This window comes from Rhinoderma darwinii, chromosome 13 (genome assembly GCF_050947455.1).
Source record: "Rhinoderma darwinii isolate aRhiDar2 chromosome 13, aRhiDar2.hap1, whole genome shotgun sequence".
Taxonomy (NCBI): Eukaryota; Metazoa; Chordata; class Amphibia; order Anura; family Rhinodermatidae; genus Rhinoderma; species Rhinoderma darwinii.
This window is the reverse complement of record NC_134699.1, coordinates 65940696-66012784: the sequence shown is the minus strand read 5'-3', so window position 1 is coordinate 66012784 and position 72089 is coordinate 65940696. Positions and strand designations below refer to the sequence as shown.

General features: G+C 42.6%; 1 long non-coding RNA gene and 1 pseudogene across 2 annotated transcripts; one reads left to right on the top strand and one right to left on the bottom strand.

The window, feature by feature from the left end:
• Positions 1 to 18734: 18734 nt before the first annotated feature.
• On the bottom strand, positions 18735 to 68722 carry LOC142665949 (uncharacterized). 2 transcript variants are annotated; one of them, XR_012851607.1, is made up of 4 exons: positions 68607 to 68722; positions 24339 to 24422; positions 21291 to 21425; positions 18735 to 18984 (listed from the first exon to the last, which is right to left on the bottom strand). It is a non-coding gene; the product is annotated as an uncharacterized LOC142665949 (long non-coding RNA). The 2 variants fall into 2 exon arrangements; XR_012851608.1 differs by lacking the exon at positions 68607 to 68722 and adding an exon at positions 26943 to 27023.
• LOC142666872 (U2 spliceosomal RNA) lies at positions 59396 to 59529 on the top strand (annotated as a pseudogene).
• Positions 68723 to 72089: the final 3367 nt, after the last annotated feature.

Here is a 72089-nt window from a genome sequence, read left to right as displayed (position 1 = left end):
AACGCTGCGGAGTGTCCGCAGCGGAATTTAAGTGAAATTCCGCCACGTGTGAACCCGCCCTAATACTGCCCCTATATACAAGAATATAACTACTATAATACTGCTCCTATATACAAGAATATAACTACTATAATACTGCCCCTATATACAAGAATATAACTACTATAATACTGCTCCTATATACAAGAATATAACTACTATAATACTGCCCCTATATACAAGAATATAACTACTATAATACTGCTCCTATATACAAGAATATAACTACTAGAATACTGCCCCTATATACAAGAATATAACTACTATAATACTGCTCCTATATACAAGAATATAACTACTATAATACTGTACCCTATATACAAGAATATAACTGCTATAATACTGCCCCTATATACAAGAATATAACTGCTATAATACTGCACCCTATACAAGAATATAACTACTATAATACTGCCATCTATATACAAGAATATAACTACTATAATACTGCCCCTATATACAAGAATATAACTACTATTAGGGCACGGCCAGACGTGGCGGATTTCCTCCGCAGCTGTCCGCATCAATGCCGCACCTAATCCGGGTTGCCGATTACGGCTGCGGATCTGCCCAAAATGTGCAGTAAATTGATGCGGACTAGCTGCTGCGGACTGCGGAAAAAGTGCTTCCCTTCTCTCTATCAGTGCAGGATAGAGAGAAGGGACAGCACTTTCCCTAGTGAAAGTAAACGCATTTCATACTTACCGGCCGTTGTCTTGGTGACGCGTCCCTCTTTCGGCATCCAGCCCTACCTCCCTGGATGACGCGGCAGTCCATGTGACCGCTGCAGCCTGTGATTGGCTGCAGCCGTCACTTAGACTGAAACGTCATCCTGGGAAGCCGGACTGGAGACAGAAGCCTGGAGTTCTCGGTAAGTATGAACTTCTATTTTTTTTACAGGTTGCTGTATATTGGGATCGGTAGTCACTGTCCAGGGTGCAGAAACAGCTACTGCCGATCGCTTAACTCTTTCAGCACCCTGGACAGTGACTATTTACTGACGTCTCCTAGCAACGCTCCCGTAATTCCGGGAGCCCCATTGACTTCCTCAGTCTGGCTGTAGACCTAGAAATACATAGGTCCAGCCAGAATGAAGAAATGTCATATTAGTAAAACCAAGACGCATCCGCAGCACACATAACATGTGCATGACAGCTGCGGACTTCATTGCGGAAATTAGAATCTCCATTGAAGTCAATGGAGAAATTCCGCCATGAGTCCGCAACCAGTCCGCCACTGCTCCGCAACAGACAGAGCATGCTGCGGACACCAAATTCCGCTCCACAGCCTATGCTCCGCAGCGGAATTTTACTCAACGTCTAAACGAACACTTCTAAATTAAAGTGGAAGTCAATGGAGAAACGGCTCCGCTGCGGATTAACGCTGCGGAGTTTCCGCAGCGGAATTCAAGTGAAATTCCGCCACGTGTGAACCCAGCCTAATACTGCTCCTATATACAAGAATGTAACAGCTATTAATACTTTTCTTGGTTACTTTCCGTCCTATTAGGCCACGTTCAGACGTGGCGGCGTTTTTCCGCTGCAAATGTTGGTGGAGATTTTGGGCAATTACGCAACGAATCTACACTAAGGCTGAGTTCACACGTCGCAGATTTCACGCAGATTTTCAGCGCAGATTTTACACTTTGCAATGCCAAAGGGTGAGATCTGCGTCAAATACGCAACAAAATCTGCGACAAATACGCAACGTGTGAACTCAGCCTAACATTTACATATTTGACAGGTAATTCAGATGTTGCAGATATCACAGCGGACTTGCCACAGATTTCAGTTTTTGCAGTGCAAAGGCTGAAATCTGCAGTGAAATTCCACTTCTTCTCCGCAACATATTGTGCATGCTGGGAGGGAAAATTCTGCACCGCAGCCTGATTTCCGCACAGTTATTTTCTGCAACGTTTGAACGAAGTTTCCTAAAAATATATAGAAACAAATGTAAGAAACTGACAGTCTGCAGCGGAATTTAACAGCAATTCTGCCACGTCTCTCCGCTCAGTCACAAACTTTTAATACTGACTTGCGGCGCTGGAATTGTGTAGAAAAGCAGCGACTTTTATTAGAGATGAGAGACTCTGATCCTTTTTGATCCCGGTTGAGGTTCATTTAAGGCTTTGAGCTTAGGCCATGAAATGAATTTCAAGTTAATGCAAGAAAAAAAAATATCTTGAAATCTTTGCATTTTCAAGACTTTAAGTTGCTTTTCAAGAACATTGTGATCACGGAAGAAGATTATATGTCTTATCAGTGTATAGACGTGCTGTAACTTTCGAAGGGGATCTTGTACTAGGATAGTAGAGCAGAGAAAGAGACACTAATTAGATTTTTCACATTAGCACAGAGTATTTCAGGGTCAATGTTATGATGCAGGAAGGGGACGGTAGGAGACAACAGACGTTTACAGTGGAAGGAGCAGGGTCATCCCAGCAGCTCAGAGTATTTCAGCAAATGAGAGTGGTGATATTGTGGGAGGTGATCCATTCATTTCTATTGCCCATGTATATTTACGGGAAGGTGTCCGGTCCGTAGAAAGCATCCGCCAAAAAATAGGACATGTCCTACTTTTTTATTTTATGGACTGTGCTACTATACTTTATAATGGGAGCATGGCCCGCAAATGCGGTTGGCTGCCTGCTGCTGGCCGCGGCCGTCCCTGCCCGTCATCACAGACCATGCACACGGCTACGGCCGTGTGCAGGGGCCCTAAGAGTTACAGAGTGGAAAGAGTAATGTGTTCCAGCAGAACAGAGTATTTTAGGAGAGGAATGTGCTAATCTTGTGGGAGGTAACCGATTATAAATCACCTAGTAGGAGGATTGGGTCCCCAGCAGCACATAGTATTTCAGGAAACAAGAGTTCTTATCTTTTGGGGGCTGACAAACTGATAGTTACATAGTCGAAGGGGCAGGTCCCCAACAGCATAGAGTATTTCAGAAGATGAACATGCTAGACAATGGACCAGAGTGGAGGATCTATGAATACAAGTGAGAGTTGGTTGCTTTACTATAGTAACCCAAGTTCATTGATATGATTTCAAGCCTCCTGACAAGGCAGTGGGGTTAATCCTCGTATACAGCACCACTTTATGATCTCTACCAAATCCAAGTCTGTGTCCGCATTGTTTAGGCTTTTTATGTGCAGCGTTTTTTGTTTCACTCCTACACAGCAGAGGTGAGCGAGCGTTGTACATGTAATTACACTTAAGTGGGGTTAATAGGTTTCTATGGCAACTGAACTTGCTGGGAATTCCATAAGACAGTTGTAAAATACTTATTAACTGGGTTTTTCTTTTATCCTTGTGATGAAAAGGCCCCAAACACTGTACAAGATGGTAAGTTCCTTCGATGGTACGTGCCCAAGCTCTTGCTGAGATGGCAGTCTAATTTTAGCACCTGTATCAATGGGATTTAATTGAAGCCTATTTGTTTCATATCATTATGTTCACGAGAAATTAAGAAAGCCAAAAAGGAAAGATAAAAGCAACTGAACGACAAAAGAGCGAGGTCCTATATATCAGGAGCTGAACCTGTCTCAGACTGTGATGTCACTGGTTCCTGGTGTATTGATAGGCTGCATTCTCATGAATATGAAGTGTCTCGGTGATGTCACTGGTTCCTGGTGTATTGATAGGCTGAATTCTCATGAATATGAAGTGTCTCGGTGATGTCACTGGTTCCTGATGTATTGATAGGCTGCATTCTCATGAATATGAAGTGTCTCGGTGATGTCACTGGTTCCTGATGTATTGATAGGCTGCATTCTCATGAATATGAAGTGTCTCGGTGATGTCACTGGTTTCTGGTGTATTGATAGGCTGCATTCTCATGAATATGAAGTGTCTCGGTGATGTCACTGGTTTCTGGTGTATTGATAGGCTGCATTCTCATGAATATGAAGTGTCTCGGTGATGTCACTGGTTCCTGGTGTATTGATAGGCTGCATTCTCATGAATATGAAGTGTCTCGGTGATGTCACTGGTTTCTGGTGTATTGATAGGCTGCATTCTCATGAATATGAAGTGTCTCAGTGATGTCACTGGTTCCTGGTGTATTGACAGGCTGCATTCTCATGAATATGAAGAGTCGGTGATGTCACTGGTTCCCTGTGTATTGATAGGCTGCATTCTGATGAATATGAAGTGTCAGTGATGTCACTGGTTCCTGGTGAATTAATAGGCTGTATTCTCATGAATACGAAGTGTCTCAGTGATGTCACTGGTTCCCTGTGTATTGGTAGGCTGCATTCTCATGAATATGAAGGGTCTCGGGGATGTCACTGGTTCCTGGTGAATTCATAGGCTGCATTCTCATGAATATGAAGTGTCAGTGATGTCACTGGTCCCTGGTGTATTGATAGGCTGCATTCTCATGAATATGAAGTGTCTCGGTGATGTCACTGGTCCCTGGTGTATTGATAGGCTGCATTCTCATGAATATGAAGTGTCTCTGTCATGTCACTGGTTCCTGGTGTATTGATAGACTGCATTCTCATAAACATGTAATGTCTAGGTCTCGGGCAACAGAGTCACATTTTCCCAGGCTTGGTGCGGACACTAACTCTGGTCCCTATGATGTCACTGGTTCCTGGTGAATTGAAATGCTGAATTCTCGTGAAATTGGTGGACGTCATAAGATGGCTCTTTGGGAAAAAAGATATAGGCTGTCAGTAGTTTTGCTTTTATATATATATATATATATATATATATATATATGCCAAAGACAAAAGAACAAGTAACAGCACCAGGACTTCAGCGTTGGGGAGATGTTGGTTTATTCACCACCAGGTGGAAGAGTGAGCTCACCAACGCTGAAGTCCTGGTGCTGTTACTTGTTCTTTTGTCTTTGGTATTCTAACCTAAGGAGTTGATTCGTCCTTCTACTGGTAACGTGCTCATGGCCTGATGTTCAGTCTGCATTGAGTGCTGTGTTTTCCTCTACTTTATATATATATATATATGTGTATATACATACATACATACATACATATATAGCAAAACAAAAAAGTCCAGCAGCACCGGAACAAATGTGGGTGCAAGCCTTAGGGAGCAGACCAAGGTCCCAACTATACAGTAATCCAAAAGAATAGGCAGCACACCATAGTTAAAGTTCAAAGAACGAGGGCACTTTATTGCCCCATGTGCGACTTTTCAGCTCTGTCCTCTAAAGCCTTTCTCTGCTTGAGAAAAGCTCTAGAGAACAGAGCTGAAACGTCGCACATGGGGCAATAAAGTGCCCTCGTTCTTTGCACTTTAACTATGGTGTGCTGCCTATTCTTTTGGATTACTATAATATATATATACCGCACAAGAATCACAGCTCCGGGAAACAGAAGATTTTATTTCATATGCAACCAAATGGAACATTGATAAAAGTGTTATATATATATATACCGCACAAGAATGTTAATATATATTTATATACAGCACTTTTATCAATGTTCCATTTGGTTGCATATGAAATAAAAGCTTCTGTTTCCCGGAGCTGTGATTCTTGTGCGGTATGTTTATCAAATGTTTTCCTGACTAGTAAGATTTCTTAACAATCAGTACTGACAATGTAATTACATATTCTCCGTGGTTTCCGGTATCCGACTGATTGATTATTTGATATACACAATTCTGAAGATAGATGTTCTTATTTAAAGAGAGGAAAAAATTTCTCAGTTGGAAAATATTCTGTGTGAAAATGAAGAGCTTCTGGTTTGGAGCTTCGGGGAAGCGTGTCATATTTCCTCGTCTCATTTTTGATTGGGGTGTTCGCGGTAAACACTTTGCGATGAAGCGTCTCGGTATAAGAACATTGCAGAGCACGGATATTAAATTGCACTGAAATTTAGCATTTTTATTTAAATTACATCTGCAAAGTCTCGTTAATAAGATCCCAGGGAAACCAATCACCTCGAAATAGAGAAATAAATCAAAATTTAGAATATTATAAAAATCTGTACCTATAAAAATCATAAATATAAAATGTCTGTTTCAGTTTAGTTCTGTTGTTCCAGAAAGAGGAGAGTCAGCAGAGGATTGTCCTCATGTAGAGATCAATCCTTCAGATTTGCACGATCTCTCGAATCACCAGGACATAAATTACAGGTTGTCAAATCAAAGTTTTCTGATTTGAAGAAACGGAAATATATCAAATCGATTTACCCATTATATATTGTATCCCAATAGTGGGAGATTCTAAGTTCACGTTGTATAGGAGGACATTATGAAGTTTGGTGAACATCATGTAGTTGTGTGGATGTAAAATGAAGACATTTACCGTTTTAAATCCCCTCTTCCACCTTTCCATTGTGACAAGTTAGTAAGATTGGTGTTTTAAAGGGGTTGTCTCATCAAAGATTGGTGACCTATCACTAGGGGCCCAACCACTGCTGATCGCTAGAACAAAGTGGGAGTGGCTAGGAAAAAGCAGTGTCCCAAGTGATATGCCACCAGTCTCTGATGAGACAACATCTTTAAGAAAAAAGCATCTAAAAGTATTACAAAAATTGTCATTGTATTAGCAAATGATTCTAATTCAAATAAGAGAATATATTCTTATGATGTGTTTCCCAACCAGGGTTCCGTTAAACATTGGGGCAGGGGTGGACATGCACATGCAGAGGGACCCAGTAGATAAGGTGCCCTCTCCTACCTTAAATCCAACTTTCTACTGTCTATTAGATGTCATGTAATCTAATCTAGATTATTCTATAAAATAATTCCGTTTTTCATACAGAGATTGTCCAGCCTTATGACTTCAAATTGGCAAAAATGCTGGTTTTCCGCTGAGAGACTATTTTTTGGACAACACTCAGGTTTTGCCATCATAATCTGACCTCGCTTGAGGGTTAATGTGGAACAAAGATGTTGCACAGGTTGTAGAGTATAAAATGAGTTGAAAGGAATATATAGAAGAGGCTGGACGCAGCTGCAGGCTTAAGGGAAGCCGACATGACCGTCCTGGTAGGGAAAGGGTTAATGTTACGAGGTCAGGGAAAGTTGAAGGAGCTGAAGGAGGGACGGGGAGGAGTTAAGGGGGGCGGGGGGGGCCGTTGCTGTGCTTCCTGCTGTTTCTCGGCATTGAGCCGGAAGCAGCGGGAGGAGTAACACACAGTAAGCAAAGCTCCCCGTTGCCTGGCTCTTTAGTAATGGCAGAGGCCCTGATTTTAGAGCGGCTGCGTGCCGCTGCTGTGCACCACGGTCCCGGATGGCTGGAGGAGACCGTGGCTGCATTAACGCGGATCCCGGACGCCGTTTCGCCACGCCGGGCACGGCGTTCGGGGTCTGTTGTAAGGGACAGGCTCCCCTCCCCCGGCCCCCTTACGAGCATGGCTATGGCGGCGGGGGGGGAGTCGGCAACAACCGCTCCTGCGCTGGGCAGGCAGAGAGCGGTGCCAGGGGTGATGTTCCGGCCAGGGGGCAGGCTTCGTCAGGATCGTCTAGACGGACGACTAGATCTGCAGCGACGTCGAGGCAACAGGTCCGGTCAGAAGTCTGGGTCCCGGCGGTCGGGCGGCAGGTTGCCGGCCCATCGGTCAGCGCGTCCTCATCCCCTTTCCGAAGATGTCGTTGGGAGGGACAGTCGTCGGCGAGAGAAGAACTGGAGGAAGGTGAACTGGACGTCTATCGTCGAGGTCAGGATGGTCCGGCTGACGGGAACACAGCGCCTGTGCAGCCCGGTGAGTGTATAACTCCATTATTGTCTTATCCAGCGATTTTTATGTCGGGTGTCGGCGGGGGGGCTGCTAGCATAGCATCGGGGGCCGGTAGTGGCGCGGGCGGACGCGACGGAGCGGGTTTGGCAGATTTAGTGGGTTGCTTACGGGAGCTGGTGGGGCGCCTTGATAGGGCCGCGGCGCCGGTAGTAACGGAAGTGTCCCCTGCGGTAGTTTGGGAAGGCCCCAGGGACGTGGGATCGTTGCAGGCGCGTCCTGTGGTGGCGGTTAGAGAGGCGGTCGCGGTGTCGGTGCAGACTGAGGCACAGAAGGACGGCGATCGAGTGCGCATGGACGATCGTGCTCGGGGGGAGGTGTATGTTTGTTTTGAGGGTCCGTTGGGGGCGCATTTAAAGCAGGAGGTGCGTGATCGGATCTGGAAAGATGAATACGTTGAAATTTTTTCTCTCTTGCCGCTGGCTAAATTCAATTTGGATAAGAGCAAGCGGGATGAGAGTAAAAAGGACGAGGAGGAACGGCGGCGGTATAGGCTTATCCCGCAGACGTTCGTTAATTGGTCGCAGGCGTTCGCCATATTGGCTAGTGTGATAGGGGAAAAGGCGCCGGAAAATTGTTCGGCGTTATTTTGTTATTTTGATGCTATTGGGGAGGCTCATAGGGCGTATGGGGGTCAGGCGTGGCTGCGATATGATGAGCAATTCCGTCAGCGGAAGGCGGTTCGGCCGGCGATTCGGTGGGACCAGAAGGATATTGCTCTCTGGTTACGGGTTACGGCTCCGGTTAGGCAGCCCTTTCCCGGGAGCGGTGGCCAGGGAGGCCAGTCTAGTCAGAGTGGACCAAGCGTCGGGGGAAAGGCGGGGTTTTGCTGGCAATTCAATGAAGGCCAGTGCAAGTTTGGGGCCACGTGCAAGTTCAAGCACGTGTGCTCCGAGTGTAATGGTGCATCACACGGGGCGGCAAAATGTCTGCGAAAAAAGAGGTCCGGGAACCAGCACGGGGCTGGTCAAGGGGGTGTCGCCGGTGAGGGTGGAAAGGATGGCCCTTTATCTAAATGAGTATCCGGATAGGGCGGCAGCTAGGTTGCTTTATGAAGGGTTTAGTGTTGGTTTTGTTATTCCTCCGCCTCCTTATGAGGTTCCGGTTACGGGGAGAAATTTAAAATCGGCTTACTTGCATGTGGAAGTCGTGTCGGAAAAGTTGTTAAAAGAAGTTTCGTTGGGGCGCATGTCGGGGCCATTTGTGGAGTCGCCGGTGAAAGATTTAGTTGTGTCCCCTTTGGGTATTGTCCCTAAACGCGAGCCCGGAAAGTTTCGTTTGATTCAACATTTATCGTATCCCAAAGGTTCGTCGGTAAATGACGGGATTGATCACGAGTTGTGCTCCGTAGTTTATACCTCATTCGATAAGGCGGTGGGGTTAGTGCGGGCTGCGGGTCCTGGGGCGCTGCTAGCAAAAACTGACATCGAGGCGGCGTTCAGGTTGTTGCCGGTCCATACAGAAAGCAACGGCTGTTGGGTTGTTTTTGGAATGGGGCCTTTTACGTGGATCAGTGCCTTCCGATGGGGTGTTCCCTTTCTTGTGCATACTTCGAGGCGTTTAGTAGCTTCGTGGAGTGGGTAAAGAGGGGAGTATCCGGGGTCGACTCGTTGATCCATTACTTAGATGATTTGTTATGCGTTGGCCCGGGGGGTTCGCCGGTTTGCGGTAATTTGCTTCATGCTCTACAGAAGGTGGCGAGGGATTTTGGGATTCCTTTGGCGCCGAAAAAAAAAACAAAAAAAAAAAAAAAAAAAAAAAAAAACGGAGGGCCCGGTAGCGACGATTTGTTTTTTGGGAATCGAAATAGACTCGGTGGCAATGGAGTGTCGTCTCCCGGCGGATAAGTTGGGTGCTTTGAGGCTGGAGGTTCAACGGGCTTGTAGAATGAAGAAAGTGACGCTGAGGGAGCTTCAGTCGCTGCTGGGGAAGTTGAATTTCGCCTGCCGGATTATGCCGATGGGGAGGGTGTTTGGTAGGAGGTTGGCGGCGGCAACGGTGGGAGTGCGTGCGCCGCATCATTTTGTGCGGCTCAAGGAGGAGTACCGTGCTGATCTTCAGGTTTGGAATGACTTCTTGGGCCAGTTCAATGGTCGCTCGCTATGGATGGCCCCAGCGCAGGATACGAGTGTTTTGAATATTTTCACGGATGCGGCTGGGGCGGGTGGTTTTGGAGCTTACGGGGGAGGTCCGTGGTGCGCAGGTCAATGGCCGGCTAGCTGGGTGTCCAGTGGACTCACGCGGAATCTGGCCCTGCTCGAGCTGTTTCCCATCGTGGTGGCGGCTACCATTTGGGGGGACAGGCTCAGGGATAAGAAGGTCCGTTTTTTACTGCGACAACATGGGGGTGGTGCTTGCCATTAATAACATCACGGCGTCCTTTCCTCCGGTAGTTCAATTGTTGCGACATTTAGTGTTGGTATGTTTGTCGTTGAACGCGTGGGTGGTGGCGGTGCATGTCCCGGGTGTACGGAATTGTATCGCTGATGCTCTTTCTCGCTCGCAGTGGGACCGGTTTCGGCAATTGGCACCGGGAGCGGAACGTCTCGGTTTGGCTTGTCCGCAGCATCTTTGGGATCTGGTCTCGGTCCCGTAGAACAATTGGTACAAAGGTCTTTGGCGCGCACGACGTGGAGTGCTTATGCTGCTTGTTGGAGGCAGTGGGAGGAGTGGGTAAGAGAGTTGGGTGACGTCAATACGGATAGAGACAGGTTGGTGGCACTTTTGTACTGGTTAGGGGACGCCTGGGAGGCGGGGTTTTCAGTGGCGAAGGTGAACCGGTTCATGTCTGCGGTGGCGTTTGGGTTTAAGTTGCGGGGCTTTCAGGATGTATCGAAGGAATTTCTGGTATCGCAGGCTTTGAAGGGGTTGCGCCCCGGGGTCGGTTATGTGCCCAGTAGAGTGCATGCGGGGTTTTACGCCAAACAGGGGGTCTCCAGATTTGCCTTTGTTACGTCATGTGGACGGGTCGTTTTTGTCCAGGTTTCAGTTTGGAGCTGTATTTAAAAAATGTTTGACGGCGGTTGGTGTCGCGGCAGGCTCATATTCATCTCATTCCTTCAGGATTGGCGCAGCAACAGAAGCGGGGCGCTGGGGGTTGGATGATGAGGGGGTGAGGCGTATTGGTCGTTGGGAGTCCAACAGGTTTAAGTCCTATGTCCGCCCCCATATGTTATGAATTTTGCTGTTAACGCTTTACAAATGTTATATGGTGGTGCCTAATTGTTTTTTCAGTTTCAGATTCGCCTCCGTGTTTGGTGTGGTTGATGGGTCATTCTTACGTGCACTGGGGGGCTTTGAGGGCGGACGTCCGCCCGAATGGTCGCCAGTTGCGCATTCCGCGACAGGATGCGGTTGTGCATTGGCTGGGTTTTAGAGGTATGTCGTGGAGCAGGGTGTTGGCGGAATTCCAGACATATGCTCGGCTTGATAGGGTTCCGGAGGTCTTAGTGTTGCACGTGGGTGGGAATGACTTAGGAGTCCGCCCCTTTCGTGAGTTGGTGCGGGATACCAAACATGATATGTTGTGTTTGTGGGTATCTTATCCCAAGTTGGTGATAGTGTGGTCGGACATAGTCCCAAGAAAGCATTGGCGGTTAGCTAGATCTGTGGAGAGAGTCAATAAGGCTCGCATTAAAGTTAATCGGGCGGTGTCCCGTTTTGTGGCAAAAAACGGGGGCATTTGCGTGAGGCATAGGGATTTGGAGTCAGGAGTGGGGAATTTCTGGAGGAGTGACGGGGTTCATCTGACCGAGGTTGGCATTGATCTTTGGAGCTTGGCGATAGCAGAAGGAATAGAAAGGGCGGTGGTGGTGTGGAGGAACTCACAGGCTTAAGGTGGTCAAGGCCTGTTTCGCTGTGGCGGGGGGAGTCCTTGAGGCCAGTCAGTACAAAATGGTGGGGGGGTCGCATCGGGGGTATGCGTCCCCCAAAAAAGGTACATGGTTGAAGACTTCATCGGGTGGTATCCCTTTGAAGTGGTCTTCTGGTAGAAGGTATATCACTTGAAGGCTTCATCGGGTGTTATCCCTTTGAAGTGGACTTCTAGTGGTCGGTATATCACTTGAGGGCTTCATCGGGTGTTATCCCCTTGAAGTGGACTTCTAGTGGTCGGTATATCACTGGAGGGCTTCATCGGGTGTTATCCCCTTGAAGTGGACTTCTAGTGGTTGGAGCCATCTGCAGAGGTGAACGGTGCTTCCGAGCTGGTTTACGGCTGGAGGTAATTGGTGGTTTGCAGATGGCTAATTCGGTGTGTTCTTTAAAAAGGACTATCTGAGGGGGCTTCAAGGACTTCCTCTGCTCGGGTTAATGTTATGACCCATGTTGGGTCATGTGAATTATTAGGAGGAATTCTCTGGTGGATTCCTAACTAGTTATCCGAATGTTTCGGATTTAAATTGTTTTTATAAAACTGTGAAATTAATAAACGGCTGCTGTGGCCATTTCACATCCAACCTCGGTGTCATGTGTCGTTACTAAATGGGGATGGGGGATAGTATGGTTTAAGGTTAACACACGACTCTACCTAGGCAGGTCAAGAAGAGGCTGGACGCAGCTGCAGGCTTAAGGGAAGCCGACATGACCGTCCTGGTAGGGAAAGGGTTAATGTTACGAGGTCAGGGAAAGTTGAAGGAGCTGAAGGAGGGACGGGGAGGAGTTAAGGGGGGCGGGGGGGGCCGTTGCTGTGCTTCCTGCTGTTTCTCGGCATTGAGCCGGAAGCAGCGGGAGGAGTAACACACAGTAAGCAAAGCTCCCACCCTCCCACCCTTGTTTTGTTACTCTTTAGGTCTTATGTACGTCTGGCTATGAGCGTTGTGTTTTTATTTTGTGTGCTTATTTAACATGTTTTTCTTTTTTCCGGAGTAGGTTCTGTTGTCATGGCAGCTGGCGGGGGGAGTCCTTGAGGCCAGTCAGTACAAAATGGTGGGGGGGTCGCATCGGGGGTATGCGTCCCCCAAAAAAGGTACATGGTTGAAGACTTCATCGGGTGGTATCCCTTTGAAGTGGTCTTCTGGTAGAAGGTATATCACTTGAAGGCTTCATCGGGTGTTATCCCTTTGAAGTGGACTTCTAGTGGTCGGTATATCACTTGAGGGCTTCATCGGGTGTTATCCCCTTGAAGTGGACTTCTAGTGGTCGGTATATCACTGGAGGGCTTCATCGGGTGTTATCCCCTTGAAGTGGACTTCTAGTGGTTGGAGCCATCTGCAGAGGTGAACGGTGCTTCCGAGCTGGTTTACGGCTGGAGGTAATTGGTGGTTTGCAGATGGCTAATTCGGTGTGTTCTTTAAAAAGGACTATCTGAGGGGGCTTCAAGGACTTCCTCTGCTCGGGTTAATGTTATGACCCATGTTGGGTCATGTGAATTATTAGGAGGAATTCTCTGGTGGATTCCTAACTAGTTATCCGAATGTTTCGGATTTAAATTGTTTTTATAAAACTGTGAAATTAATAAACGGCTGCTGTGGCCATTTCACATCCAACCTCGGTGTCATGTGTCGTTACTAAATGGGGATGGGGGATAGTATGGTTTAAGGTTAACACACGACTCTACCTAGGCAGGTCAAGGTCAGGAGTGAAATTGCCTTCTGCCAATTGTGTTCATCTTCTATACTCGCCACCACCTCCCTCCTCCTATGGAAGCTGCATTCACTGTTTCTGATGATGTGACTTCTCAGTTTACAAAACTGTGAAAGATAATCATGACTTGAGAATGTCACAAGGGAAATGTCTGCAGACTTTTACCCCTCACAAGTTGAAAGTCTCGTCATCCTTGGAGAAATCCCTCGATGGGCTTATTGAGGTTGTGATAACTGCACAGCTATATGTGACTGGTATCAATCTACTCAGAGCGGGTCTCTGTGAGCAATGAAGTCATTAAACAATCACAGCTCTGCCTTATACAATGCAGGGAATGGATATCCAGATAATTAAGAAATTATTACACTGGACGATTATCAAACAATCATTCATAGAACACTCGTTCCCGGTCATCGCCCTGTGTAAACAGGGCAGCGATCAGCAGATGAACCAGCAAACACTCGATCATCTGCTGATCGTATCGTTATAAAAAAAGTAAAATATTATCGTTGTCGGCAGCACATCGTGGTGTGTAAACAGGGAGACGCGCGGCCGACATGATAATAACGTATGGGGACGAGCGATCAGAGTAACGAGCACTCCTCCGCATACATAGCTCCGTGTGACAGGAGAAAGCGAGTGCCAATCAATGACTTGTCTCGTTGATCGGCGCTCGCTGCACGGGCCAAAATCAGCCGATGTATTAGGGCCTTTAGAAGGACAGAAAAATATGTGATGTGAGATAGAGCGATAGATAGAGAGATATTAGATAGTTAGATAGATAGATAGATAGATAGATAGATAGATAGATAGATAGATAGATAGATAGATAGATAGATAGATAGATAGATAGATAGATAGATAGATAGATAGATAGATAGATAGATAGATAGATAGATATGAGATAGATAGATAGATATGAGAGAGATAGATAGATAGATAGATAGATAGATAGATAGATAGATAGATAGATAGATAGATAGATAGATAGATAGATAGATAGATGTTACAGTTTGTGTCATAAATGTATATATTTATTTCCTCTGTGTAATATACACTATTATAAACACACTGGACATCCCATTTTCTTATAATAACATAGAAGAGCGAGCTGTAAGCAGCCAGTGATGTTGTTTCGTTATACTTCAGCAGTGAGCACCATGTTCCCTCTCGCAGCAGAAGTTCAGCATTTTTCAGGACGTGCAGTCCTGTGTACATGTTTAGAGATGGAGAAACTGATTTAATTAAACCTTTCATTAAGAGCTAAAACAACATAGCAAAAGGGAAGAGACCCAGAGGAAAGTTTAATAATGATTCATTACAGAAACAGCTGTCGGCATTTGAAGCCAGTCAATTGCTTGGCGCAGCCAATCCCCTGGCTTTATCTTATAGCGTGTTAATATTTTATAGCTTTTGATCATCTTTTGATCCGGTACTGCAGGGCAAACCTTGTGCTGTTGTTGTTCATCTTTGATGTTTTTTATGAACAGTCCCAGATACAGGATACAGAAGACGTTATTGTGAGACGCAGAGTTTGATAATTGCCAACCGTTTTCCCACCATTTTTTATATATTTTTAGCTATTACACAGCATTTTCAAGGGATGTAGACTATTCGTAGATAGATAGATAGATATTAGATAGTTAGATAGATAGATAGATAGATATGAGATAGATAGATAGATAGATAGATAGATAGATAGATAGATAGATAGATAGATAGATAGATAGATAGATAGATAGATAGATAGATAGATAGATAGATAGATAGATAGATAGATAGATATGAGATAGATATGAGATAGATAGATAGATAGATAGATAGATAGATATGAGATAGATAGATAGATAGATAGATATGAGATAGATAGATAGATAGATAGATAGATAGATAGATAGATAGATAGATAGATAGATAGATAGATATGAGATAGATAGATAGATAGATAGATAGATATGAGATAGATATGAGATAGATATGAGATAGATAGATAGATAGATAGATAGATAGATAGATAGATAGATAGATAGATAGATAGATAGATAGATAGATAGATAGATAGATAGATAGATAGATAGATAGATAGATATGAGATAGATAGATATGAGATAGATAGATATGAGATAGATAGATATGAGATAGATAGATAGATAGATATGAGATAGATAGATATGAGATAGATAGATAGATAGATAGATAGATAGATAGATAGATATGAGATAGATAGATAGATAGATAGATAGATAGATAGATAGATAGATAGATATGAGATAGATAGATAGATAGATAGATAGATAGATAGATAGATATGAGATAGATAGATAGATAGATAGATAGATAGATAGATAGATCGATCCCAGGGCTTTCGGTACCAGTATTATGATGACCACACACAAATATAAATCTCTGGCCCAGATGTCACCTCTCTGCTATCCAGAGTTTGAGTGTCTAACAGCTGTATCGTCCATCAACCCCCTTACCAAAGCTATCAATTAGTTAATGGCTCCACACTTTCCCCAGTCCCAGAAGTCCGTTGCCTCGTGATAACCTTTCTTTTTGCCCTATCCTGCCAACCACACATCCTGCCCGTTTAATCTACTTCTCCCCTCATTCTACCTCTGCCTCTCCCCTCTGCCAATCCCTTCACTGTCTACCCATTGCCCAGCAAATTCAGTACAGAACATTAACAATGACATACAAGGCTGTCCACAACCTGTCCCCTCTATACATTTCTGCCCTAAGCTCCCAAAATCTACCCACAGGTAATTTCTGATGCTCCAAAGAACTTTTTCTTCTTTCCTCTTTTCTTGTCTCCAAGATTTCTCCCGTGCTTCGCCCATCCTCTGGATCTCTATACCCCAGCTATCAAACTCTCTCCCATCATACCAACCTTCAAAAGCAACCTGAAAACGCTCCTCTTCAGAAAATCTTACACCCTACAACAACTCTGCTGCCACTACTCTACCGGATAACCGGCTTCCACCCTCACCTTCTGTCCCCTTCTACCTTCCCTTGTAGATTGTAAGCCCTCTGGGTCAGGGTCCTCTTTCCTTCTTAACCAGTCTGTCATTTATTAGGCTCATGTTCGTTGTACTTGTTTTTATCGTCTCATGTTCTGAACTTAAACTCTTTTTCATATGTACAGCGCCCTGGAATGAATGGTGCCTTAAAATAAATAATAGTGATAATTATACGTTCAATGACTTTTGATGGACAACATTGGACACATAGAACATTGACCGGTGTCTAGTTACTTGTTTCTTTTTATTTCGACTTCTGTAGAGTTTGGCAGAAAGACATAATTTTCCTTTTCTTAATCTATTTATGTCCCTTTTTGCCATTATTGAGAAACAACACGTTTACATCGTCACCCGATACCGGCAGCATATCTATCAGGAAGCCTGGAGGAATCTTCATACAGCTCATTAGATCCACTGCTTTATTGTTGCCGTCTACTCGGAAAGTATTACATCAATAAATCATTGAGAAGTTATCCTGCAACAAGAAGAAGGAGGAAAAAAATAAAAGAAGGAATATGCACAGGAGGGGGGAGAATTCTCTCTTGTGATTGGACAAAACCTGCCCTCCATAGGATGGGGCATGATATTTTGGAAATATTCAAAAAATTCCCAGTAAATGTTGACCACGAGTTGTCCTCTTCTGCAATTTTCTAAAAATATATTCAGTGGTATCTTAGTTATGTCTGTTAAACAACCTATCTGGCAGCTCCTACATGTAGTCGTATGGGTCCTGAATGCCAAATTAGTTTCGTTACACATTGATATTATATATAGGAAGCAACAGCTGATGGTGGAGGCACCAGACTCAACATGGACACAGTGTGGCTTAAAGGAGTTGTCCGAGAGTCAGAAAAAAAAACCTAAACTGCCCTCATGTAAGTTTGGGACCACCATTCTCGCATCAAATGGGGGTCCCAACGATCAGACAATTACCACCTATCCTGTGGATAGGTGATAATTGTTGACTCTGGTACAAAGGAAAAATAAAACAATGAAAAATTAAATAAAAATGTAACTTTTAGCCATTGAGAAGGTTTACCTTTGTCATGTGACCAACCCCGTACAAGCTGGAGGAGTAGTACAGCGAGTACATAGACTACAGTCGGGTTGGTCCCGTGATGGAGAGTCGCATCGTGATCAAAGAAGACTGTGCAACTCGACTTCCGATCCCCCGCCAGCGCTATAAAAATCTCAGAAAATCTCAGAATCAGTGTGACGGGGGACCGGAATGTAAATTAGCGAGTGTACTCACATACTGCACTAAGTACACTTTAAATGACCTAAATATCTAGTTGGTGTTTTCTTATTTCTTGTTTGAGAAAAACAGTAAATTTTGCAAATAGATATATAAATTGAGGATTGAAATGTAAAAACAACAAAAGACTAAAACAAAAAGAACATAAAAATTTAGTTTGGTTAAATTAAAAAAAATTCCAAGAAATGTATTAAAAGATTTTTCAATAATTAGCCAACCGTCCTCTGCAGAAGTTCACTTGATATATAGTCAACGTTCCCTCAGGACTTCAACAATTAGTGTCATCCTCTACTGAGCACACTTCTTGGAGAAGTCTATTTTACGATGTGTCCCGATGAGTAATGACCCATTCTCTCATATTCTTTAGCTCCGGGGTAGATGATCCCAACTGCGGGTCATCTCATTTGTTGACCATATGTGATAGCAAGTGAAGAGAACTAGTTAAGAGTCTTCCATTTTCAAAATTGTAAACTGGGACAACCAATAATGATTTGAGGTTAGGTTGACACCTGAGGCCAGGTTACTCTTCCTGCTGGGCTCCAAATATAAGAAAACAGTAGCAGAAACAAAAATAATTCCTTCTAACGCTCGGAAATTTGCTGCATTTTGCAAAGATATTCCAAACAAAATAAAATTCACAGCTAAAATAAATTTAACGTTTTTTATTTTTTTATTTTATACTGAATGTAGATCTTATGTACATATCTAACCTGACCCACTTTAAATTAAGATGACCTTATAAGTTTGGGCTAGTGGGTGACATTTTATCTATCCAAAAGCAACCTGAAAACGCTCCTCTTCAGAAAATCTTACACCCTACAACAACTCTGCTGCCACTACTCTACCGGATAACCGGCTTCCACCCTCACCTTCTGTCCCCTTCTACCTTCCCTTGTAGATTGTAAGCCCTCTGGGTCAGGGTCCTCTTTCCTTCTTAACCAGTCTGTCATTTATTAGGCTCATGTTCGTTGTACTTGTTTTTATCGTCTCATGTTCTGAACTTAAACTCTTTTTCATATGTACAGCGCCCTGGAATGAATGGTGCCTTAAAATAAATAATAGTGATAATTATACGTTCAATGACTTTTGATGGACAACATTGGACACATAGAACATTGACCGGTGTCTAGTTACTTGTTTCTTTTTATTTCGACTTCTGTAGAGTTTGGCAGAAAGACATAATTTTCCTTTTCTTAATCTATTTATGTCCCTTTTTGCCATTATTGAGAAACAACACGTTTACATCGTCACCCGATACCGGCAGCATATCTATCAGGAAGCCTGGAGGAATCTTCATACAGCTCATTAGATCCACTGCTTTATTGTTGCCGTCTACTCGGAAAGTATTACATCAATAAATCATTGAGAAGTTATCCTGCAACAAGAAGAAGGAGGAAAAAAATAAAAGAAGGAATATGCACAGGAGGGGGGAGAATTCTCTCTTGTGATTGGACAAAACCTGCCCTCCATAGGATGGGGCATGATATTTTGGAAATATTCAAAAAATTCCCAGTAAATGTTGACCACGAGTTGTCCTCTTCTGCAATTTTCTAAAAATATATTCAGTGGTATCTTAGTTATGTCTGTTAAACAACCTATCTGGCAGCTCCTACATGTAGTCGTATGGGTCCTGAATGCCAAATTAGTTTCGTTACACATTGATATTATATATAGGAAGCAACAGCTGATGGTGGAGGCACCAGACTCAACATGGACACAGTGTGGCTTAAAGGAGTTGTCCGAGAGTCAGAAAAAAAAACCTAAACTGCCCTCATGTAAGTTTGGGACCACCATTCTCGCATCAAATGGGGGTCCCAACGATCAGACAATTACCACCTATCCTGTGGATAGGTGATAATTGTTGACTCTGGTACAAAGGAAAAATAAAACAATGAAAAATTAAATAAAAATGTAACTTTTAGCCATTGAGAAGGTTTACCTTTGTCATGTGACCAACCCCGTACAAGCTGGAGGAGTAGTACAGCGAGTACATAGACTACAGTCGGGTTGGTCCCGTGATGGAGAGTCGCATCGTGATCAAAGAAGACTGTGCAACTCGACTTCCGATCCCCCGCCAGCGCTATAAAAATCTCAGAAAATCTCAGAATCAGTGTGACGGGGGACCGGAATGTAAATTAGCGAGTGTACTCACATACTGCACTAAGTACACTTTAAATGACCTAAATATCTAGTTGGTGTTTTCTTATTTCTTGTTTGAGAAAAACAGTAAATTTTGCAAATAGATATATAAATTGAGGATTGAAATGTAAAAACAACAAAAGACTAAAACAAAAAGAACATAAAAATTTAGTTTGGTTAAATTAAAAAAAATTCCAAGAAATGTATTAAAAGATTTTTCAATAATTAGCCAACCGTCCTCTGCAGAAGTTCACTCGATATATAGTCAACGTTCCCTCAGGACTTCAACAATTAGTGTCATCCTCTACTGAGCACACTTCTTGGAGAAGTCTATTTTACGATGTGTCCCGATGAGTAATGACCCATTCTCTCATATTCTTTAGCTCCGGGGTAGATGATCCCAACTGCGGGTCATCTCATTTGTTGACCATATGTGATAGCAAGTGAAGAGAACTAGTTAAGAGTCTTCCATTTTCAAAATTGTAAACTGGGACAACCAATAATGATTTGAGGTTAGGTTGACACCTGAGGCCAGGTTACTCTTCCTGCTGGGCTCCAAATATAAGAAAACAGTAGCAGAAACAAAAATAATTCCTTCTAACGCTCGGAAATTTGCTGCATTTTGCAAAGATATTCCAAACAAAATAAAATTCACAGCTAAAATAAATTTAACGTTTTTTATTTTTTTATTTTATACTGAATGTAGATCTTATGTACATATCTAACCTGACCCACTTTAAATTAAGATGACCTTATAAGTTTGGGCTAGTGGGTGACATTTTATCTATCCAAAAGCCCCGAATTGGCAACAGGAAGGCAGAAAAAAAGTCCACTCCATATGTTTCAGAGAGTGCTCACGTAACATGTCTAGGGTTTCTCATGTGAGACCAATCTGCTCTTCTGATTGGCTCATTTCTAGGGACACATAGAGAGCGCATGCTACAATTTGGCTTCCAAATTTTAACCTCAAGGACCATTCAGATGTACACCAAGTTTTTTAGACCTCTCTGCTCTTCTGAAAGGCTAATTTCTAGGGACACATAGAGGGCCATTCGGTAGGTTGAGATGTAAACCAAGTTTTTGCTTAAATTCGCAAGGGCATCACAGACATGGTAAACTGATTTATCCAATGTTTGCCAAAGGGCAGGAAGATCGAAAAATGACTTCTGATCTAGCCACTAATTTGCTCATCTCAATAGACCAGATATTTTTTCACCAATGGGCGACTTCAGTGACCTTTTTTTTTGCTTTTTTGGTGTTTCAGGGAGATGCCAGACCATCAGTAATTCTGGATCATCAGGTACTGTATTAACAGAATTTTATTGTATATTTTTATAGATAAATGAAGGTCAGCTGGAAAAGTATGACTATGGCACAATAGATAAATTATCCATCAAATGGTGTCCTCTATGGTTGTTTTTGTTGGTATAAAATATTTGCTTACAACTTATGTGAGGTGAATGTATATTTAATAAAAATGAAATATCAGACATTGAAAAACAAGCAACGAACAAAAAAAACATTCTTCTTTTCGGCACATACCTGTTGAGTATCTGAAATTGTGAAAATCGTTTCAAAATTGGGAATTATAGGCAACTTCTTGTATGAGCAGCCTAGCGTGTTCTTACACAAATTGGTGAAGAATACTCCTTGTCCTTACTACGTGTCTTGTACTTTCTTAAAGGAAACATTAAGGTCATATTATGGGTCTGTGTAATATATAACAAACCTTAAAGGGTTTGTCCACTATGAACAGCAGATGACCTATCCACCAGATAGGTCATCAGTATATCATCGGTGCGGGTCCAACACCTGGACCCCGCACCATTAAGCCACTCCAGCTGCCTCCGGTCACTGGATGTTATGGCACATAATGTTATGTATGTAGCTGGAAGCAATTGGCTCCGTACATAGCATAGCGGCCATGCTGCCGAACTGCAGCTCTGCTTCTATTCACTTGAATACAGTACTGCATCTCGGCCGCTATTCAGTGTCCGGAACCAATTGCTTCCGGCATGTAAGTCCGGTGTTCAGAGGCAGCTGGAGCGGCTTAATGTTGCAGGGTCTGGGTATCGGACCCCCACAGATCATGTACTGATGAACTATTCGGTGAATAGGTCTTCAGTTGTCCAGTAGTGGACAACCCCTTTAACTAGGAGGCAATACTGGATCTACTAATTGACCCCCTAAAGTACCAATTTGGGAGCCCGAATGAGCTAGTTATGATTTCAGGGTTTTTTAGAAACAGGAAGAACCCTCTCAGCCAATCACAACAACAAAAAAACAGTCATGTGACACTTTAATGCTGCCTTGAGGACTCTTTTTCACAAGAGGGTTGAGACTTGCCTTCTCTATGTTTAATGCCATGAAAAAAAACCTGAACATCCAGGCCCTGAAAAAAGCATTTGGGGCAATTTTTCTGACTTAAAGAGGCTCTTTCACCAGATTATAAGTGCCCTATCTTCTAGATAATGTGATCGGCGCTTATAATGTACATAACAGCAGTTTTTTATTTAGAAAAACAATTAATTTTGACAGAGTTATGACCTATTGCACATAGTGATCTTTCTAGATCATGCTGTGCAGTCACATACACACACATTAACGTTACTGAAGTGTCTTGAGAGTGAAGAGACGTCGCTTCCAGCCAGGACGCGATGTCTATTCACAATCCCGACACTTCGGTAACGTTTGTGTGGGACTTACAGCACAGCAAGCGTGATCTCGCGAGATTACTCTTACTGTGCTGTAAATCCCACACAAACGTCACCAAAGTGTCGGGATTGGGAATAGACATCACTTCCTGGCTGGAGGTGATGTCTATTCACTGTCAGGACACTTGAGTAACGTTAATGTGTGTGTATGTAGCTGCACATCATGATCTAGAAAGATCCCTATGTGCAGAGTAAATGAATGGGGAGAAGTGTATGACGCTGATTGGTCAGCGTCATACACTTCTCTCCACAATGCCCACTTGGTCAAAAAGTCAGGAAATATTATAAATTAGATTATAATTTATAACATTTCCATGTGCTGGGCACTAGAGGGAGCACTTCCCAAAATTGCAGCATGGTCAATGTGGTAAAGCACCCTCATTGCTTTATGCTGCAAATATATGGTAGACACACTCGCTCTAGTGTCCTCACACAATCCCCCCTCCTTTATCCTGGCTAGTGCCATGAGAAGGAGGGGGTTTGAATCGTCAAACCTCCTTCACTGTGTGCCGCCATTTTCTGAGCAACTGCACAGTGTAGGAGGATTAGATACAGTGCTCAGCTGACAGTATAACACGAACATACACGAACATAATACACACTTCACATACACTAACATAAATTACTTGCTCCTGCCACCTCCGCTCCTATTCCTTGTGCCTTCGCTTCCTTGAACATATGGCCGGAAGCCGCGGCCGGAAGTCGTCATCTTATTGTCCGTCCGTGGCTTCCTGTCCACATGAAAATGGCGCCGGATTTCGCTCTGCCAAAGACCTTCCTTTTGGTCTGTGTGGGAGCGGCGCATGCGCCGTTCCCACACAGACGGCGTAGGCTATAGTGAATGGAACGGCTCCCGGTCGCATTCTCTGTGGGGTTGTATGTGCCGGATTCCATCTCTGTATGTGTCGTTAATGGACAGATACAGAGATGAAAAAAAAATGGCAGCCCCCATAGAGCGGTAAAAATTAAAAAAAAGTAGAACACACAAACACAAATAAATACATTTTATTTTTTTATCATACTAAAAGCAATATGATAAAAAATGTTATTAATTTCATGACACCTTCCCTTCAAGAAAGTCATTAGCATAAATAAAATAGGTCCTAACTCCATCAAAAATGATAATTTTTCTAAATAAAAAGCACTGCTGTCATCTACATTACAGCGCCGATCACATGTACAATATCGGCCACTTATAATGTGGTGACAGAGCCTCTTTAAAGGGTTTGTCTCATGAAGACTACAGTTTCTTATATTGCTGATCACAGTGGGTCTGGCTTCTCTAACCCCTGGCGGTTAGCTGTTATCGCTGGGGGAAGCCACGTCTGGCCATAGTATGTAATGACCTGTAGTATTACATGCCATATGACCATGTATCATGACCATGTATGTATTGTACTTATTATATGGATGGGCCGGGTTCACCAAAGCGAGAGCTTTGAATTGACCATGGACCCCCTCTATGACGTCCATATACCCTAATATGGCAATTGGAAAGGGGTTATCTTCATCAGATAATCCCGTACATGAAATAATATAAGAATAATGGACTTGCCTTTTTAGTGTTTCTTTGAAACACCCCATGGGGCCTGCTCTCAAAAAATCTAAACGTGTTGTTCGAAGCTTTGTGTCATTTATTATTTCATAGTCTTTTATAGTTTTAATTCTCTTCATCTCAGTAGGAAAATATTCAAACAATTCTTCATTAACTTTCCTCCCACCAGAGAGATTAGTGTAGAAATAATTATTTTATCGATATTTTTTAAATATATATTTTTGGCCTCGATTATAGGGCTTCCAAGGAAGGGTCAAATAAATGTATTTTTGACAGATTACCTTAATATATAACACATTACTCTTTGAAATAGGAGCTTACCTGCGGTTTCTGGTAAGGTGAGTCATTGCCTTCTGGTGTGCATGCTTTTTGTGCGCAGAATGCAGAGGTGTGCGCCCGCAGGTGCTAATGTTCCGATGAATCACAAAACAAACATTTATTAGAAATTGCCACCTCCACAACATATTAATTATATGGCAATACAATTCCTTTGCAAAGCATGTCGGGTGCCAGTTGCTGAATTTAAGATTGTGCCCATGCCAACGTACACTACCGTTCAAAAGTTTGGGGGTCACCCAGACAATTTTGTGTTTATCAAATGAGTTGCAAAATGACTAGAAAATATAGTCAAGACATTGACAAGGTTAGAAATAATGATTTTTATTTGAAATAATAATTTTCTCCTTCAAACTTTGCTTTCGTCTTGGAATGCTCCATTTGCAGCAATTACAGCATTGCAGACCTTTGGCATTCTAGCTGTTAATTTGCTTAGGTAATCGGGAGAAATTTCACCCCATGCTTCCAGAAGCCCCTCCCACAAGTTGGATTGGCTTGATGGGCACTTCTTGCGTACCATACGGTCAAGCTGCTCCCACAACAGCTCTATGGGGTTGAGATCTGGTGACTGCGCTGGCCACTCCATTACAGATAGAATACCAGCTGCCGGCTTCTTCCCTAAATAGTTCTTGCATAATTTGGAGGTGTGCTTTGGGTCATTGTCCTGTTGTAGGATGAAATTGGCTCCAATCAAGCGCTGTCCACAGGGTATGGCATGGCGTTGCAAAATGGAGTGATAGCCTTCCTTATTCAAAATCCCTTTTACCTTGTACAAATCTCCCACTTTACCAGCACCAAAGCAACCGCAGACCATCACATGACCTCCACCATGCTTGACAGATGGCGTCAGGCACTCTTCCAGCATCTTTTCAGTTGTTCTGCGTCTCACAAATGTTCTTCTGTGTGATCCAAACACCTCAAACTTCCATTCGTCTGTCCATAACACTTTTTTCCAATCTTCCTCTGTCCAATGTCTGTGTGCTTTTGCCCATATTAATCTTTTCCTTTTATTAGCCAGTCTCAGATATGGCTTTTTCTTTGCCACTCTGCCCTGAAGGCCAGCATCCCGGAGTCGCCTCTTCACTGTAGACGTTGACACTGGCGTTTTGCGGGTACTATTTAATGAAGCTGCCAGTTGAGGACCTGTGAGGCGTCTATTTCTCAAACTAGAGACTCTAATGTACTTGTCTTGTTGCTCAGTTGTGCAGCGGGGCCTCCCACTTCTCTTTATACTCTGGTTAGAGCCTGTTTGTGCTGTCCTCTGAAGGGAGTAGTACACACCGTTGTAGGAAATCTTCAGTTTCTTGGCAATTTCTCGCATGGAATAGCCTTAATTTCTAAGAACAAGAATAGACTGTCGAGTTTCACATGAAAGCTCTTTTTTTTTCTAGCCATTTGGAGAGTTTAATCGAACCCACAAATGTAATGCTCCAGATTCTCAACTAGCTCAAAGGAAGGTCAGTTTTATAGCTCCTCTAAACAGCAAAACTGTTTACAGCGGTGCTAACATAATTGCACAAAGGTTTTCAAGTGTTTTCTAATCATCCATTAGCCTTCTAACACAGTTAGCAAACACAATGTACCATTAGAACACTGGAGTGATGGTTGCTGGAAATGGGCCTCTATACACCTATGTAGATATTGCATTAAAAACCAGACGTTTGCAGCTAGAATAGTCATTTAGCACATTAACAATGTATAGAGTGTATTTCTGATTCATTTAATGTTATCTTCATTGAAAAAAACTGTGCTTTAAATTCAAAAATAAGGAGATTTCTAAGTGACCCTAAACTTTTGAACGGTAGTGTATGTCTATAATTGAGGGCCGGACTCATGTAGGATCAAAGGGCAGTAAACTTTTTGTTTTCTAGATAATGTAAGATAAAGCTTTTTAATAAAATCTGAGGGGATTTCCAATTAAAATGTATCTATTATTAATGCCGAATTAAAGCAGATGTGATTTACCACTGGTTGATAAGGACATAGGGGGTGTTAATATAAAGAGATAGATAGGTTTAATGTACGATTAGTCATTTTTATTTTTATTATATTGAAATGTAAATTATTTGCAGTTCTCATAAATTTGGAAAATTCTGGAAATTCAGATACTTTGATATCTCTATAAAATACTCCCAAATTTTGAATCTAGCAAAAGAGGTGGACAGGAGTGATTTGTTGAAAAGGAAGGTCCTGGAGCAGTTGGTGAACCGAGCATGAGGCAACTAGTAACGGAGGGGGTTTAAAGGGTTATTCACATCACAAACTATGATGACATATCGCTGGGCCTTGAGAATGAAGGGGACCCATTGCTGGTTAAGTGCTGTATCCCCTTCAAAGTGGAGATGTGCTGCAGTTCCCTGGCCCGGAGCCGCTGCGAAGGGAGAAACGGAGAAGAAGACACGGTGCTAAAGCAGTGCTGCGGCCCCTTCATTCTCAGGATCAATGGGGGTCCCGACAGTTGCACCCCCACTGTTCGCAAAGTGATTGCTTAAAGGGGTTAACCCAGAATCTAATTATTTTTTTTAAAGAAAAAACTGCAAAGCCTATAAGTCTACATAAATCAACCCAAACATGCTATCAGATACTCACCCTCTGGTTTGCTTCCACTTTTTCTGCGATCCGCTCCTTCGTGTCTCTTTCTGTCTCCGTAGCGTGATGTGGGCGGTCTTTCACCCATGGTCATGTGACCAGTGTTTGCTTTTGTGAAACTACATTTCCCACAAGCCCCTTGCTGCTCCTACCAGCTCCCTGGAAACCCTGTGCATTTCCGACGTTGGCTATGCCTCCAAGTGGGCAGCGCTTACAGTGCAAAGGGCGGTGCACACAGAGCGGCAAGGAGCTGTTTCTACTGTTACAGCTGCTGGTGCACGGTGCGCATGCGCCATCTCCCTATACATAAAGAAAAGGATATCCGCATAGAAGAATAGCGGTTATCAAGCACGCATGCTCGGCCATGGCAAACAGAACTACGGGCGGACAGATCCCAGGGCAACAAGGTACAAACCAACTTGGAAGATGGGGATTTTTGGGAGTTGAAATCTCGCCACCATTGACTCCAGATAGTTACTTATAATCGGCAAGTTTTTTCATTTTTGCAGTGGGGGATACTGAACCTAGAATGGGATTTTGGGAATATTCCTTTAATGGGAAGTAAAAACAGTATGAGTAGGAGTCTAAAGTCAAACTTCCAAACTGAATTTTGAGGCAGAAATTCCGCCTGCAAAAAACTCAGTGTGAACACAGCCTTAGGGGGCTCAATGACTCCTCTGACTCATAGGAAGTTATCAGTATTATAAATGGCACTGGGGCCCAGTTACAGATTTCCATTGTGGCCCAGGAGCTTCTAGTTACGCCTCTGGAGGAGTGGAGAAGTTTTGAGAAGGAATCTAAAAGGTGAAGTGGAAATATTTTAAGGAAGAGTATAAAAGGAGACTTGGAGATGTTTTATGGAGGGTTTTTTTTTGAGAGATGTCTGAAGGGTAAAATGGCAAAGTTGTGAGGAGTAGTCTTAAAGTAGATGCACAGAGATTACGAAGATGAGTGTGAAAGGAGAAGTGGAGAAGTACGGAGAATGAGTCTAAAAGGAAAAGTCAAGAGGTTCTGAGGAAGAGTCTGAGAGGATAAGCAGAGAGGATGAAAAGAGGAATCTGAGAGGAGACGTGGAAAGGGCCAAATGATAACCCTGAAAAGAGAAATGAAAAGGTTTAGAGTGAGAGGGGAGACCGACAAAGGCCGGAGGTTAAGCAGAAGAGAAGATGGAGAAAATGATGTCCAAGGCTGGGAAAGGCACTTTATATGTCCTGAAGCTGACCCAAGCAGGCCATGGAGGAAGCTACTGAGATGAGGGTTCATCAAACTGGGAACTGTATTGGCTGAATACCATCCATCATTCAAGGGTACATTTCATCTTTGGTGACCGCTGTTTCGAAATGTGGACATCCCCTTTAAGAAAAGTCTCATGTATTCAAATATGCGTGCAGCGGTCTGTAGAATCAATAATATAGAACTGGTGACATGTTACCAGGAACCATAATTTGTCCTTTGTTTTCTTCCATAGAGGTCGCTTGAAATATCCTCGTAATCATTTCACTTCACTGGATGTTCTTCCTACAATTGAACATCCTTCTGAAATTAAGATGATAGTTTTGACATTTCTGTCTAAAAACAGAAAAGTTGACTTCTATTTCTCAGGAAAACAGCTCTTTAGGCATCGTCTGTTGGGTCAATATGACACCTATATAGATTTTTGACATGTTTGTCAGGCGGAGTAAAACTAGCTGGAGAATCATAAAATATTTTTGAAAATGTGGAGAGATTTATGTATTTAATATGTAAGGTAATTGCAAATAATAGTAATAATAGTAATGTAATAATAATAAAAGTAATAATAATAGTAGTAATAATAGTAAGTATAAAAATACTAATTAAAAAAAATATTAAATAAATAATACAAATGATGAAAATCAATAATACAAATAATAATAATAATGTAGTAACAATAGTAATATAATAGTAATATAATAATAGTAATAATAATAATAATAATGTAGTAACAATAGTAATATAATAGTAATATAATAATAGTAATAATAATAATAATAATGTAGTAACAATAGTAATATAATAGTAATATAATAATAGTAATAATAATAATAATAATGTAGTAACAATAGTAATATAATAATAGTAATAATAATCTTGTAGTAATAGTGATAATTTTAATGTTATATTAAAACAAATATTAAATAAATAATACAAATAATAAATAAATACAAAAAATAAATAATAAAAACGTTATACATCTTTTTACTTTAATTTAAAGGGAATGTCAAATTTAATTGTAGTTACATTAATTCGATTTTAGCCTATAGACTAGAGAGATAATGGGATTATTACAATATTCAGAAGGTGATGGAGTTATAATATGTAATTTTCAGATAATACCTTCCTTTTAAAAGGGTTTTCTCATAATCATCAACAGTCACTTATGTACAGTATGGGTGATAAATGTCTGATCGGTCGGGCTCCCTACCGATCCCGAGAATGGGGTCCCCCGAGTGCCCTGTGTGAATGGAGCGGTAATGTGCATTCATTTTCTATAGGGCTGCCGGACATAGTGATCTGCCTTTAATGCACAGGACTAACAGTGGCGAATACTTTCTGTAATTACAACATCTGAAGAGAGACACACAAAGCCCAGGATGAATGACCTGGTTATATAAAGAGATTATGTGGATCAAGGAGAAGCAGCGACCCGGGCAAGACTGAGCTTATCCGGCCTCTCATAGATCTTAAGGCGCTGTCATAAATTCATGGCTCGTCACAAATTTATATCTTCGGCCGGATTTAGGAGGATAAGTGCAGGAGTACATTGTTTTTTTAAAAATATGTCGATGCTCACTGAGCTCCGCTAACACTGATGACCCTTTATGATCTTTAGTAGTGTCTGGCCTGTCCCGTTAGTGGAAGAAGTACTGTAAGTCTCCCATTGATCTTATTTGGTTCTTGATTAGCTGCTTCCTAAGCTCCCACTAGGACAGGCCTCTAATAAGAGCTGAAGCTTTTTAAAAAAAATGGCCGAATCATTCTTTGATATTTATTTCTGCTTTGATTTCTAAATTAGAGCATTTCATAAAAAAAATACCAAGAAATAAAAGCCTATCTTGTGTCACGTCTTAAAAGAACACTGCAGGCAAAATATACACTGTATTATATCTAGGGCTGGGTCTGAAGGGGCGGAGCATGACACATGAATTCTTTCTATGGTGTTCATTGAATTCTTGTGTCCAGGCCCACAGTCTTAGATCCTGCACCAGATATAATGCAGTGCATTTGTCTTACCTGAAGTGCTTTCTCTGCCACATGGTTGGTCCATTATAGGCAATGACCAACCAGTTGGCTGCCCCAAGAAAGTCAAGCAGAGCCAACAGAACGAAATGTCATGGTGGTTTCTTAGCACCGCTGCCACTTTATTCTAGCAATTAGCAGCGGTCACATCGGTCAGACCCCCCCCCCCCACTGATTGGATGCTAGTGGGATATCCTAGAAATTTACCAACAATGCCTTTGAGAGGTTATCTCCTTTAAGGGGTCAATATGGAATTTAGCTTCCTTATTTTGGTCTCCTATAAATCCGGCTCCGTGGCTTTCACATTTCTCCTGCTTGCATCTCCATTTTCTTCACCATAGTCCTAGCCAGGAATGAATTTGACTATAAGCCCCGCCTATAAATACAGTGTTTAAAGAGGACCTGTTACTAGGTCATATAAGTTGTACCGGTTTACTGACCTAAATAGCGCTGTCTCCCGCTTCCAGCGCTGTTTTACTTTTTTCCTGGACACCTCCATTCCAGAGATATGGCCCACTGTTGTGTGGGCTCCCTCTATACTAATTTGCTGTAGTTGGCCAACAGGGCATAAACTAACCTCGAGCTGCCTTGCGCTGATTGGTCAGCATCAGAGGCAGGGAAGCTAGCTCCACCCCGTTGGCTAACTACAGCAAAGTAGCTTAGAGGGAGTCAACACAACAGTGGGCCATATCTCTGGAATGGGGGTGTCCAGGAAAAAAAGAAAAACAGCGCTGGAATCAGAGAGACAGCGCTATTCAGATCAGTAAACCAGTTCAACTTATATGACCCAGTGACAGGTCCTGTTTAAAACTGCTGTAAAGCATAGAATTGTGGGAGGACAGATAAAAACAGGAATATAATGATAAGACTAATAAGATACATGATTATCATCAGCGATTGATCCTGCCTCGGTGGCTACCATCTATAGGGCCCTGTGGAAGATCCCTTTAAGTTATGACTACTGGGTGACACTCATTACTATGAGTATCGTTATATCTTCATTGCATCCATGGGAAGCGTGTCTGTCGTTTTTGAATGAAACTTGTGGCCAAGTCCTAGATCCAGATTCACAGACTTTACAATATGAACCCGAAAATGTAATGACAAAGTTTATTCGATAAAATGTGACCAATTATGAGACCGTCACAAAGTTTTTGCAGAATTCTCCCCTGCTGCAGAAGCTGTGCTGGTAAGAAACGTTCCGCCTATTCTACGATCCCCCTCCTCTAATTTTTCAGCCTTCGGTGCTGTTCCGATGGGTGTTAGATGAGTGGGCTCTCACTTTATTACCTTTATATCACAATGCGGCTCTTTATTACAGCTTGTCATAATTACCCATGTCAGGCCTCTTACCCGTGGTGATCACAACACACAGACGCTATATAATGCAGAACAAGACAAAAGTTTCAACAAAAAGAACTGTATTTGTATAGTTTAGATGACAAGGCAGTGACGAGGGGGTTTATATTAGAGCATTTTTCGAGAATTTCAATTAAAGATGATGTATAGAAAGTTAAAAGGGCTTTACAAGAACAATATGAACAACCATTAAATAGTTTAAAAATGTAATTCCCCCCCCCCCCTACAAATATAGTTTTGCTGTTCGAAGTTATCAGAGGTTAAAGTGTATCCTTATGATAATAATTCCTGATCATGTGTTCTGGCCACGTAGTATTATCATAGGATCACTGGATCTCCACGTAGCTTTCATTTTTCTTCCACAGACAAGAAAAGGAAAAGGGATCGGATTGGTTGCCCTGAGTGCCAGTGGCCCTAAGATAACACTGATATGCCAGAGCATATGTAAGGAAATGTTGTCATGGGGACACAGGCCTATTTCTTTAAACTACGATAACGTGGCACAAGACTCATATAGTTAAGATATGGTAAAGCAGGACAATGTTCTGTAAATTAGCAGGTTGTTACTGATCCTCTTCTGACTGTTGATGTTCATCATATGCCTAGAAGAGAATTGACCCATAGAATGTTCATGAGGACTTGACCTATCGTCTTGTAACTTCATTTGGAGCTCATGATATCAGTCACCTACACAAAAGATAAGGGGCCCCATAGCAAATATCAAACTGGGGCCCGGAAATTCCCTCAAGGAGAGAAGAACCTGCTGACGTTTATTTCCCCTCTACTCCCTTTCCCCAACCCTTGGGCCAATTGCCCATACCTTATTTGCTAAAAATGTAATTCTTTGGGAGAGAAGAACCCTGTATAGGCACCTAATAGAAAAGGAGATGGATCAACCAGGACTGGGCCCCAAATGTTCAAGGGCCCCATAACAGCCACATAGAGTCCAAAAATTGTTCGGTTCCATGTCCTTGAATGTTGGTTCAGCCTAAAAGGACTCGTAATGCACGAAGGTTGTTTCCGAGCCACATGAACCCTTATGTAATTTGCAAGAACGGGTCAATGATATGAAGACAACATTTTTACAGTTAACCATTTGTCCTCGACAAATGACCAGTCCAATTTCTGGCATCAACCAATGGCCTTGGGTATTATGGCATCACGGTCCTCAGAAATGACGGGATTTACGTGAATTTTAGTTGTGGTTGAGTATGGACTATTTTCTGAAATTAAACTTAGGTCACAAAATATGGAAATTATAGGTGAGGTGCAAGAGAAACCACCGCACTTAATTCTGGCCCAAGGTTTGTTTTTACCATTTTGAGCTACAAAAATACTTGGGGTTAAGTGTTTTTCTGAGAGTGGGAAACCCTTGGTCCATGGCATCATTGATGGTTCCATTTTCTGGACATTATAAATTTAGACAACCTCTATACGTTGCATCTTGTATCTTAAATTAGACATCAAATGGAAGAAGACAATAAGAATTGCTTACACTCTCCACGACTCTCAAAGGGCCAGTTAAGGGTGCAAATTAAAATTTAATCATATTGTTTCAGGAACCGAACAAACTCAACTTTATTTTCTCAGAGAAATAAGACAATTAAACGAGAGGAATTTCTCTGAATTGTCTCTTCGGAAAGTAGAATAGAGCTGGTGACATCTAAGGCTGCACCTGTCATGTATTTGATGGATGCTTGGAGATGATTTGTGAGCACCGACTGAGTCTGCTGGACAACATCCTTTGAATTTACACCACGGTACATCTTCTTAGTGGGTCACCGTGAGGTTTCTGACACATCAACTGTTATTCCGTCTTCTCATCTTTGAAAATAATGATGTAAGTTACAATACAGATGTGGCTGGATTTTGATTGTGAAGGGATTTGTCTGTATACCTCACTATTAAATAAAAAATATGTCACTGAAACACTGGTTAAAGTCTGGTTTAAACATATCAGTTCTGATCCACATGATTGGTCATAGGGGGCCATATAATAGTAGTTATATTCTTGCATATAGGGGGGCAGTATTATAGTAGTTATATTCTTGTATATAGGGGGCAGTATTATAGTAGTTATATTCTTGTATATAGGGGGCAGTATTATAGTAGTTATATTCTTGTATATAGGAGCAGTATTATAGTAGTTATATTCTTGTATATAGGAGGCAGTATTATAGTAATTATATTATTGTACATAGGGGCTGTATTATAGTAGTTATATTCTTGTACATAAGGGCAGTATTATAGTAGTTATATTCTTGTACATAGGGGCAGTATTATAGTAGTTATATTCTTGTATATAGGAGCAGTATTATAGTAGTTATATTCTTGTATATAGGAGGCAGTATTATAGTAGTTATATTCTTGTATATAGGGAGCAGTATTATAGTAGTTATATTCTTGTATATAGGAGGCAGTATTATAGTAGTTATATTCTTGTATATAGGAGGCAGTATTATAGTAGTTATATTCTTGTATTTAGGCGGCAGTATTATAGTAGTTATATTCTTGTATATAGGGAGCAGTATTATAGTAGTTATATTCTTGTATAAAGGAGGCAGTATTATAGTAGTTATATTCTTGTATATAGTAGGCAGTATTATAGTAGTTATATTCTTGTATATAGGGGGCAGTATTATAGTAGTTATATTCTTGTATATAGGAGCAGTATTATAGTAGTTATATTCTTGTATATAGGGGCAGTATTATAGTAGTTATATTCTTGCATATAGGGGCAGTATTATAGTAGGTATATTCTTGAACATAGGGGACAGTATTATAGTAGTTATATTCTTGTACATAGGGGACACTATTATAGTAGTTATATTCTTGTATATAGGGGCAGTATCAAAGTAGTTATATTCTTGTATATAGGGGCAGTATTATAGTAGTTATATTCTTGTATATAGTGGGCAGTATTATAGTAGTTATATTCTTGTATATAGGAGCAGTATTATAGTAGTTATATTCTTTTATATAGGGGCAGTATTATAATAGTTATATTCTTGTATATAGGGGCAGTATTATAGTAGTTATATTCTTGTATATAGGGGCAGTATTATAGTAGTTATATTCTTATATATAAAGGCAGTATTATAGTAGTTATATTCTTATATATATATATATAGGGGCAGTATTATAGTAGTGATATTCTTGTATATAGGGGCAGTATTATAGTAGTTATATTCTTGTATATAGGAGTAGTATTATATTAGTTATATTCTTGTATATAGGAGCAGTATTATAGTAGTTATATCCTTGTGTATAGGAGCAGTATTATAGTAGGTATATTCTTGTATATAGGAGCAGTATTATAGTAGTTATATTCTTGTATATAGGGGCAGTATTATAGTAGTTATATTCTTGTACATAGGGGACACTATTATAGTAGTTATATTCTTGTATACAGGGGGCAGTAATATAATAGTTATATTCTTGTACATAGGGGCAGTAATATAATAGTTATATTCTTGTATATAGGGGCAGTATTATAGTAGTTATATTCTTATATATATATAGGGGCAGTATTATAGTAGTGATATTCTTGTATATAGGGGCAGTATTATAGTAGTTATATTCTTGTATATAGGAGTAGTATTATAGTAGTTATATTCTTGTATATAGGAGCAGTATTATATTAGTTATATTCTTGTATATAGGAGCAGTATTATAGTAGTTATATCCTTGTGTATAGGAGCAGTATTATAGTAGGTATATTCTTGTATATAGGAGCAGTATTATAGTAGTTATATTCTTGTATATAGGGGCAGTATTATAGTAGTTATATTCTTGTACATAGGGGGCAGTAATATAATAGTTAGGGTATGTGCACACACACTAATTACGTCCGTAATATACGGACGTATTTCGGCCGCAAGTTCCGGACCGAACTCAGTGCAGGGAGCCGGGCTCCTAGCATCATACTTATGTACGATGCTAGGAGTCCCTGCCTCGCTGCAGGACAACTGTCCCGAACTGTAATCATGTTTTCAGTACGGGACAGTTGTCCTGCAGCGAGGCAGGGACTCCTAGCATCGTACATAAGTATGATGCTAGGAGCCCGGCTCCCTGCACTGTGTTCGGTCCGGGACTTGCGGCCGAAATACCTCCGTAAATTACGGACGTAATTAGTGTGTGTGCACATACCCTTATATTCTTGTACATAGGGGCAGTAATATAATAGTTATATTCTTGTATATAGGGGCAGTATTATAATAGTTATATTCTTGTATATAGGGGCAGTATTATAGTAGTTATATTCTTGTATATAGGGGCAGTATTATAGTAGTTATATTCTTGTATATAGGGGGCAGTATTATAGTAGTTATATTCTTGTATATAGGGGCAGTATTATAGTAGTTATATTCTTATATATAAGGGCAGTATTATAGTAGTTATATTCTTGTATTTAGGGGCAATATTATAGTAGTTATATTCTTATATATAAGGGCAGTATTATAGTAGTTATATTCTTATATATATATAGGGGCAGTATTATAGTAGTGATATTCTTGTATATAGGGGCAGTATTATAGTAGTTATATTCTTGTATATAGGAGTAGTATTATAGTAGTTATATTCTTGTATATAGGAGCAGTATTATATTAGTTATATTCTTGTATATAGGAGCAGTATTATAGTAGTTATATCCTTGTGTATAGGAGCAGTATTATAGTAGGTATATTCTTGTATATAGGAGCAGTATTATAGTAGTTATATTCTTGTATATAGGGGCAGTATTATAGTAGTTATATTCTTGTACATAGGGGACACTATTATAGTAGTTATATTCTTGTATACAGGGGGTAGTATTATAGTAGTTATATTCTTGTATATAGGAGCAGTATTATAATAGTTATACTCTTATATATAGGAGCAGTATTATAGTAGTGATATTCTTGTATATAGGGGGCAGTATTATGGTAGTTATATTCTCTTATATAGGAGCAGTATTATAATAGTTATATTCTTGTATATAGGGGCTGTATTATAGTAGTTATATTCTTGTATATAGGGGCAGTATTATAGTAGTTATATTCTTGTATATAGGGGCAGTATCATAGTAGTTATATTCTTGTATATAGGGGCAGTATTATAATAGTTATATTCTTGTATATAGGGGCAGTATTATAGTAGTTATATTCTTGTATATAGGGGCAGTATTATAGTAGTTATATTCTTGTATATAGGGAGCAGTATTATAGTAGTTATATTCTTGTACATAGGGGGCAGTAATATAATAGTTATATTCTTGTACATAGGGGCAGTAATATGATAGTTATATTCTTGTATATAGGGGCAGTATTATAATAGTTATATTCTTGTATATAGGGGCAGTATTATAGTAGTTATATTCTTGTATATAGGGGCAGTATCATAGTAGTTATATTCTTGTATATAGGGGCAGTATTATAATAGTTATATTCTTGTATATAGGGGCAGTATTATAGTAGTTATATTCTTGTATATAGGGGCAGTATTATAGTAGTTATATTCTTGTATATAGGGAGCAGTATTATAGTAGTTATATTCTTGTACATAGGGGGCAGTAATATAATAGTTATATTCTTGTACATAGGGGCAGTAATATGATAGTTATATTCTTGTATATAGGGGCAGTATTATAATAGTTATATTCTTGTATATAGGGGCAGTATTTTAGTAGTTATATTCTTGTATATAGGGGCAGTATTATAGTAGTTATATTCTTGTATATAGGGGCAGTATTATAGTAGTTATATTCTTGTATATAGGGGCAGTATTATAGTAGTTATATTCTTGTATATAGGGGCAGTATTATAGTAGTTATATTCTTGTATATAGGGAGCAGTATTATAGTAGTTATATTCTTGTACATAGGGGGCAGTAATATAATAGTTATATTCTTGTACATAGGGGCAGTAATATAATAGTTATATTCTTGTATATAGTGGCAGTATTATAGTAGTTATATTCTTATATATATATGGGCAGTATTATAGTAGTTATATTCTTGTACATAGGGGCAGTAATATAATAGTTATATTCTTGTATATAGGGAGCAGTATTATAGTAGTTATATTCTTGTATATAAGAGGCAGTATTATAGTAGTTATATTCTTGTATATAGGGGCTGTATTATAGTAGTTATATTCTCGTATATAGGGGCAGTATTATAGTAGTTACATTCTTGTATATAGGGGCAGTATTATAGTAGTTATATTCTTGTATATAGGGGCAGTATTATAGTAGTTATATTCTTGTATATAGGGGCAGTATCATAGTAGTTATATTCTTGTATATAGGGGGCAGTATTATAGTAGTTATATTCTTGTATATAGGAGCAGTTTTATAGTAGTTATATTCTTGTATATAGGAGCAGTTTTATAGTAGTTATATTCTTGTATATAGGAGCAGTATTATAGTAGTTATATTCTTGTATATAGGGGGCAGTATTATAGTAGTTATATTCTTGTATATAGGGGCAGTATTATAGTAGTTATATTCTTGTATATAAGAGGCAGTATTATAGTAGTTATATTCTTGTATATAGGGGCTGTATTATAGTAGTTATATTCTTGTATATAGGGGCAGTATTATAGTAGTTATATTCTTGTACATAGGGGACACTATTATAGTAGTTATATTCTTGTATACAGGGGGTAGTGTTATAGTAGTTATATTCTTGTATATAGGAGCAGTATTATAGTAGTTATATTCTTGTATATAGGAGCAGTATTATAATAGTTATATTCTTATATATAGGAGCAGTATTATAGTAGTTATATTCTTGTATATAGGGGGCAGTATTGTAGTAGTTATATTCTTGTATATAGGGGGCAGTATTATAGTAGTTATATTCTTGTATATAAGAGGCAGTATTATAGTAGTTATATTCTTGTATATAGGGGCTGTACTATAGTAGTTATATTCTTGTATATAGGGGCAGTATTATAGTAGTTATATTCTTGTATATAGGGGCAGTATTATAGTAGTTATATTCTTGTATATAGGGGCAGTATTATAGTAGTTATATTCTTGTATATAGGGGGCAGTATTATAGTAGTTATATTCTTGTATATAAGAGGCAGTATTATAGTAGTTATATTCCTGTATATAGGGGCAGTATTATAGTAGTTATATTCTTGTATATAGGGGCAGTATTATAGTAGTTATATTCTTGTATATAGTGGGCAGTATTATAGTAGTTATATTCTTGTATATAGTGGGCAGTATTATAGTAGTTATATTTTTGTATATAGGAGCAGTATTGTAGGAGTTATATTCTTGTATATATATATATATTTTCCGTCATTATTAATGAGAGGGTCTTTAATGCTTCCTCGAACTCATTTCATCATAACGGTATGAACTCGGTTCATCAAGCGTTGTGGATTTTTAGGATGCCCCTATAAAAATATATCTGTCTAACTTAATTTCAAAAGTGCTATTTAAGGGAGAATCTTTAACTCCAGTAACTATGTGTGCTCACTCTGATGGCATTGTCGTCTGTCTTTTGCCGTTTTCCTAATTCTTAAAGGCTATGTGTCACGTCGGGTACGTGCACCCACTGGGCGTACCACCTTAACGGTATGGCAGCTGGCCAACAGGACACAGGTCACAGTCTATAGTTCATATAGGTGTACCTTTGGTAGCTCAGACAGTAGAAGGACAGGCTCAGCTGGGACTAGGCAGCAGGCAGGCACCAGGCATGGTGTAGCAGGACAGGCGTGGTACTCAGCGCAGCTGGCTCCTTAAGGCTGGACTGAGCTCGCGAGCGTACCCTAGTGGTGGCTGCGGAACAGGATGGCCACATGTGCAGACATATCTGAAGAGAAGGGCGTCGACAGGTTGGGAGGAGTTCGCGGTCAGCGACCACGGATGCTACACTATGGACACATTTGCAGTGATTTTGTTTTTTTTTGTTCTTTTGCTTCTTAATTTGCAAAATTAAGCAAGCTTCTAAATTGTCTTCATTAAAAATGTCCAACCATTCTGTTGCTGTTGATCTTGTATAACTCCTTCACGTAACTGGTTGTCCTGCTGTTTCTGACCTAGATCCAACAGCAATGGGCTGACTTATCTGCTTTCTCATCTCCCTTCCCTTCTCTTAGTGTTACAGATAGCAGCAGGGAGAGGGAAGAGGTTGTACACAACATATCAGAGTGTGGAGGGAGAAGAGCATGTATGTCTTCAGGAGGGTAGATCACATCGACTCTCTGTTTCAGAATGAAGGTACAGGGAAAAGCACACATTGCAATCTGCTAGGGGACAATCATACATGCGGTTATTGTAGAGAGAAAGTAAGAGCACCCACGGCAATGTACAGGGGAGGAAATAGGAAATCACACGCTCATTAGCACCAGCTCCTGTCAGCACAAGGAAGAAGAGATCCCTTGTGGGCTGTAGAAGGAAAAAAGCAGAACAGGAGTGAAGCTGTGCTGATACATGAGAGCTAGTGAAGTCAGCACCATCCTGGACACAGAACTCCCATCCAGTGTGTGTTACTGGGAGGGGCACGTGCACATGAGAAAAGTTTAAAACTAGGATTAGGTTTTAAATAGCATATCAGGGGGTCAGAAAATGAATTAAAGAATGAAGATTGTAGCCTAAACTTTGTGCAACTTTTTTAATTCCAGGTAGCCACTAATATTTTTTTTTTTCAATGTTAAAGGTGTCCATAGCTTTTAAGCCAACCATTTGTGAAATGGACGGCTCCAGGCACCAAGTGTCAGCTTGCTGCCTGCTATATCTTCATAAAAACCTAAAGATTCACTATCTGAATCTATCAGCACACAGGATAATCACCATACCCCTGCTAAGATTGTACTGTGAGATATCGAGCCAAAGACACAGAACCTTAGCTGCAGGGAAGAACTCGTGTCTCAGACCTGGGATGTGTTCTCAAGATGTTCAGTAGAAGATCGAAAGTCTTTTGATATAAAAGCCTTTGAATGTAACAGTATAGGGCTTTCCGGAGCCAGAAACTTTCATCTTGTTTCAAGAAGTGCTTATCTTTATAGAGCGGTAACTCTGCCGACTATCCAGCCGCATGTACCATCACATCACATAACACTCAACACATTCTTTATACTAAAGAAAAGACCCACAACTAAAATGAATGATACAGTATAGTGGGATTCAGTCATTTGGATGTGGGAAAACCTCATTATAACTTGATCTCATTCTACATGACCCACCGAAAACCTAAGTCACTACTAGACTGCAAAAATCATCGATTCCATTAATGCAAACATTAGCAGGTTACATTATTCAGGTTCATTTGCTATGAGGATAGATATATTAAAGCAGAATTCCACCATTATATTTAGTATTAGATACATTTGTGTATTTTATGGGCATTTATAGTCCAGGTCAGTGAGCAAATACTTGACTTCCTGTCTGGGTGACCCCTTCTTCAGTACATGTATTGTAGCTACATGCACAGAAGTGATTCAGGAAGTTCTATCTGCTGTAGAATAGACTGACCCTCTATTCTGCACAGACTTGTTTTAGATCCCTCCCATTAGATGTTGCTTGGGATTCCACAGAGGCATCTCTTGCAGCTCCAAGGCCCCAATGCAAAATCCGTAACAGGGCCCCTGCCAACCATGTGGCATGTATAATACTTAAAGGGCTAAAAGGCCTTTGTGCCCCCTCAGACACTAGGGCCTGGGTGTGATTGCTACATTTGCACCCCTTTAGATACATCACTGCTTGCAAAGATTACACATACAATTTTGCAGCTTCAGGGTAACCACAGAAAAAAATGGGGGCAGAGGGGGAGTGAGAAGAAAAAATGTAAGTTGTGAGCCAACTTACATTTATGTTAGCTAAACCATTGTATAGCAAACAGAGAAAGGATCTAAAATGAGAAGATGCTGCCCCAAAACAGACATTTAAAGGGGTTGTTATTGAGAAATCGCTCCCAAAATGCAGTAATAGTGGAAATTGTTTACGTGGTATTAAAGGGGTTTATCAGAGGGAGAAAATTGATGGCCTATCCTCAGGATAGGCCATCAATATCTGATCGGCGGGGGTCCGACTGTCAGCACCCCCACCGGTTAGCTCTTTTAAAGGTCAGAGTGCTGATCCCCTTCATTGCTCACGCTGCTGAATACTGTCAAACGCTGACACACTTGTCCTATCTTTGTCCTATCTTTCCCCGGATCGGAGAATCTGGTCCGTTTTCACGGAACTTGATTCACCCGCTAAAGTGAATGGGTCCGTGAAGACTATCGGGTGCCACTCGGATGGCGTTAAAAACGGCCCAACTGGCATAACACTGCTACAGGTGTTTCAGGGTTTGACAGAAGGGGGAGCAGCGCTCACACGAGTGGCCCATTCAAAAGAGCTGAGGTCATCAATTATCTCTCTCTGGAAAAACCCTTTAATCCTTAGACATGGTGCTTATTTAGCTAAAGTGTTAATATTTGGGCACTGTATGGCGGTACTATGTAACCCCTTAGTGACCACCAATACGCCTTTTCATGGCGGCCCAGACGAAGTCCTGCATGGGTGTCCGATGACAGCTGGGCTCCTGCTCCAGCGGCCACGATCGAAGTTTACTTTGATCGCGGCCCTTTAACCCAGAGGCAAGTCCTAATAGATTGCCTGTCAGTTTTACACTGACTGGCAATAATGCTCTGGTATACGAAGTATACCAAAGCATTAAAGCAGCGATCTGAAGATCGCATAGGAAAGTCCCCTAGTGGGACTGAAAAAATAAGTAATAAATGTGAAATAAAAATTATTAATAAAAATTACAGTAAAAAAATAAATAAAACCATTTTTTTTCCATAAAAAGTGGTTTTATTTAGTAAAAGTGTAAAAAATAAATAAAAGTACACATATATGGTATCGCCGCGACCGTAATGACGCAAATAATAAAGTTAATATGTCATTAAAACCGCAAGGTGAACACTGTAAAAAAAAAAATCGCAAAAAACAATGGCTATTTTTTTCCATTGCCCCCCAAAAAAGTCATAATAAATGTTAATCAATAAGTCCCATGTACCCCACTACAGTACCAATCAAAACTACGTCTTGTACCGCAAAAAAACATACCTCATATCACGACATTGATGGAAAAATAAAAAAATGACGGCTCTTGGAAAGCGACGATGCAAAGACAAATAATTTTAGTTTAAAAGTGTTTTTATTGTGCAAAAGTCGTAAAACATAGAAAACCTCTACATATGTGGTATCGCCGTAATCGTACCGACCAATAGAATAAAGGCAACGTGTTATTTACACCGCACAAAGAACGGCGTCAATTTTAACCGCATAGAACAATGGCAGAATTTCAGGGGTTTTTTCTATTACCCCCTCAAAAAAGTTACTAAAAGTTAATTAAAAAATTATATGTACCCCAAAATGGTGCCATTAAAAAGTACAACTAATCCCGCTAAAAACAAGTCATTATGCAGCTATGTAGACGGAAAAAGATAAAAGTTATAGCTCTTTGAATGCGACTATAGAAATACGGAAAAAAAAATAGCTTGCTCATTAGGGCCTAAAATAGGCTGGTCACTAAGGGGTTAAGCACGCTACAGCACTTTCCTTAGGGTACATTATGGTGCTACTGTTTGGCACTTTTCTGAGCTGTTTCTCTCAAATAATTAAAGGGCCCACACACAATTTGTTAACCAGGGTCATCCATGGGCCTTGATTTAGCCCCAGTGTTGCTGAACCTCCTGATCCTGTAGAAGTCCTTAGTGTCTAATGTCCCTATAATTTACAGCAACGGGCCCATAAATAATTATTCTAGTTGTTAATGGCTCCTTGCAGTTTGAAGTTTTTTAATATCATATGAAGACACAATATCATCGATCACCATGCGTCCTCCGCTGCCTTCTGGTCTCTTCTGTAATAATATTAACCCCATGCGAACTGTAAATAGATTTGTACCTTATTAAGTTAAATGGCTGAGGGAAATGGACGAATATAGCCGGGCACCTAGCAGTGGCAGCATTCTGTGTCATTACGCCATTGATCTTAATAAAAGGGACATTGTCAGAGACGAATGACAAATTAATGTGTTTGCTGAATCACAGCCGTCCCACTATTGAATGCTGGAGGTGCGGAGAGAGATTTCTTTTTCGATTGGTACCAAATGGATTCATTTTAAGAACGATGTGCGACGTCTTCACAATAACAATGGACAGAACGTGCGAATTTCAAGCTGTTTATTGCGGTCTGCTGGAAAATAACATTTATTCCAAGTCTGTCTGTTGCCGTTCTATTCTCCCCAGTGACTCATATTGTCACACGTTCGTATCTAATGTTGCTCATCAAAAATTTCTCCTCAATCCTGTTCAGTCCTTCACTCTCCATAATGTCGTAATGTTTCTTTTCGGACTAGTATATAACAATCTAAGTTCAATAAATCCCAAGCACGCTTCTGTTTCCACCAGCTAAGATTCATTTACAGTTCTACATAGAGGGTATTTGGTGGCATTAAGGACAATTTCTAAGCTGCGCAGCCTAGTTTTGGCCTTAAGGCTCAGAGCCCATTTTTCAAATCTGACATATTTCACTTTATGTGGTAATAACGTCGGAATGCTTAAACCTATCCAAGCGATTCTGAGAGTGTTTTCTCATGACACATTGGGATTTAGGTTAGAGGTAAAATTTGGTCGATATATTCATTGTTTATTTGTTAAAAATTGCAAAATTTAGAGAAAATTTAGAAAAAATAGAATTTTTCTGAATTTAAATGCATCTGCTTGTAAAACAGATGGTTATACCACCAAAAATTGTTACTAGTTCACATTTCCCATATGTCTACTTTAGATTGGCATCGTTTTTTGAACATTCTTTTATTTTTCTTGGACGTTACAAGGCTTAGAACATAAACAGCAATTTCTCATATTTTTAAGAAAATGTCAAAAGCCTTTTTTTTTAAGGTACCTGTTCAGTTCCGAAGTGGCTTTCAGGGGCCTATATATTAGAAACCCCAATAAAACACCCCATTTTAAAAACTAGACCCCTCAAAGTATTCAAAACAGCATTTAGAAAGTTTTTTTTAACCCTTTAGGCATTTCACAGGAATTAAAGCAAAGTGGAGGTGAAATTTGCTAATTTAATTTTTCCTGCTGAATTTCAAATTTATTAAAAAAAATTCTGTAACAGAGAAGGTTTTACCAGAGAAACACTACTAAATATGTATTGTCCAGATTCTGCAGTTTTTAGAAATGTCCCACATGTGGCTCTACTGCGCTCGTGGAATAAAACACAAGCCCCAGAAGCAAAGAAGGACCTAGTGAATTTTGAGGCCTCTTTTTTTTATTAGAATATATTTTAGGCAGCATGCCAGGTTTGAAGAGGTGTTGAGGTGCCAAAACAGTAGGAATTCCCCAATTGTGACCCCATTTTTGAAACTGCACCCCTCAAGGAATTTATTTATGGTTGCTGTTACCATTTTGACCCAACAGTTTTTTCACAGCGCATATTTGAATTGGGCTGTGAATTTAAAAAAATTAAATTTTTCCAATAATATGTAGTTTTGGCTCAAAATTTCTTATTTTCACAAGGAGTAAAACACTCCATTTTGTTGCCCAAGTTGTCCTGACTGCGGCAATACCCCATTTGTGGTGATAAACTGCCGTTTGGGCCCATGGGAGGGCTCAGAAGGAAAGGAGCGCTATGTGTTCTTTGGAATCCAGATTTTGCTGGATTGGTTTTCGGGTGCCATGTCGCATTTGCAGAGCCCCAGAGGTATCAAAGCAATGGAAACCCCCAAGAAGTGACCCCATTTTAAAATATACACCCCTTAAGGCATTCATCTAGAGTTGTAGTGAGCATTTTGATCCCACAAGTATGGTCTAAAAGGTATTGCGCAGCAGATGGTGCAGCGTGAGATTTGCAATTTTCTATATATATATATATATATGCCATTTCAGTGTCCAATATATTGTGCCCAGCATGCGCCACCGGAGATATACACCCCTTAAATTGTAATGTGGGTTCTCCTGGGTACGGCAATACCCTACATGTGGCTGTTATCAGCTGCCTGGGCACACGGCAGGGCTTAGAAGGGAAGGACCACCATTTGGCCTACTGGAGCTTTTCTGGTGCTAAATCATGAAGGCAGAAGCCCCTGAGGTACCAGTACAGTTAAAACCCCCAAGAAGTGACCCCATTTTAAAATCTACACCCCTTAAGGCATTCATCTAGAGGTGTAGTGAGCATTTTGACCCCACAGGTATTGTCTAAAAGGTATTGCGCAGCAGATGGTGCAGCGTGAGATTTGCAATTATATATATATATATATATATATATATATATATATATATATATATATACATATGCCATTTCAGTGTCCAATATATTGTTCCCAGAATGTGCCACCGGAGATATACACCCCTTAAATTGTAATGTGGGTTCTCCTGGGTATGGCAATACCCTACATGTGGCTGTTATCAGCTGCCTGGGCACACGGCAGGGCTTAGAAGGGAAGGACCACCATTTGGCCTACTGGAGCTTTTCTGGTGCTAAATCATGAAGGCAGAAGCCCCTGAGGTACCAGTACAGTTAAAGCCCCCAAGAAGTGACCCCATTTTAAAATCTACACCCTTAAGGCATTCATCTAGAGGTGTAGTGAGCATTTTGACCCCACAGGTATGGTCTAAAAGGTATTGCGCAGCAGATGGTGGAGCGTGAGATTTGCAATTTTCTATATATATATATATATATATATATATATATATATATATATATATATATATATATATATATGCTATTTCAGTGTCCAATATATTGAGCCCAGCATGCGCCACTGGAGATATACACCCCATTAATTGTAATGTGGGTTCTCCTGGGTACGACAATACCCTACATGTGGCTGTTATCAGCTGCATGGGCACAGAGCAGGGCTCAGAAGGGAAAGATGAGGGGGATAAACTGTGCAGAGTGCGTCAGGGTAATAAAACTGTTGTAAATTAAAAATCAAGGGATGTATGATAAATTTTAAAACACTCTTTCATACAGAGCCCTGGCTTTTCGGGACACGTGTCGCATTGGTATATTGTGTCCTTCCTTATCCCTCTCTTTGAGCAGACTCTGCACCTCTTTTGATTCTTTCCCTTCTTGCCAGTTTGGGGAACTTCTCCTGGAAAGTGTTGCCCTGGTACGATGCGTGTGGCCTCGCTTCCATAAGTAATGCGTGCCCCCCCTTCCTGGTCCCTAAAGATTAGATTTTTGATAACCAAGTCTTGAAATTCCAGGAAAGTTCCCCTCTGGCCTGCACATCGACGTAGCACGTACGCATTGTACAATGCCATCTGTATGATGTGCACGGCCAGCTTCTTATACCACACCGCATGGCGCTGTAGGGCTTCAGGACTTGATCTGACAAGTCCACCCCTCCCATGTATCTATTGTAGTCCAGGATGCAGTCTGGTTTGGGGGTCTCTGTACTGGTACCTCTTACAGGTACATGGGTACTGGTGTAACATCTCTCTTGTCTTGTACTTGACACACGATATGTTGCTGCTAGAATGTGCCCTGCTCTCACCCCTTCTGAGTGTTTGCCCTGCAGAGTCTTAGGGAGGCCTCTCAGATTTCTTCTAGCAGTGCCGCATGCCGCAGGACTTCTGGCAGCGAGGCACTTGAAGAGTGGGACGCTGGTATAAAAATTATCCAGGTAGAGGTGGTAACCCTGGTCCAGCAGTGGGTGCACCAAATCCTACACAATTTTTGCATTAACTCCCAGTAAGGGGGGGGGGCATTCTGGGGGCTGAATACTGGTGTCCTACCCTTCATATATCCTAAATTTGTAAGTATACCCTGATGCACTCTCGCACAGCTTATACATCTTCACACCATGCCTTGCCCTCTTACCCGGCAGGTACTGGCAGAATTGAAGCCTCCCTTTAAAATGTACCATGGACTCATTAATAGAAATACACTTCTCGGTGGTGTATGCTTGGGCAAACCGGGCACTGAAATGGTCTAATAGGGGTCTCAGTTTATATAAACGGTCAAAACTGGCGTCATCTCGGGGTGGGCACTGCTCATTATCAGCATAATGTAAGAAGCGAAGTATTGCCTCCTAACGCATCCTGGACATGGCCTTGCGGTACATCGGAGTGTGGTATAAGATGTTGGTGCTCCAGTAGGTCCTAATGGACGGCTTTTTCAGAAGCCCCATGTTCAGATGAAGTCCCCAGAACTTGCCCAACTCTGCTGTGTCTACAGGGGTCCACCTGTGGGATTGGGCATAAAATGATGTGGGGTTCTTAGTAATATGTTGTTGGGCATATAAATTTGTCTGGGAGACCATTAGCTCTATAAAGTCATCAGTGAAAAAGAACTTGAAAAAGTCCATCTCACTGAGCCCTGACATGTTAAATTTGATCCCCGGACTGCCCGTATACTCGGGGATTTGGGGCTCATAATTTTCTGGTGTGGGGGTTCATATGGGGTCACTTCGCTCTGGGGCTTCAACTGCGACGGGGTCACTTCTCTCGGGGGTTTCAAGTGTGGTGGTGGTCCTGGGACGTCTCCTAGGTGGTCCCTCCTCTTCATCACTAGATGATGAGGTTGACAAATAAAAAAGAGTCTCACCATCCGACGAGTCTGTGTCGGAGGCAAGGAATGCATAGGCCTCTTTGGCAGAAAATGACCTTTGGGACATCTTTTTTTATTATTTGTTTGACACGTGTAATTTGTGTGCTTAGACACGTGTATTACGTATACAGCAAAAAAAAACAAAAACCCTAACTAAAAGCAATAGGATGCTACCCAAAACTTGTGGACTTCCCTGACACTAAAGCTAACTAGGGCGAGGGTTCCTAACACTAAACCTAACTAGATTTTTTTTTAACTTCCCTAACGCTAAACCTATCTACGGCGACGATTTGCTGACACTAAAGCTAACTAGATTATTCTGAGCTTCTCTGACACTAAGCCTAACTACGGTGACGGGTTCCTGACACTAAACCTAACTAGAGTATTCCGAGCTTCCCTGACACTAAAGCTAACTACAGTGACGTAATTGCAGTTATCGTGTGCACATACCCTAAAACTAACTACGGTGATGGATTCCTGACGCTAAATTCCCTGACACTAAACCTCACTATGCTTTTTGAAGGTTCCCTGACACTAACCCTAATACTAAACTAGCTAGATGATAACTTTCTAAACTTTTAAAAAAAATTGTAATACATTTTTGTATATTTTTTTTTTGGCTTTTTGTATTTTATAAAGAAGAAAAACTAAAAAAAATAATCCACAGGGACCAAAAAATGTGGCCCTGAAGACTAAGAAGTGGTCAGTGATAGATCACTGACCAAAAACGGGGGTGACAAGGGGAGCACAAGGAGGAGGAGGAGGAGGACAGGTGTGGGAAGTGGATGGAGCAAGTGGGAAGTACAAAAAAGTAAGTTTTTTTTAAAGTTTTCTTTTCACAATTCTCCTACACAACCGGTCTGAACAACTCTCCTACGCCAACAGAGAAGTTCAGGGTGGGTGCGGCAGGATGTGGAGTCTGGGTCAGGAAATGATGTATGCGATCCCTGCTATTGGTTAGTAGTCACTGACTAACCAATAGCAGCGATCGCCGGGGCGGGACCACTGCAATTGGTCCTGGAGTATTGAGCTGTGATAGCATACTGTCGGAAACAGCAGGTATCACAGCTCAAGTACGGGATTAAATGGCGCTGTTGTTACTCAGGTCAGTACTATTACTGAGCTGAGCGCGAACGATGTGCTCAGCGCGACGTAATATTACTGAGCTGAGCGGGAAGGGGTTAAGACATACAGGTCTTTAACGCCTTAACGACATGCCACGTACATGTACCTCACAGCAGGGAAGGGGAACTATGGAGCGGGCTCCCGGGCTGAGCGTGTGTCGGCTGTATGTCACTTTGATTCCGTCCATTTAACCAATTGGACGCCACGGTCAATGAGAATCTATGCCTTTGGAAAGAGGGGGTCAGCCCTGGGGCGTGACTTGGAAAGACTGGGCCCCATAGCAAACTTTTGACTGGGGCCCCCCTCCCCTGGGTGTCACACAACCCCCCTTGTAGATAGTGCCTTTTTTACAGCCCCCCCCTGTAGATAACGCCATACAGCCCCCTCTGTAGATAGTGCCATACATCCCCCTGTAGATAACGCCATACAGCCCCCCTGTAGATAACACCATACAGCCCCCCCTGTAGAGAACGCCATACAGCCCCCCCCTGTAGATAACGCCAAACAGCCCCCTTTGTAGATATCTACAAAGGGGGCTGTATGGCGTTCTCTACAGAGGGGGCTGTATGGCGTTATCTACAGAGGGGACTGTATGGCGTTCTCTACAGTGGGGGCTGTATGGCGTTCTCTACAGTGGGGGCTGTATGGCGTTCTCTACAGTGGGGGCTGTATGGCGTTCTCTACAGTGGGGGCTGTATGGCGTTCTCTACAGTGGGGCTGTATGGCGTTCTCTACAGGGGGGTTGTATGGCGTTCTCTACAGGGGGGTTGTATGGCGTTCTCTACAGAGGGGGCTGTATGGCGCTAATGCTATACAGCCCCCCTGTAGAGAACGCCATACAGCCCCCCCTGTAGAGAACGCCATACAGCCCCCCCTGTAGAGAACGCCATACAGCCCCCACCTGTAGGGAACGCCATACAGCCCACCCCTGTGGGGAACGCCATACAGCCCCCCCCTGTAGAGAACGCCATACAGCCCCCCCTGTAGAGAACGCCATACAGCCCCCACCTGTAGGGAACGCCATACAGCCCCCTCTGTAGAGAACGCCATACAGCCCCCCCTGTAGATAACGCCAAACAGCCCCCTTTGTAGATATCTACAAAGGGGGCTGTATGGCGTTCTCTACAGAGGGGGCTGTATGGCGTTATCTACAGAGGGGACTGTATGGCGTTCTCTACAGTGGGGGCTGTATGGCGTTCTCTACAGTGGGGGCTGTATGGCGTTCTCTACAGTGGGGGCTGTATGGCGTTCTCTACAGTGGGGACTGTATGGCGTTCTCTACAGTGGGGGCTGTATGGCGTTCTCTACAGTGGGGGCTGTATGGCGTTCTCTACAGTGGGGGCTGTATGGCGTTATCTACAGGGGGGCTGTATGGCGTTATCTACAGGGGGGCTGTATGGCGTTATCTACAGGGGGGACTCCATATGGCGTTCTCTACGGGGGGGGGCTGTATGGCGTTCTCTACAGGGGGGGGCTGTGTGGCGTTCCCTACAGGTGGGGGCTGTATGGCGTTATCTACAGTGGGGCTGTATGGCGTTCTCTACAGGGGGGTTGTATGGCGTTCTCTACAGGGGGGTTGTATGGCGTTATCTACAGAGGGGGCTGTAGAGAACGCCATACAGCCCCCCCTGTAGAGAACGCCATACAGCCCCCACCTGTAGGGAACGCCATACAGCCCACCCCTGTGGGGAACGCCATACAGCCCCCCCCCTGTAGGGAACGCCATACAGCCCCCCCCCTGTAGGGAACGCCATACAGCCCCCCCTGTAGGGAACGCCATACAGCCCCCCCCTGTAGGGAACGTTATTTACAGGGCGGCTGTATGGCGTTATCTACAGGGGAGACTCTGTATGGCGTTCTCTACAGTGGGGGCTGTATAGCGTTCTCTACAGTGGGGGCTGTATGGTGTTCTCTACAGTGGGGACTGTATGGCGTTCTCTACAGTGGGGGCTGTATGGCGTTCTCTACAGTGGGGGCTGTATGGCGTTCTCTACAGTGGGGGCTGTATCGCGTTCCCTACAGGGGGGGCTGTATGGCATTATCTACAGTGGGGGCTGTATGGCATTCCCTACAGGTGGGGGCTGTATGGCGTTATCTACAGAGGGGCTGTATGGCGTTCCCTACAGGTGGGGGCTGTATGGCATTATCTACAGTGGGGCTGTATGGCGTTCTCTATAGGGGGGGCTGTATGGCGTTATCTACAGAGGGGCTGTATGGCGTTATCTACAGAGCGGCTGTATGGCGTTCCCTACAGGTGGGGGCTGTATGGCGTTATCTACAGTGGGGCTGTATGGCGATCTCTACAGGGGGTTGTATGGCGTTATCTACAGAGGGGACTGTATGGCGCCAACGCTATACAGCCCCCCCCCCCTGTAGGGAGCGCCATACAGCCCCCCCCTGTAGGGAACGCCATACAGCCCCCCCTGTAGGGAACGCCATACAGCCCCCCCTGTAGGGAACGCCATACAGCCCCCCCCTGTAGGGAACGCCATACAGCCCCCCTGTAGGGAACGCCATACAGCACCCCCTGTAGGGAACGCCCTACTGCCCCCCCTGTAGGGAACGCGATACAGCGTCCCACCTCCCAAAGAAATGCGACCTACAGTGTGTCCTACAAAAGACATGTATCCCCTATCCACAGGATAGGGGATACATGTGTGATCGCTGGCAGCGATAAGGAGAACGGGGGACCGAAAGTCCCCCCAAGTTCTCCATGACAAACCTCTGACTTCCGGCGTCTGCGTAGCTCAATAAAAATGAAAAAGAAGAACTGGTCACGCATGCGCACAAGCGCGACCGGTGCTCCATTCATTTCTACGGAGCTGTCGGCACAGACCCCGGAAGTCCGAGGTTTGTGATGGAGAACTTCAGGGGACTTTCGGTCCCCCGTTCTCCCTATCAATGCCAGCGATCACACATGTATCCCCTATCCACAGGATAGGGGGATACATGTCTTTTGTTTAATGGCAGAGCGGGGAGATACCTCCCTGCTCTGCCGTAGAGTTCAGTGGCGTCGCGTTGTAGCAGCCATAGCGGCTGCTAGCGGAGCCTCCGGCCATGGTGGGCCTCGTAGCAGCCGCTACGGCGGTAGTTATACCACTGGGTCAGCCCTTTCGAACAGCCCCCCCCCCCGTGTGACACGATTGTGGGGTGCCGATGGTTGTCAGGGCAGCCCCCTGGTCTGCCATCTTTGGTTTAAAAGGAGCCTGTCAAAATCACAATATACTGCAATACATTAGTATTACAGCATATAGTACAAGTGATCCAATGATCGCTGGTTCAAGTCCCTGAGTGGGACTTATAAAAAAAACAAAAGACTAAATGTACAAAAAAATTATTACTATATAAATTTGGTATATCGCCGTAATCGTATCAACCTGTAGAATAAAGTTAACATGTCGTTTTTACTGCACGACAAACGGCGTAAAAATGGAACCCAAAAACAATGGTGGAATTACTGGTTTTTGCCCATTTCACTCCACAATTTTTTTTACGTTTCACAGTACACTATATGGTACTATAAGAATCAACACCTCATACGGCTATGTTGACAGAAAAAAAAAAGAAAAAAAAAGTTATAGCTTTTGGAAGGCGTGGAGGAAAATTTAAAATCGAAAATTAGCCCGGTCATTAAGGGTTACAAGAATCTCCGGTACTCATGGCTCCCTAGGGAATAACACTTTGGCTTCTATGTTTCCTGAGCCACTAACCCAATATTTTGGAATAACTTGAAGGAGTTCGGCACGGAAACTTATTGATTTCAATGACCCTTCAAAGACCTTCTGTCCTCTCAAACCAAATGATTTCTGTGCTTGGAAGAAATGACAAGAGTGAGAGGACCATGCTTGTTGAGGACTTTCTCAGTCCACTGGTACCATTTAGGGTATGTTCACACGAGGGTGTCTGTAACGGCTGAAATTACGGGGATGTTTCAGCCTGAAAACATCCCCGTAATTTCAGCCGTAACGGCATGTGCAGGCGCTTGAACGCCGCGTCAATTACTGACGTAATTGGCACTGCTATTCATTGGAGTCAATGAATAACGGCTCAAATTACGGCCAAAGAAGTGACAGGTCACTTCTTTGACGCGGGCGTCTATTTACGCGCCGTCATTTGACAGCGGCGCGTAAATTACGCCTCGTGTGAACAGACAAACGTCTGCCCATTGCTTTCAATGGGCAGATGTTTGTCAGCGCTATTGAGGCCCGAATTACGTCCGTAAATAGGCCGTGTGAACATACCCTAAAACTCCCGAATTACGTCCGTAAATAGGCCGTGTGAACATACCCTGACATGTCCAAGTAGGGTTGGATGAAGGTCTATGGAGGCATCCCTCGTTGTTATCCATGGCAACTCTTAGGCATGAAGAAACCAGGACAAACCCAGTAAAGGCTATCTGGCTGGAGGTCCTCAAGGGATGGAAGATATGAACAATATCTTTATTTGAGTGATGTATCAGAAACGGAAGAACCCCATTAATATTAAGCCTTCACCTGGTCAAAAAAGAACCGCTAATACTACTTTAAAGAGGCTCTGTCACCACATTATAAGTGGCCTATCTCCTACATAAGGAGATGGGCGCTATATTGTAGGTGACAGTAATGCTTCTTATTTAAAAAACGATCTATTTTCACCACTTTATTAGCAATTTTAGATTTATGCTAATGCTAATGAGTTGCTTAATGCCCAAGTAGGCGTGTTTTTACTTTAGACCAAGTGGGCGTTGTACAGGGGAGTGTATGACGCTGACCAATCAACGTCATGCACTTCTCTCCATTCATTTAGTCAGCGCATAGGGATCCTGTTAGATCCTTATGTGCTGTCTTATACTAACACATTAACAATACTGAGGTGTTTAGACAGTGAATAGACATTCCACAGGATGTCTATTCACAATCCCCGCACTTCGTTACTGTTTCTATGGTAGTTACAGCAGAGGAAGCGTGATCTCGTTGTAATCTGTCATTTACAGCGAGATCTCGCGATATTACGCGTCCTCTTCTGTAACTACCACAGACAGAGTAACGAAGTGCAGAGATTATGAATAGACATCCCGTGGAATGTCTATTCACTGTCTAAACACCTCAGTATTATTAATGTGTTAGTATAAGACAGCATATAAGGATCTAGCAGGATCCCTATGCGCTGAGTAAATGAATGGAGAGGAGTGCATGATGCTGATTGGTCAGCGTCATACACTCCCCTGTACAACGCCCACTTGGTCTAAAGTAAAAACACGCCCACTTGGGCATTAAGCAACTCATTAGCATAAATCGAAATTCGCTCATAAAGTGGTGAAAAAAAATCGTTTTTTTTAAATAAAAAGCATTACTGTCACCTACATTATAGCGCCGATCTCCTTATGTAGGAGACAGGACACTTATAATGTGGTGACAGAGTCTCTTTAACTTCTAACCCTACTAACCCTAAGCCTTGTTAGCTTTTGTTAGGTCTTGGAAACCAAGGTGTGCTCAGAATATCGAAGAATATCAGTCTCTTCCCCCACATGGCGATAAGGGTGGGCTATGGGTCTCCTTAACAAGTCTTAAGGGGGCTTAGGGACATTTTAATATTAAGCACCACCTCAAAATGTCGTAATTTTGACACAATGACAATAGGTGAAGTTAATGTCTAAGCCACATTTAACTTAGAGCTGAAACCGTAAGGAAAATGAATAGAAATCACTTGGAGCGTGGTCTCCAAAGTTATATTATTCTGCGCCTGACAACACTTCCTGACACCTAAAGTGGCGTCACTCACTGTAACTAGCACCGGTACCCGTCAAAAGTCTTCCCACGTGTTGATATATTGTATAAAATCCGGCTAATTATCTGATTTTTTTTAATGCGAGAAAGTGGGTACATTACTCAACACCTCACATCGTGTATGGCATTATAGCATCTCTTACTGAGTCACCCGCAAGTAGAACCTCATGAAAGTGACGAGGAAGGATCTTACTAAGAAGGGAATCATTGGGAAACATTCTGGAGAGAGACTGACATTTGTGATTCAAGGTTGTTCCTAAAGAGTTTTACGAACTCATTTACCAACTGGGAGAGAAAGACGTTCTGCAGATTTATAGCTACAATATTCTATGTCGTTTTTGGAACTTTTGTAGAAAAAAATAAAAAATTGTCTTAACTTCCGCAGGAAAGTCTGCAAGGGGATGGCAGAACAGTACAGGACAATGACACACTGACACTTGGGATACAGGATAATAACACTGACACTTGGGGGACAGGATAATGACACACTGACACTTGGGGTACAGGATAATAACACTGACACTTGGTGTACAGGATAATGACACACTGACACTTGGGGTACAGGATAATGATACACTGACACTTGGGGTACAGGGTAATGACATGCTGACACTTGGGGTACAGGATAATGACACACTGACACTTGGGGACAGGATAATGACACACTGACACTTGGGGTACAGGGTAATGACATGCTGACACTTGGGGTGCAGGATAATGATACACTGACACTTGGGGTGCAGGATAATGATACACTGACACTTGAGGTACAGGATAATAACACTGACACTTGGGGTACAGGATAATGATACAGTGACACTTTGGGTACAGAATAATGATACACTGACACTTGGGGTACAGGATAATGATACGCTGACACTTGGGGTACAGGGTAATGACATGCTGACACTTGGGGTACAGGATAATGACACACTGACACTTGGGGACAGGATAATGACACACTGACACTTGGGGACAGGATAATGATATTCTGACACTTGGGGTACAGGATAATGATACACTGACACTTGGGGTACAGGATAATGATACACTGACACTTGGGGTACAGGATAATGATACACTGATACTTGGGGTACAGGATAATGATACACTGACACTTGGGGTACAGGATAATGATACACTGACACTTGGGGTACAGGATAATGATACACTGACACTTGGGGTACAGGATAATGATACACTGACACTTGGGGTACAATGACACACATTATTTGGGATAGTTTAGCTCCTACATTACGTATCTGCATGCTGTTGCATTATCAGTGATATTTTCTAGCATTAGACCATAACTAGATGATTTTTGTTCTTATTTAGTTTATATTTCAGACTTTTTTACCTTAAAACCCTTAAGCATAGATGACTAGAATCCTTCCTAAAAAATGGCCGCTCGCTCGCTCTCTCTCTTCAGGTTCTCGCACACTTTTGTTTTCTTTACTTTGTGTAGTGTCCAGGGATGTCAGTCACCAAAAATTATTATTTGTTTTTTTTTTTGTTTTTTTTACAGAAAGAGGACAAGAAATAACGCTGTGAAAAAGAACCATTATATTAAATTGTACACTTCCTCGTCTCTTTGGGAGATTTGACCTTTTTGTTCCCAAGCTTGAAAAGCATCTACATTTAAACATCCACCCACTCGCTCACTTTGTGCGGCGCCCGCTGACAATGTGTAGAGGGAAGAATTCTTGTGCTTAATACCTTCTCCATTGATTGACGGAGGTAACATTTAATTCACCATTGCCCGAGAACAAATTAAACTGTTCAGGGGCAACCGTTCATTAACGCAAAAGCTGTTCTTACATCGAGTTGAATGCGGTGGCAATTCTTTTTATTATTCTTTTTTTTTATTTCCTGGTTTAGGTATAAGAATACCTTATTTTTGGGATCTTAATGCAGAGACAAAGGGGAACTCAAGTGGTGAGATGTTGCTAGGCGACACAAATATCAGAGAAGTCCTTGCTGTCTGCTTAGATTCAGAAACTCCGGACTTAATGGGGGGGGGATAAAAAATATTTTGGTTTCAATTGATATTCCTATCAAGTGATGTGGATCTAAATTCAAATGAGCCTGTAAAATTATGTTGCACTCCCACATTTCAGAAAAATCCGTGCTGATTCATTTCATTATATCTTTATAGGGGTCGGAGCTCTTTTTTCTGATAAACAACTCCAAATCCCCTGTGTCCCTTCACACAGCCAGAGGATATGTTTCTGTCGTTGGAATCAACGTGAATTCCGCTTGCAAAAAACCTTCCATGCGGGGAGGAATTTGCAGCGCGTAGAATTGAAAACCATGTCGCTAAAAAAACAAAAGTCACTTTTTGGCGCATTTTCCGAAGCGTATTCCGCCCGAAAACCGCATCTGGTAGCGACACGCAGATTAACTTTATTGAAATAGTTTATTCTTCATGCAGAAATACGTTACGTTTTACTAAAAAAACAAAGCAGCCTCGGTTTTCTGCCATGGAATTTCTACCAATTCCACGCTGGATATTTCCTCAGGTAGAATCCTCCATGAAAACAATGTATAACATGATACAATTCTGGCTGCCTGTAGCTACCACTAGGGGGAGCTTACTGAAGACAGATTTATACAGCTGCTTTTGAACTCAATAATAGGTCTGTATGCAGTTAGCTCCTAAATTCCCCCTAGTGGTAGCAGCAGGTATCCATAATGTTATTATTTAACTCTATTTCTATTCAGATTTGGAGCTCTATATTATAGAAAGAGAGCTCCGGCCCCTATAAATATACATCATGAAATTATTCAGCACAGAATTTAGAACCTAAAATGACATGGTGTTTAATTTTAAAGACACAATAGTCCAATATAATTTTACTGTAATCCTACATTGTTGTACGGATCAGCATTTTTATTATTTATTTTTAGGCGCCATTAATGCCAGGGCGTTGTACGTATGAAAAAGTAATTCAAGGTTGAGGAAAGAGCGAATGTTTTTGAGGTGGAGTGGGCAGGAGGTGGTAAGGGGGTTGAGTGAGATAGGGGGAAGATGATGAATTCAGTTTTCTCCATATGTTGAGTTTTTAAGGAATGGGCGGAGAAGAAGGAGGATATCGCTGTTAGACATAATTGTGCCTAACACACAGAAATATGTTCTTCGTGCCATAATATGACATAATTATTTTCCCCTACAAGAATTGCTTTTACGGAATAATGTAACGTAGAATATACCGTACGACAGCACATGGGCTGAGTACAGCTTTGTAATACCCATCCATAGGGACTGCTAAATAGTGATTTAGAGTTACCTTGTACTCTTCTGTCCCTTATACTCCTACTGCCTCTCCTGTCTGAGCGGTACATCAATGCCACCAGGTATATGTGTGTGGGATAGTGGCGTTGGCATACTGTCTGTGGCACTAAACGTTGTTGTCCCTTCTCTGTCTCGATAATTTTAATATACATGGAGTTGGCAGGAGAGACAGCAATTGTCACCCCTGCCTAGAACTGTTCATAAATACGCCTATGCTGCCAAGTAAACTCATAACTTAGTAGGAGAGGAATAGGGCTGTTGCTTGATGACTTGGGCTGATTTTTGGCGATTTTAGAGCCATTCCCAATGCCTGACAAACAACCTCATCTGCACATTATTGTAGTACATGCTTCTAACTACTGCTCCGTTCCCAGCAACATCATCTCATCTGCATTTATTGAGCAGCTTAATACGTCTCAGGCTCTGTAACTAAACACCAGACAACCCTATCAGTATCTGAGCTCAGAGGAAGCGAAGGTCGTTGAAAATGCCCAAAGCTAAAGAATATTTAAAAGCCGAACAGCAGGCAGGCGGAAAACTGTGGAAATTTCACAGAAAGAATCGAATCACTGGAACAGGACACATTGGGAAGGACAAAATGTCATTAAATGTAATAACGTAGAACAGACGCCTGCTGTCACTGGCGCAGATGCAATGACTGGCGGTTACATTATGTGATAATGAGTCAGAAGACATGGAAACTTAACCATTGGACCACAGTCAGCTACATGGTGGCTCTCTAGACTGGAAGGCACTCTAGATTTTAGAGTGTGGGGTTACCCTTGATCTGTAGATCATATCTATGTATAATATTGTATGACCTTGCAAATACTTTGGGTTAATTGTATTTACCTTGAGTTCTCCAATCACTTCCAAAGCAGCATTTAGAAATCTGTTCATTTTTGTTAGCTCACAATCAGCCAGAATGCTTTGGAGTAGAGAGCATTGCTGTATAGGAACTCTGCTAAGTAGTTAGGGGTGTGTTTGTCAGCATTCTGTTGACAGATTAAAAGTGGCGGCTAGCAGAGTTGATAGTACAGCTCTGTTTGTGACTGGAGTATAAGGCATATTGCCCCTTAAGATAAGTATTGGCAAAGTTAATCGCTTCTCTGCCTTTTGGCTAAGATCAAGTGTAGGATCTGTTCTTATCCGAGGTTAGTAATCATCCCTGCTGGTGTGTACTCTCATTGTTGGGGGATGACAGAACGCCGAGGTGGGGGACAGTGAACCACACAGTGGTATGCCCTGGTGTACGCATTTTGCTTAAAGGTGATTTGTAGGTGACCAGGCAACACCCGGGTCAAGGTCATGAGGTCGGATAGTTTTGAAGCCTGAGTTGCTAAGTGCCCCCGGGCTGGTGACCCTGTGGTACCCTAACTCACTGGGGGTGGGATCCCATTGAGTGAAGGCACATTTGCGCGCACTTGCCTTTCACGCTATTTGAGCACACACCTTTATTCTGCTGGCCTTTTGGCTGGGAGATGAGGAATTTTTAGACCTGGCGGTTGTCACAGCGCACATCCACTTATTTCATTTTGTTTTTCACTGTGTGTTCATCACGTGTGTCACAGGATTTTTTGGATGCGATGCCCTTTTGGGATTCTCTAGGTGGAAAATGTGTGGCCTTCTGGTTCCGTTTTCCCCTGCAAACCCGGCTTCCCTTCTTCGGAGGGGAGGTGCAGACCTGATGCAGGCTCCTAGGTGGTCACTGGGGTGGCAGCCCAGGTAGAAGCATTGGAGTGTTGTTGGGTCTCCCTAAGCTACGGCGAGGGGGGAACATCGATCCATTGGGCCTACGGTTCGGAGCTTTGTGGAATGGTTATGCGGGCCTCTCTCCTTAATGAGAAGGGCTGAAATAGACCACATCCTTGTTCACTTTTTGTGTAGCACCTCTGCACTTTTGATGCATCTGGGTGATAGAAAGCACGACTCGGGCTTTCAAATAAAAAAAATTGGCAAAGTTACTTAATGTGTGAACTTCTAAGATCAGATTCAAAATGGAGATTCACTACACAGTTATATCTTGTTGAGAACTACCAAGACGGCATACAGTTAGTCAGCTGGTCTACAATATTACTTAAGGAACTAGCCAATCATCAAGAAGACATGGAGGTTTGGTCCAATACTGGATCCCATAGTTGATGGTTGACCTCTGTTGTTTGCATCAGCCGCAGTGCTTCCATCAGTAAGTTCTGTATCATTCATGGTAGACTCTTTCTTCTGATCTTGGTTATCATCTTCTCTTCGTTGGATTCCATATCTGGTTCTTGTCCTGATCTTGGGTTTGGTTCAGATTGACTTATGGTTCCTTTGGTACATCTGCTCAGGTCTTGATCCTTTTTATTGTCCATGAACATCTACATCTTATTCTTTTGGTAATTCATCTTGTCCGCTTGGTCTTCAGGCGCGAGGCAGATGATATCAATGGGATAGACTCTGTTTAGATGTTGGGTCTTCTCGACTTGGTCTTCTAGACTTTGGTCTCCAGTTTGTTGCAGTTCTACATCATGCCATTTTCTGTATTGGCCAGACTTCTTCATTGTCGGCTATCATTAGTGCCACAAAACTCAACTTTACCACCACAGGTGGCCCCATGTCAAGTTTATTCCTTCCTGTAGGGATCCTGAAGATGGTCTATTGAGGCCACATCCCTGTATGTAACAACTACCGAAATTACAGCTATTTAGTTCAATTCCAGAACATTTTTTTTACAGGTTTGACAATATTGTTGGAACCTTGCCCACTAAGAAGTTTTGCCAATGGCCACATACATACACAGGTATAAATCTCAATAAGACAAACCATTACTACTTTTGAAATCTGTTGGTGTTTTGTAGGTTGCTAAGCAGCGGCACAGAGACCAATTACGAAAATAGAACACGCGAAATAGATAGTAAAATAGGACCTTAATTTTATGCTTGAAGAAGCCTGGGAGCGTTATTAATTATGCAATTCCTCATTTTTACCGCCAACCAGGAGTTATAAGCGACAGATGTCTTCTAGCAAACTGATCTCAGCTTTAAAAGTTAAAAGTCAAATGACAAGGTCTTCCATCTCCGGTGACTAATATAGGTCAGAGACGATCCTTCCATTGAGAAATATATGTAAAATTTACTTAACAGAATGATAAAGAGCGATATCAAATTTCAGTCATGGAGATAAAAATCTTTTTACTTAAAAGGAAATACATCCTATTATTGTTTCCTATAATCGACTAAACAAAAGTCCATTTCACGGATATGCAGTAAAGATTCCACGCCCCAGGGGAATACAGGTAAAGAGCCATTTGACACAGGGATTCAAAAAACACCAAAGAGAGAGTCCACTTATGCCCTCAGTTTTTCAGAAGTGCTCCATTGTATAGTATAGCCAGCATGCTGTGGACCATCAGGTACAGTTTAGATGGTTGAATGGTCAGTCTGCCCCTGGCCATGGGAACAGGAAATTTCATTTGTAACAACTACAGATGCGACCCTCTGTGAGATACTTAATTTTATTAATAATAATGATACTAATAATTGGAATGACCGGGGGCTAGGGAAACGGACAAGTGAGCCCTAATCTACCCGCCACTCTGTCCCTGCCTACTTGCAACGACCCGCCCTAGGCGACGGGGTACAACTGGGCTGCGGTCCCTGCACTCAGTAAGTACACGACAAACATACAAGGGAATACAAGCAAGGGAAAGGGGCAGTTGCCCACGGCAACACCGTGAGCAACCAGAGTGGTGAACGAGCCGAGTCAAGCCAGGAGTGTGCGAGGTACCAAACGAAGAGCAGAAGAATAGTCAGTAAGCCAGGGTCTGTATGGAGCAGGAACAAAATAGAAGGAGCTGTAGCTGGGCCAGGAAACCACACGAAAAAGAATAACAAGCAAGGAGGAACAGGAAATGCAGGTATAAATAGACAGAGGGCGGGAGCTAGCTGAGTCTGGCCAGGCTGCGATAGGCTCTCCCACTCCTAAGCCTGCCAGCCTGAGTGGTGGAAGCTGGAGTCAGTCTCAGGGATGTAGATTCAGGTGCTGACTGATTAATTAAGGGAGTTAACCCCGAAGCTGTGCCTGGCAGATCCTTTACAGTACCCCCCTTTTATGAGGGGCCACCGGACCCTTTCTAAGTGGACCTGGCTTACTGGGGAAACGCAGGTGGAACCTCCTGACCAATACCCCAGCGTGAACATCCCGGGCGGGTACCCAAGTCCTCTCCTCGGGCCCGTAACCTCTCCAATGGACCAGGTACTGGAGGGAGCCTTGGACCATCTTGCTGTCCACAATCCTGGCCACCTCGAATTCCACCCCCTCAGGGGTGAGGACGGGAACAGCAGGTCTCCTCGAGGGAGCCAAGGACGGGGAGCAGCGTTTAAGGAGGGAGGCATGAAACACGTCGTGTATACGAAAAGACGGGGGTAACTCCAGCCGGAAGGAGACAGGATTGAGGACCTCAATGACCTTATACGGCCCAATAAACCGGGGAGCAAACTTCTTGGACGGAACCTTGAGACGCAAGTTCCTAGACGACAACCACACCAGATCCCCGACCATAAACAGGGGGTTAGCCGAACGTTTTCTATCAGCCTGAGTTTTTTGTACGCTCTGGGACGCCTCTAGGTTCTTCTGAACCTGGGCCCAGACTGTGCACAGTTCCCGATGAACGACCTCTACCTCGGGATTGTTGGAACTACCAGGTGAAACGGAGGAGAACCGTGGATTAAACCCAAAATTACAGAAAAAGGGGGAGACCCCTGACGAGTTACTGACCCGGTTATTAAGGGAAAATTCGGCGAGGGGAATGAATGAGACCCAATCATATTGACAGTCAGAGACAAAACACCTTAAGTATTGTTCTAGAGATTGATTAGTCCTCTCCGTTTGACCATTGGTTTCAGGATGGAAGGCAGAGGAGAAGGACAGATCAATCCCCAACTTCATACAGAAGGCTCTCCAAAACAATGAAACAAATTGTACCCCTCTGTCCGAAACAATATTGACAGGGACCCCATGGAGACGCAGGATGTGTTTGACAAACAAGGTAGCCAACGTCTTGGCGTTGGGTAGTTTCTTGAGGGGCACAAAGTGGCACATCTTACTGAAGCGGTCTACCACCACCCACACCACCGACTTGCCTTGGGATGGAGGCAAATCGGTGATAAAATCCATGGAGATATGTGTCCAAGGTCTCTGGGGAATGGGCAATGAACGCAGTAAGCCCGCTGGTCGGGACCTGGGAGTCTTGGACCTAGCACAAACCTCACAAGCGGCGACGTAGGCCTTAACGTCTTTAGGCAACCCAGGCCACCAATAATTTCTGGTAATGAGGTGTTTGGTACCTAGGATGCCTGGATGATCAGATAGTGCGGAGTCATGATTTTCCCTAAGTACCCTTAGCCGGAATTGCAGGGGAACAAACAGCTTGTTCTCAGGAAGGTTCCCGGGAGCTGAACCTTGATCAGCAGCAATTTCAGAGACTAAATCAGAATCGATCGAGGAAATGATTATACCTGGAGGCAAAATACAAGCAGGATCTTCCTCCGAAGGAGGGCTGGCCATGAAGCTACGCGACAGTGCATCAGCCTTAATATTTTTAGACCCAGCCCTATAGGTAACCAAAAAATTTAATCTGGTAAAAAATAACGCCCATCGAGCTTGTCTCGGGTTTAGCCTCCGGGCAGATTCTAGGAAAACCAGATTCTTGTGGTCGGTAAGGACCGTTACCTGGTGTCTAGCCCCCTCCAGGAAGTGGCAGCACTCTTCAAATGCCCATTTAATGGCTAAGAGTTCGCGGTTGCCAATATCATAGTTACTCTCAGTTGGCGAAAACTTCCTGGAGAAGTAGGCACAGGGGCGGAGATGGGTGAGGGACCTGGTACCTTGGGACAAGACAGCCCCCACTCCCACCTCAGATGCGTCAACTTCCACGATAAATGGCTCCATTTGGTTGGGCTGAACCAGCACCGGGGCCGAGATAAAGCACTTCTTAAGGACCTCAAAAGCCTGGACAGCCTCAGGAGGCCAGTGGAGGAGATCAGCACCTTTGCGAGTGAGGTCCGTAAGAGGCTTAGCGATGACCGAGAAGTTAGCAATAAATCTCCTGTAATAATTAGCGAACCCCAAAAAACACTGTAACGCCTTCAGGGAGGCAGGTTGGACCCATTCCGCGACAGCCTGAACATTGGCGGGGTCCATGCGGAATTCATGAGGAGTGAGGATTTGACCCAAAAATGGTATCTCCTGTACCCCAAACACACATTTTTCGGTTTTGGCAAACAGTTTGTTTTCCCGAAGGACCTGGAGCACCTTCCTGACATGCTCAATGTGGGAGGACCAGTCCTTGGAAAACACCAGTATGTCATCAAGGTACACTACAAGAAATATCCCCAGGTAATTTCTCAAAATCTCATTTATGAAATTCTGGAAGACCGCAGGGGCATTACACAACCCAAAGGGCATGACGAGGTATTCGAAATGGCCTTCGGGCGTGTTAAACGCAGTCTTCCACTCATCCCCCTCTTTGATGCGAATAAGGTTATACGCCCCCCGTAGATCCAATTTAGAGAACCGTTGGGCCTCCTGAATCTGATTAAAGAGATCAGGAATCAAAGGAAGGGGATACTGGTTCCTTACAGTGACCTTATTCAAGTTACGGTAGTCAATGCATGGCCTAAGACCACCATCCTTCTTCCCCACGAAGAAGAAGCCAGCACCTACCGGAGAAGAAGAGGGACGAATGTAACCCTTGGCCAGGGATTCCTGGATATACTCTCTCATGGCTTCACGTTCGGGACAAGAAAGATTAAATATCCTACCCTTAGGAAGCTTAGCTCCTGGTACCAATTCGATAGCGCAATCGTATTCTCTATGAGGAGGTAACACTTCGGAGGCCTCCCTAGAGAAAACATCAGCGAAGTCCTGAACAAACTCGGGTAGCGTATTCGCCTCCTCAGGGGGAGAAATAGAATTAACAGAAAAACATGACGTACAACATTCATTACCCCATTTGGTTAGCTCCCCAGTATTCCAGTCAAACGTGGGATTATGCAACTGCAACCAGGGAAGGCCTAGAACCAAATCGTACGATAATCCCTGCATCAACAGTACAGAGCATTGTTCCAAATGCATGGAGCCAACAAGGAGTTCAAAAACAGGGGTATGCTGTGTAAAATAACCATTAGCAAGAGGAGTGGAGTCGATACCCACTACCGGGACAAGTTTAGGCAAATCAATCAGAGGCATAGCAAGAGACATAGCAAATTCCACAGACATAATATTAGTAGAGGACCCTGAATCTGCCGGTAGCAGACCTACCACCAAAAGAGACCTGAAAGGGAAGCAAGATCTTAGTACGTTTCCTATTTACTGGAAATACCTGTGCGCCCAAGTGACCTCCCCGATGATCACTTAGGCGCGGAAGTTCTCTGGCTGCATTCTTACGCTTAGGACAGTTGTTCACTTGATGCTTGTCATCCCCACAGTAGAAGCAGAGACCATTCTTCCTGCGGAACTCTCTACGTTGTTGGGGGGACACGGAGGCCCCGAGTTGCATAGGTATCTCTGAGTCTTTCCTGGAGGAACGAAGCAACGGAACTTCGGGAGGCATCATGGGGGAGTCGGAGGAGAAAACACATAAACGTTCATGTTATTGTTCCCTGAGACGTCGGTCAAGTCGTACCGCTAAAGCCATAGCCTGGTCTAGAGAGTCAGAAGAGGGATAGCTAACTAGCAGGTCTTTCAGGGCATTCGACAGACCCAACCTAAACTGGCACCTTAAGGCAGGGTCATTCCACCGAGAAGCTACGCACCACTTCCTAAAGTCAGAGCAATACTCCTCAACAGGTCTCTTACCCTGACGTAAGGTCACCAGCTGACTCTCGGCAAAGGCAGTCCTGTCAGTCTCGTCATAAATAAGTCCGAGAGCGGAAAAGAAAAGATCAACGGAGGAAAGTTCAGGGGCGTCAGGAGCCAAGGAGAAGGCCCACTCTTGGGGCCCTTCCTGGAGCCGGGACATAATTATACCCACCCGCTGGCTCTCAGAACCTGAGGAATGAGGCTTTAAACGAAAGTAAAGCCTACAACTCTCCCGAAAGGAGAGAAAAGCCCTCCGGTCCCCTGAGAACCGGTCGGGCAACTTGAGGTGGGGTTCAAGAGGTGCGGTGAGGGGAACTACCAAGGTAGCATCAGGCTGGTTGACCCTCTGAGCCAGGGCCTGGACCTGTAGGGAGATACCCTGCATTTGCTGAGCCAGGGTCTCACGGACAAGTGAGCCCTAATCTACCCGCCACTCTGTCCCTGCCTACTTGCAACGACCCGCCCTAGGCGACGGGGTACCACTGGGCGGCGGTCCCTGCACTCAGTAAGTGCACGACAAACACGACAAACATACAAGGGAATACAAGCAAGGGAAAGGGGCAGTTGCCCACGGCAACACCGTGAGCAACCAGAGTGGTGAACGAGCCGAGTCAAGCCAGGAGTGTGCGAGGTACCAAACGAAGAGCAGAAGAATAGTCAGTAAGCCAGGGTCTGTATGGAGCAGGAACAAAATAGAAGGAGCTGTAGCTGGGCCAGGAAACCACACGAAAAAGAATAACAAGCAAGGAGGAACAGGAAATGCAGGTATAAATAGACAGAGGGCGGGAGCTAGCTGAGTCTGGCCAGGATGCGATAGGCTCTCCCACTCCTAAGCCTGCCAGCCTGAGTGGTGGAAGCTGGAGTCAGTCTCAGGGATGTAGATTCAGGTGCTGACTGATTAATTAAGGGAGTTAACCCCGAAGCTGTGCCTGGCAGATCCTTTACAATAATATTAAACTTTGAACCTCTGAGTTCAATGGATGCTAGCAGGGCAAGACTCTGGCATGAACAAAAGGCACAATTATGTTTGGACATCATCCCTTAGGGAGTCTTCATCAAAATTAAGTCTGTGCCAGTTATGGAATTAGTTGAGACACTGTATAGCAGTATTATATGTGCACTATATGGCACTGTTATGTGTTCACTGTAAATCACTATTATTTGGGCAGTGGATGACCGCATTATATGTGCACTGTATGGCACTGTTATGTGTTTACTGTAAATCACTATTGTTTGGGCAGTGGTTGTCTGCATTATATGTGCACTGTATGGCACTGTTATGTGTTTACTGTAAATCACTATTGTTTGGACAGTGGATGACAGCATTATATGTGCACTGTATGGCACTGTTATGTGTTTACTGTAAATCACTATTGTTTGGGCAGTGGTTGTCTGCATTATATGTACACTGTATGGCACTGTTATGTTTTTACTGTAAATCACTATTGTTTGGGCAGTGGTTGTCTGCATTATATGTGCACTGTATGGCACTGTTATGTGTTTACTGTAAATCACTATTGTTTGGGCAGTGGTTGTCTGCATTATATGTGCACTGTATGGCACTGTTATGTGGTCACTGTAAATCACTATAATTTGGGAAGTGGTTGTCTGCATTATATGTGCACTGTATGGCACTGTGATGTGTTCACTTTAAGGCACTATTATTTGAGCAGTGGATGTCCACATTAAATGTGCACTGTATGGCACTGTTATGTGTTCACTTTAAGGCACTATTATTTGGGCAGTGGTTGTCAGCATTATATGTGCACTGTATGGCACTGTTATGTGTTCACTTTAAGGCACTATTATTTGGGCAGTGGTTGTCAGCATTATATGTGTACTGTATGGCACTGTTATGTGTTCACTTAAGACACTATTATTTGGGCAGTTGTTTTCAGCATTATATATGCACCGTATGGCACTGTTATGTGTGCACGGCAAGGGACTATTATTTAGGCAGTGGAAAGCATAGAGTTTTGACTCTTACTAATAGAGTCCCAAATGGAGCATGTTATTATGTACCTTGCTATTTAACTTACTACGTCTTGGGCTCTCTCTCTGTGCCTGGGGCCCCATAACACTGATTCAAGGCTTTTTTGCCTACAATGTAAAGATGTTAGCTCAGAGACATGTTTTTGTGTATTTGTGCACATTATAACCTGTAGTTAATCCTTTTTGTTTTGTGAATGTTGTTGGGAATTGTTGTAGAAAGCTGCTGAAAACAGACGAAAACCACAAACAAAAGCGGCTAATTTACAGCACTGAAAATAGTAACGTTCGGCAGAGTTTATTGGAGGCTTCTGTGTTATGTATTCCATTAATTAAAATGTTGCTTTCACTTGTTCGGTTATCAATGCCACAGTATGGGGTTTTGTGTTTCTGACCTCAGTGTAAAGCAGCCGGGCCCGGTAAATGCCACTGTTCCCACGCTGTTAATGAAAGCTCTGTGCAAAGAAAATGACTGATTCCTACCTTTAATTGTCATAGAATGGATGCGAAGAGTGAAGATGAACTAAGCTGGCACCATTATGACAACTGTCTCTGTCTGTTCTTAAAAATATACCAGTGGTTGTCACAGCTCCGCCCCTGTTACTAGTTTTTAAACATACAAAGACAAAACAAAAAGAAAATATTTTCCCTGTCAGACGGTAGCCTTATCATAGGACACCGGGTGTATTTGGTGTGTTGAGTGTGCTGGAGCCCCACAATTTACAATACCAAGACCAGAGGCAATGTGACCTTGCCAACTACTAGACTGACACCTATAATTGTGAGAACTGTTTCTATGTTTATGAAAACAAAGAAGAGGTTGTCGCTACCACCACTTGGAGGTCTTGTGATCTTGCAGGTCATTAATCTTATGAAATATTAAAAAAGTGACGCTTTCATCATTACGGAACCTGTCAGCAGGTTTGAGGCCAGGTAAACTGTATTGTTTGTTACGTTTTGTCTCGGTCATGCAGGTTGCATTCCCGAGAAACCCACCTTTAATTCCCCCGCTGCGGCAGTCGCAAGTTCCACGTACTGCTCTGAGTGATGGCCCTAGCGATCAATCAGGCGATCGCTAGAGCTGTCACTCAGAGCAGATGGGGCGGGGCTGGCAGAGTGCAGTGAGGAGAGCCAAGGAGCACTTCCACATCAAGTGCCCGCCTCCATGGCACCTGCGACCACAGCGTCAAGGGAATTAAACATTGAGTTCTCGGTCATGCCCTCCCCTATGTCTCGCTGTCAGCAGTTTTGAGGCCTCAGAACAGCTAACAGGTTTCCTTTAAAGAAAACCTCAAAATAATCTTAGGAACCCCTGATTTAAAGAAAAGGCAAATCCACCCCTTCCCCATAATTTTCAGGTTTCCTTCTATTCCACAGGTAGCTATTGACACTCACTTAATATTAACCATATCTACTGACACTCTACCCAAAACTTTTTTGGGGAGTTTCAGATGAAAATATCTTTACATTTTCGGAAGCAGTTGCCTCAAGCTCCCTGTCTCATCAAACATTTAGGAAAACCAGTTAGATAATTTAGAAGCTCAGGTGAAGACATGAAAATTGGACAAGCTCACGCTGCAATATTAACAGTCGATCTTACCTGCAAACGCTGATGCTGCTGCAGAATCAACTGTAGCCTCTGCTGCCGATGTGGCCGTCACGATGCAGGACCTGTGAGTGACGTCACAGATCTGCACTGTCACAAGCTGGGCGTTCTGAAGAGAAGAGGATGTTACTTCTCTTCACAGCGCCCAGCTAGTAAAAGTATTAAAAACGCCCCGATGTACGCACCTAATACACGCCCACTTGGACTTTTACTTTTAAACACACCCACTTGGACTTTTGCAAGCCTCATTTGCATAATTACAAAAATGGTCATAACTTGGCCAAAAATGCTCGTTTTTTAAAAATAAAAACGTTACTGTAATCTACATTGCAGCGCCGATCTGCTGCAATAGCAGATAGGGGCTGCAAAATCTGGTGACAGAGCCTCTTTAATGTAATGTATGTTGCTTGTCACTTCGATTGTTAGGAGTAAAGTATTTTTATATATGTAAGTTTCTGCGAGGGTTGTATGTTACTCCTTTAGTGTGTGAAAGACTGAAGTGTGTGTGTGGATTATAACATTACAAAGTAAGTGGGCTATATAGGAAACAGAGGTAATGGACTAGGAACGGAGTAAAGGGAGATAATACAGATAGTCAAAAGTCTACTACTACATTGCTTGTCCCCAACCTTTTCTTCCCAGATGAGGACAGAAAAGTAGCATGATCCTTGGGTTGGTCCCCCCTTTATTTGTTGCCCATAGTAGTTCCTATGGAAATGGAGGCCAGCTCAGGTTTTCAACACCCATTGTGAATGGGTCTAGCCTGATCGGGGACAGCCTATCCATGAATTAAAATATATTGAAGTCTAAAGGATGGTAACACTACATTCTACTACAGCTAAAAAATGGCAATACTGTCTAGTGTAAGGGGTAGCTCCTAGGGTAGGTGGGCTCTTGGGTCACCAATAGTTGAGTGTCTACAGGCTCCAGCATGGTACATCCATCCTTGTGTAGATAAGGCTTATGTGGGAGTTGGGGGATACAGCACCAAAGGTTGCATGACTACAGGCGCAAGCAGAGCGGATCCATATGTGTGATGGTAATATTCTACAGGTGAGGCTTCGGGCCCCAGAAGTTGTGTGCCTACAGCTTCCAACCAGTTAAATTTATCTCTGGTTGCAAACCAGAATTTTAATATTTCCCCTGGTTCACTGCCTTCAACCAACCTTTGAGGAAAATTATGTCTACAGAAAGCCGTTGTGTAATTCTAACCCCAAGGCTGAATTCACACGATGCGTATTACATGCGGCAAAACCAGGGAACTATGTCCACACCGCAGTATTTTTTGGGACATAAATTGACCCGCGGTGGGTATTTTCGAAACAGCGGCATGTCATTTTAACCCACGATTCTGCTTGCGAATTCTATCCCTGTAGTTCTACAGAAATACGCAGCAAAACTCGCAGCATGAAAATGCCATGATTTACGCAGAAAAACGTAAAGACCGGACCAAAAAACGTATAAAAAAAATGCAGTGCGTTTTTTTCCTGCAAATTTCTTGCGGTTTCCTGCGGTTTTTCTGCGTACTTTCCGCAGCAAAATACACAACGTGTGCACGTAACCTAAGGATATGTTCACACAGAGAAATTCTGCTTCGGAATCCGTTCCCATTCATTTCAATAGGAGTTGGAGGCTTCTTTCTCCCGCTAGCTCATTATTTCAGCTAGCGAGAAAAAGAAGCATCCTGCTCGACCTTTGGGCAGTTTCTGCCCAAACCTCCCATTGATGTCAATGAGAGAGAGCCACGCAAAATCCGTTGTCTGAACTAGCCCTAAAGGTATATGTAATCAACTCAAAATTAAAATGTAATATAAAGGTATTTTAAAGTTCCAGCCCATAAGTCAATCCAAAGCCAATCAGTGTCCAACCGTGACATCTTTAATGAAAAGAAATGTCGCATGCATAATGTAGTTTATGTTGGTTTGGATATCGTATCAGTTAAGCTTTGATCTTAGCGCCATTTTCAGTTTTATGGGCAGAAATGCAGCGTTAGTGTCACGGTCTCCTTTCTCTAATCACATGCCTGTATGTTCTGTGTATTGTCTGGGATTTCCTGCCTTCTCCCCTCTCTCCTCATGTCTCTGTCATGTTTCTCATATTAGTGTCATCCGTTATCTGCTGCGAGACTTGGTCAGAGATAGAGACAAGCAGGACACACACTGTGGAGGAATTGCCATGGCTCCACAGCAAGCAGTGCTAGGAACCGTAGTTCTATGATGATGTTATCCAGGAGGAAGGTCCCGGCAGGGCAGTACCTAGATCTGTCAATCACAATGCGGGAAAAGTCAGTGGAGCTCACAGCCTGGAACAAAATAACTTAGAGACTTAGTTGTAGCAAAATATTACGACTAGAGCCAAAT